The sequence below is a fragment of the Watersipora subatra genome, chromosome 11, assembly GCF_963576615.1.
Source record: "Watersipora subatra chromosome 11, tzWatSuba1.1, whole genome shotgun sequence".
Taxonomy (NCBI): domain Eukaryota; kingdom Metazoa; phylum Bryozoa; class Gymnolaemata; order Cheilostomatida; family Watersiporidae; genus Watersipora; species Watersipora subatra.
The window spans coordinates 33823459-33895547 of record NC_088718.1 but is presented as its reverse complement, the minus strand read 5'-3'; the positions used below and the strand labels follow the sequence as shown (position 1 = coordinate 33895547).

Here is a 72089-nt window from a genome sequence, read left to right as displayed (position 1 = left end):
CGAGCGATAATCTTTAATGTGGCCTACATGTATATAAAAAATTTGTGTTGATGATTGGCTAATGAAGAGATCTTATATTTATTGCTCGTGGACTCTTTTCACATGTATCACTCGTTACGTCACGAATAAAGCACCAGCTCGAATCTGAGCTTTTTAAAAATTGACCTCATGCAAACGCTTATATCTCTGGACAGGGTTAGTCTATAACGACAAAAATGACATCAAATTGTAGCTGATGTTTTAGACTATTATTGGTCTTAATTACATTAAATCGACTTTTTTGACGCAACCACATCTTTAACAAACAGACCGATTTGCTCAGTCTATGCTATACTCTATCAATCAAGCAAAAACGGACCAACAGTATGCAGCATTTAAGCTACATGTATGTTGTGTTCGAGACTGGATGCAGTCATCTTTGCAAGTTTGTCGTTTTACACCAAGCTGGCTTTGTCAGTGCGGGTGCAACTCTAGCAAATCGTTCTGATGCAAATAAACCTTAAGCATTGCGTACATTGTGTCCATAGGCAATCATTTTTAGGCATAGTCTTTTTCTCCTGAGTGATACACATAGGAAACTTGAAGGCTCCCTAATACTAATCTTTTTGTTTAACACAGTTGCTCATTGGCTTGTTTTATTGCCTTCCTTATACATTGGGTTGTGAAGATAACAGTTTTGGCAAAAAAATATGTTATGCAAGATTCCAGAATCATACTTCTCTAACTCGTGTCTCCTTTACCTTAAGCAGTAGCTTCTCTATTATTTGCAGTTCAACTGGAAGAAAAATATAGCAGTTTTTCTGCTGACCAGTTAGAAGAACGTAACAAAGAATACATGACAGTATTGCAGACAAACCTAAACCATGTCTGTGTTGAAAGGATTCATTTGTTCTACACACGAGATGACGACCTCAAGGTAATAAAATGTTTTTTGTTTCCTGTTTCTGTTGGCATGTTTTTTTCCTTGGCAGCATATCATTCTTCAACCCTTTAAAACCTAACCGCCGGCATTGCGTGGGGTACTTCAAAAACTCTAACAGTCGGTAAACCGGCATTCACATGGCTCTGTTTACAAAAGTTGTTTATAAGTAACAGCGTAAATCAATCAAATTAATTCTTGCGCAGGCCGTTTAAATAAATATTTCACTTTTATTTGAACATTTTCAAATATATTTATCTACCTTTGTTATAATAACAATTTTACTATGACGATATCACAAAAAATATGATACGACTCTTTAGTTGTTATATCGTGAATGATTGTGATGCAGATGAATAATTATATAATACTAACTATAATTTTTCAGATTATTTTTATTGATCAAACGATGATGAAGTTTTGCTCGATAGATCTGAAGCTAGTGTAAAGATTGTTCAGTTTTCAAAATTGTACGATCTTTTTTACGAACTTTTACGAATGGTTTTAGCCCGAAGAACTGTGAAACTTTTTGTATTTTTTAACATTTGCTGTGTGTTGCTGGACTTTTTTTCTAGTGTCTTACCAACTATTATTTGATTATGAGCATAATTGAATATTTTTAATAAAAGTTTCAAAAGTCATATTGTTGAACAATTTTTTTAGGGATACCGACACGCGTCGACAAGGATGGTCAGGGTTTAAAGGGTTAAGGAACTTTGGCAAAACTTTGGTAGATTTTATCAGAAAGTATCAGTATTTTTCTATCATTTGTGATTGTTTTTGATGTTCGAGGTGGTCGGACTGCTAGGATGGATGCTTATAGATTAAAATCAAATAAAACCAAATCACGGTTAAAACGATAGTCTATAGTTCTATATTTGCTCTAAATTATCTTTGTTTATTTGTGTTTTTACAAACGTTTAGTTTTCTTTGCATTTTAGTTGATATTGGCTGCCAACTTGACTGACAGCCATAAACTACAGCCGGTCAAGCGGGAGCGACTACTACACATGGCAGATTTTTTTCTTTACGCTTCAAGGAATTTAGTGAACAAGTCAGTCATTGCGCTAAACAGTGATATCGGTATGTTAGGATATTATATAGTCACGAGTTTCAACAACATGGTTATAGTAGTAACAACAAGAGTAACATTTCTCTTATACTGCTGATTGATGTCACTAAACTGAGTAACTAGTATATATATTATACTAGCTGTGCTTCCCAGCGTTGCCTGGGTAGTGAAAATAAACTTATAAACAATGAGAAGTGATGAGAGTTGTCTGCCACTATGAGCCTGGCATATTGGTGGCTATTAGCTTGGCACATTGCCAATGGAAAATTTCAGTAAGCTAGCTAGTAATAGCTAGGGCTTCTCATGACGGTACGCCATGACGCAAATAGCGTACCGACATATATGGCATTGTTAGTCTATCAATCTTTGTGGCTGAAACAGTACAGCGTTGGACTTGCGATCGGGAGGATCTGAGATCAAATCTTCTTCCGAACGGATTATTTCCAAGATTCTAGCTATAGCTGAAATGACACATACTTTGAGAAATATATATATATAGATTATTACATATATATAAATCTCAGAGTTTGTTGTTGTTCGGTGTTTGTCCACCATTGCAATAAAAATTTTTATCACAGAAGATTTTATCTTAGAACAAGGTCTAACCCATTAAAGGTTGACTTGCAACAAAATTTACATTATAGTTATTTGGTATCAGAAGATTCACTATGTCTTACTCTGCTGTGTTGTAGGTGCAAACTATGTGAAAATATGATTACAAGCTCTCCAAAGCGAACAGTTAATAGCAGCCATCACGAAAATGCCGCAGGTTGGAATCCCTTAGCAAAACGGCTCAAATGGGATGTAGTTGAACACGATGGTTTCTGTTTACACTTTCGTGCAACCTCATTCGTCGAAATATTTTCACAAATATACCTCACGCATTCAATAAAACCATGTCTATTGTCCTCACGCGTCTACTTCATCATCAATGTAATGCTGTCACTTTGAGTGATGATATCTGAAAACCTATCATAAAAATTTGCTTAATTTTTTAACTTTAGCTCGAATGAGTGCATATCATCCTCTGATAGCCATGACGAGCCTGTTGGTCACCTGTGATAGTTGAAAAATGCTGCAGAAGTTGTTCGCGCTATTTGGCAGGAATTATGGGTCACATGATCAGATTACGACTAGATGATTAGACCAAACTGAAGCCAAATTGTAAAGCGGCGAGCATCTATATTTGATAAGGGCTTTTCGGTAAAACTTGAGGTGTTAGTCATAAATTAGCGCTACGAAACGTTTTATATTCAGCCTATTATCGGCCTTTCATTTCACGTGATAACATGACTTGTCAAAGCAATAACCACGTCGCGTCTAGTACGTCGTCAAAATAATTGCATTCCAAACTACGACATTTCCATGATGGCTGCGATTAGCTGTTCGTTTTTAGCTTTTAAGTGCTTGTGATCACATTTCCACATATTTTGCACCTACAACACAGCAGAGTAAGACACGGTGAACTTTTTGATACCAAATAACTGTAATGTGAATTTTGTTGCTAGTCAACTTTTAAGCTACACGGGATGCAATGGATTCATTGGGCGTTGCGAGTCATTATCTAGTTTAAAACATGCATAGCAACTCTGCATTACGTGTGACACCGTTAAAGCTTGCTCTCACGGTTCTTATTAATAAGTTTTGCAATATGGATACTAGTTTCCCCAAATTAGCCATTGGCAACTACATTACCTGCCACTGTCTATAAGCTGTTTTTAAAACCAGCGCAACGCATGGTATTCGGCTAGTATATGTATATAATAGCTGTGCTACCCAGCATTGCCCGGGTAATGGAAATGAGATTTTAAACAATGAGAGGTAACGGGAATTGTTTGCCACTTGGTATTAACCTTGCACACTACCAATTTATAAATTGAGTAAGCTTACTAATAAAAGCTACAGCTTCTCATGACTTAGCGTCCTGACCAAAACATAGCGTATTTGTTCCCATATAGCGACATGTATTGCCCTTTTTACTTGTATCGTGTGGCTAATTTGGTAGGGCGTTTGACTGGTGAATGAGAGGGTTCGAGATGAAATCTTCTGCGCTACGGATTCTTTATTCCTAGATTTCAATAGCTATAGCTGGAACTACACACATTTCCACATACCCACCTACACACAAACTTTAAGAAACATATATATATATATATAATTGTCTATTGTCATACAACAAAAACACTTTTGTTTTTCTATATGTATTAAACTGACTTCACATACTTTCTTCGCAGTTTCTTCCTAATGACATGTTTTTTTAACGAGGTGCACTACAGCAATTTGCTTCTATAAGAATTTGACACAAAAGTCTTTACAATTCCTGCACAATAACACTAGTAGATATTTTTCAAACAACCAAACACAATGGTCAATTGTGATTAGAAAAATTGGTTGCGCGTGAACAAAGCAAGGTAGTTTTTTATTTGAACAAAAACAGTAAACTCTTTTTCAGAATGCATGATGATACACAATGCTGTTATATCGGAGTTGAAAAATAGATTTTGATGCAACTGTGATATGCAGTCATTATTTTTGAAAAAAAATTGGGTTATCATAAAAAAGTTTATGTTTTAGGAGTGATTCCGAATCAATATCTATACGGCTTACACATAAAACACACTTTTAAGAACATGAGTGTTATAGCGTGTATTTTAGACCGGTTCCATGTACTGTACAATACATTTACCAATACAGCAGTGAGGGCGTCGTTGCAATCCCGCTGTCGTTGCAATTTTATTATATTCGATGCTTGTTAATGGATACTAATAATAATGTAGGTTATTACATATAATACATGCTCTCAAGTTTTTTGGACATTGTAGAAAAGTAGAATTTTCGTTAGTTTTTTATACATTAAGAGAATTGTGATTATGGTTAAAATAAATAGTTTAACATTTTAATACCCACCCTATAGGTTCATTTTACTTACAGTCCACTTCTCTTCCTTTTTTTAAATGATGACGTTTCTTTGTACCGAGCTAGTGAGTGTTGTACAACAATTTTACTGCACCTGAATTTCTCAGCTAGCTGCCTTTAGCTATATCCATGTTCTGTTAAGGCAACAATCCGCGCACAATCAGTGCTAGTTTACAACCCATGACTTATCAATAATTGCTGGAGTCGTTGAAAGAAAATGGTGTGAAGATCTTGTCTATAGAGATCAGTAATGAAATCCTCTAATGAACTTACAAGATCAGATCTAAATAGTATTAACGATGAATTCACACAACATTTTAGTAGATTTTATCAGAAAGTTTTTGTTGTTTGAGGTGATCTGAAGGCCAGAATGTTTCAACATTACATTTGACAAGACATTCTCGTGATTAAAACGTTCAGAAAAAAAACTGGTAAGAAATGATGTTAATAGTTGTTATCGACTATTGCATTCAAGTTACAGCATTATGCGTCTCTGTTGTATTGGTCTCTTTGCAACGATAAATGTCATAATCACACTTTCGCTTGATCTGAGAGTTTTGTAGATTTTAATATTGAAACATCCTGGCAGTCAGACGATCTTAAACATCAAAAGCGATTGAAAATAAAAGAAAAATACTGATACTTTCCGATAAAATAAACTAACATTTTGTGTGATTTCGTCTTTAAAAAGTGCTGACTAGCTAATAAACAATCAGGTGGTATTTAACTTGTGCACATGACTGTATTAATAAGTGTTCATTCTGTCCAACAAAACTAATTAATTGCTTTGACTTTAGGTCACGAGATGATCATATTTTGCAATGCTAACATTTACCCATAAATACAGATCTTTGGTTGCAGCCCTTGGAGAAGGATTTCAGCGAGTAGACCACAGAGCTTTGTTAACGCGAAAACATTTTTATAGCCTATCAAGATATGAAACCAACATAAGCTGTTCTGTGGGAGAGCAACTGTGTGCCAAATACCGTGGTAAGTTTTTTTGTATTTCTTTTTCTTCGCTAATCTATTTCCTACATTCTACTAATATTTTCTCTTACTTTATTATATGGTACGGATGTGTGTACCTTGCGTTAAAGTACATGTATATGTTTTTGTACAACCTTGAGTGCAAGAGAACTTTGCTGTCACTTGAGTGACACAAGACCTTCCTTCAGGTAGACACAGTTGTGAGCTCATATGGCACCCTCTGATCCATGGAACTTTTAATCTCGTTTAGGCAGCCTATATTGTTGTTATTATATTGCTTATGTCGATGCATTGTCAATAGATCCAGATTTGGCGCGAAAAAAAATCAAATGATTTTGTGGTCACACAATCATAAATCAAGGATTTATATTATGATTGGAATTATGATTTCTTTTCGGGAAAAAACTGCTTTTCTCGTTTTGTCATATTTTGAAAAACATCAGTCTTTTTGATAAACAATCTTATTTTGATGTATGTATAACAAATCTGCAAACACTGCGAGTGTGATGAAGATAATTGACTGCATGTGTAGTGAAATGTTACAGAGGGATCTTTGAAGTTAGGACATTTGAGTTTATTTAGTAAACCTGAAAACGGGTTTAATTTTGATGTAGCAACTGCAACTGGTACAGTTTTCCTTCACTGCTCTGTTTAATAAATGTCTTTACGACATTAAACTCTTTTCTGCAATCAGCTCAAGTGCAAGCATCTGGAGATTATTCTCTACTTTGGGATTCATTCGTTCAAAAATACGTAAGAAACTGGCTTGGTACTAAAACAATCAATATTTATATTGTGTACATGATCAACAGTGTTAGAGAATGTGCTTAAATATTTTATAGTGATTTTCTGTACCTTTGACGCTTGTGGTGATTCACTATAGCTTACAGACCTGCCAACTCAACACTTGCATACAGACTTGTTAACTCAGCACCTATATACAGACTTACCAACTCAGCACCTATATACAGACTTGTCAACTCAACACCTATATACAGACTTGTCAACTCAGCACCCACATACAGACTTGCCAACTCAGCACCCACATACAGACTTGTCAACTCAACACCTATATACAGACTTGCCAACTCAGCACCCACATACAGACTTTTCAACTCAACACCTATATACAGACTTGTCAACTCAGCACCTATATACAGACTTGTCAACTCAACACCTTCATACAGACCTACCAACTCAGCACCTAAATACCCTTGCTTTGGCAACGGCATCAGTTTTATAGTGTAAGTATTGGAAGTCATTTCTGTCTTCAATAAAATTTCTGTGACATTTGAAGTTCCCATGAAATTTGTTATTTATAGCTAATTATTTTAATATGCCAGAATATTTTTTGAAGAAAGTTGCTACTTTTACTTTATAATCTTTCAACCACAACTATTTCAAATTGAAGTCCTAACATCACCATATTGAAACATTTCTTGCTTGACTTCTATTCTTGTTTTACAATTATACTTGTTCATAATATTTCAGTCTTAACGATATTTTTACCTTTGTAAACATTTCCTTCTATTTGTTCTTTCATTTCACATAAAAATGGTAAAGAAACCCATAGATAGTAAAAAATCTTTTTCTGTCATAGTTTACAGAGTTCTGTGTATTTCCGGGATCACCCACATATTTGTATTTTTACTTGTGAGTGTTAATTTAAGATAATGCTAAGATTCTTGAAGTAGAATTCCTTGTTTCAAGTCAGTTTGTCAATAACTAGGAATTTCCATGACCACATTTTTGTCAGAACTACTGGTCGAAAAACCAGATGCATGTTGATAGTAGAGAAGGTACAAAGTAAGAAGTGCTTTCTTTGAACTGGGACAACTTGTGAATCATATTGTTATTCTAGTGTTTTGTTTATTTGTAGGATCACATGACACCCACATCTTTGCACTTTCAAAGGCATTGAATGAAGAGGTGTTAACTGATAGATTAAATTATCCCATAAACATGTACCAGGCTGAGAATGGTGAGTTCTTTCAAACACCAAGTCTTACAGCTTTAATTTTTTGATTATTTCAATCCTTTTTTATATCAAATTTAAAAGTTATAAAAATGTATTGTTTTCAAAATGTTGAAGGCATGTTTGAAGCTTCCAGTAGTAAGACTTTAGAACTTGTTTAAATAGTATAATACTATTTATATATACACATGTACATACTAATATATATAAATACATATTTGTTTATACATGTGTATATATAATTGTATATTCTATCTGTATATGAAATATATGAATATGAAAAATTTGAGATACGAGAAAAATGCCAAGCAAATTTTTGCCTTGAGATACGAGAAAAATTTGAGATACGAAATGGTTCCCGATGCAGCTGCTAGGTGTCTGAGTATATATCGTTATGCGTGTGTCTGTCCAGCCAGACCTGAATCAAGCACTTAAAGGTTCACTTGCAACAAAGTTCACATTACAGTTATTTGATATGAAAAGATTCATCATATCTTACTCTGTTGTGTTGTAGGTTCAAAATATGTGGAAATGTGATTACAAGCTCTTAAAAGCTCAAAAACGAACAGTTAATCGCAGCCACACGAGACCGCTGTAGTTTGGATTCTTTTTTCCAAAACGGCTCAAATGGGACTTACTTGTTACAGGATGGTTTCTGTTTACACTTTCATGCAATCTCATTCGTCAAAATATTTCACAAATATACTTCACGCATTCAATAAAACCATGTCTATTGTTCTTACGCGTCTGTTTTATCGTCATTGTAAATGCTGTCACTTTTAGCAGTGATATCTTATAACTTACCGTAAAAATTCATTTAATTTTTTAGCCTTAGCTTGAAGGAGTACATATCATTGTCTGATGATCATGACAAGCCTGTTGGTCACCGGTGATAATCGAAAAGTGCTGCAGAAATTATTTGCGATATATTGGGTCACATGATCAGATTACGACTTGACGATTAGACCAAACCGAAACAAAATTGTAAAGTAGCGAGCATCTATATTTGATACGGGGTCTCCGGTAAAACCCGAAGTGTTTGTCATAAACTAGTGCTACGATAAGTTTTATATTGCCCTTTCAATTCACGGGAGAACATCGCGTGACAAGACGATAACCAAATTTCATGACTACATCAGAGAAATAAAGAGATTCCTATCTACGGCGGCTTTTCGTTTTTGAGCTTTTAAGAGCTTGTAATCACATTTCCACATATTTGGCACCTACAACACAGCAGAGTAAAACATGGTGAATCTTTTGATACCAAATAACTGTAATGTGAATTTTGTTGCAAGTCAACCTTTAAGTAAACCAAAAACTTCACTCTCATTCTCACATTTATTCGGCTTTCCCCGATTGACCTAATCGCATCTACCGGATCTCTGTTGTTAACCATTTTGGGAATTCATTGATTCCTCCGCAGAGTATGCGAGAGGCTATTCACGAGAACAGCGTCGCTCAGTCTTCATCATCAGATCAATTTGAGTCGAGCTGGATGAAAAAAAGTAAAAAGATAAAAGTGAAACAAAATTGAATATAGATTTTGTGTAACAAAATTTATTCTTAACTGTTTTTTCAGATGTCTACATAAGTATTGCATTCCACCTGCCAATAGTCAATTTGGAACAATTGCAGCTTTAGAGCAACAGCACTTTTGCATGCAACTAGTAAGCATCTTTTTAAAACAGTTAAGAAAGTTGTCAAACTTATTTGTCATAGTAAAATGGTACATAAAATACATCCACTGTTTTTACGGTTTTTGCAAAACGTTTTGGGTGCACTCATCAAGCATGTGGGAGTGCAAACAAAATAACTATGTAGATATTTTTAAGCAAATGAGTTCTTCAATTAATTTTGTGCTGAGAACTTCATAGATATCTAAGCGTTTTGAAAAAAAGTGAAGCATAAGAGTTGAAACCATTTTTTAAAAAAGTTGAAAATAAGATAAAAATTTATTTTCAACTGTATAGTAAGAAAAGTTCATTCAAGTTAAATTTAATTTCTCCTCATTTGGCAGACACTGCCGTTATAGTCGCTATCCGTCTATCCTAAAAGTAAGAACTTTAAACAGTACATAATGTACATAATATTACATAATAATGTAGCTCCGTAATGTACATAATATAATGTTACATTTTATTGCAGATCATAACCACTAAATAGGTATTTGCTATTTTGTGAGCATAGGGAGTGAATTAGTACAATTAAAAGCATATTTTTCTATTGGAGTATCCTGTTTTAGGTGTATTTCAGAGAGTGAGAGCGGATTAATTTATACTTAGATATTTTATATGGACAAAATTGATTTGAAATATGAGCGAATTGACACAGGAGCTGATGTCTCTGAACACATTGAAGCTCTCAAGGCATTTCTGTACTCCCCACACATAAATTTATTTAGCACAGATACAGCTTCTTGCTGATTGTTTCAGGAATGATTTATACGATGAGGACATATTTCGGTTTCAAAGTATTGAATCCATGTCGAGTCCTTAAAACTTACCATCATCACTGTTCTCATGTACACGGACCACTCCCTGGCAGTAACTATACTATATATAGTCTTGGCTGGAAGAGAAAAGAAATAAATTCTGGTTTAGCACCACCCTGCTCACTATAAACAAATCTGGAGCCTGCTTTTCCTTCCTATTAGCGCTTCAGCTTCGTTTCCTGAAACACTGATTCTCTCATTGCCATTTCACGTGTTCCCTTTTTACGTTTCGTATAGTCTTATTTGTGTAATCACTCAAAATAGTTGTTAATTGTGATATTTCTATCAAGACCTAGTTTATATTGGTTTGTGTTTTTCGCTTGCAGTTTGATTTCAATAAATTTGTTATTGTAACTATTTGGCTAGTATGCAACGAAAAACTTTTAAAACTAGTAAAATTAATTTATGTAATAATTCAGTGGATTTTTTATATAATATTAATCCATAAAACCCTAATTTTATAACTTACCTGGTAGCTTACAATTTTCATTATGCTCACTTTTAGACCTCTCACACTTTTGTTTCTAAAGTTCTCGCATTTCTTACCTATTATTGTAGCTGCTTTTCTAATATTGCCATTAAAGGTAGTCAAGAATTTAAAAATGCTGTATGGTTGAATCTCTATTGAGAATGCAGCTTCACATTGCTGTAGCTAAAAATTAGTTACCATAAAACCTTAAATCAAGCACCACCTCTATTTGAACGCCACCTCTATTTGAACGCCACCTCTATTTGAACGCCACCTCTATTTGAACGCCACCTCTATTTGAACGCCACCTCTATTTGAACACCACCTCTATTTGAACGCCACCTCTATTTGACTGCCACCTCTATTTGAATGCCACCTCTATGTGACCGCCACCCTGAGAGAACGATTAAATAGAGCGCCACTCTCTAATTGAACGCCACCTCCATTTGATCACCAGTTTGACATTTTTTGATCTTTACGAACCCATAATATCAATTGATCAGTGGAAAAAATCCCACAAAATTGTATTAATAATGAATCGTTTACATCAATAACATTAAAATTTCTTGTTGTCCAATTCCGAAGCTTTTCGTTTTTTTTCGTTAAATTTCTCAACGCAGCGACATAGAAATAATTAATTAGGCTAATAGTAGTTCCTTGTTTAACGTGGTTTTGATACTTCAAAGTACACGTATATAAAAACCTGTTTACATTTACAATGGGAGATGAACAACTAGTTTTAGGGTCAAGGTTGTGTTTAGCAAGCAAAACTTTTACGCATTGCATTTTTTCTAAATGCAACGCTTACAAGTATTGCTCTTCCAAAAAACTGTCAGGAGGCTAATATTGACTAGTTCAGCATTGCAAATGAAGAGTTGAGGTCAGAAAACATTCTTGAAGGTATTGGACTACCAGAAGAAATTCGTTTCATCGAAAGCAACAATCAGAAAGAAGCTATCTGAGCAAACAATGCAAGTAATTTAGTTTTAAAGACGTTATTTTTTTTATGTATGTAATATAAGTGTGGTTCGTTTATGTCACTTGTCATGAGTATATATATTTGTAGCATTTGGTCGATTAGCATTATATAACTTATAAATTTGCAGATTTACAGCATATTATTAAATGACTTCATTGCGATTATCTTAACATGGCTTACAATAGATTGACGCTCATAACTCCTCTTCAATTGCACATAAAAGGTTATAGGCTGTGGGCCAAGGCAGTTGATCTTGCATTTCCGTTAACACCTCTTTTAGCGGCAATTTTTTGCACTTAATAGATAGAAATGATGATGTAGAATTCATATACAATGAGGTACCATACCTACCATTCCCACTAGTGGGAGAATCTTCCCATCTTAGGTTTGGTAGATTTTAAGGGGTTGTTTTCTTATTGTAGATTTAGATTGAGTTTAATTTTAATAAAAGGTTTTTTATTTATGACGATGAAAAAAGAAAACAAAAGTAAACATTGCGTATGTTAAGATGTTACAATGCGTTTAGATACAATACCAAAAATTGCAGAGTTTGATAATGAAACAGCAAAAAAATGCAACAGATCAATTACGTCAAAAAATCGTAGGAAAAAAAAATATTAACAGCAATTGCACGTTTACTTCAGATCTTTGAAGGAGAATCCAAAACAATTTAGGGTAACTCGACTGAAGGGCTTATCTCTCTAGCAAATCTCTTTGATAGAGGAGACATCGTCTCAGATGGTTCCTCCCTTTTTGTAAAGAGTTTAAGAAGTGTAAATTGCTTCTCCGTTTGTTACCGAATGTTTCCATGCTGTTTCCAGAGCTGTTCCAATTTCAATGCGCATGCTCCGGTTTGGTCGATAACCAAATTTATGTTTAAGATCCAAGCCGAACAAATCTCAAAATCTTTGGTCTAATCTGAGTTGATCGAGAACTGAAGCGTTCAAGAACCGAGGTTCCACTGTATTCATTCTAGTTTATTGGTCTTAACTGACTAAGTGATAATGATTTCCGTAGTCAATGTTTTCTTGACTTTGATTTAGCCACATGAAGAGAGTCGGAAACCTGCTACTCACAATACACCTTGTCAAGATGAAAATGAGCCACCGAAGGAAATCACAAGATCCAATTCTGCCGTCCACTTATACCCATCAATACCTACATTTGAGCATGTATGCATGATTTGTGAAAAGAAGGTGTGGTACTACTCACACAAATCAACTACTTGCAAATCTGTCCTTTATGTGGCCAAAGCTGTGTCTGCTGGTATGTCCATCTATCCTGTAAATTGACGTAAGATATGATTTTTTCCGTTGCTTTGACTACGACAAAGTAATTGAAAAGCAGTGCCCTGTATTGTTTTGCAGTACAACTTGTAATGGTACTATACCAATGATGGGCATCGCATCGCCCTAAGAGCAACTATGGGCCTCCCCACAGCTGATTTAAACTCCTATTGACATCTTCAAGCATGGTTGCGCGTAAACAGCATGCTAATTTTGTGAGCGTTGCACTTGCCTTCATAGGCAGATGGATTGAAAAATGATGCTACTACCAAACAGGAAGAACGTGTATTTATACAATTTTGATCAAGATGCAGTTGCTTCAGAGATGGCCTCTCATAACAAGTGTCATGACGAGTATATCTGCGTCATACTCGATACACAACTGTGTAAGTGGTGAAAATGTTGATCAATCTTGTCTTGACAGAATCGATTAAGATTATTGTTCACCTATTATCTATGGTGCCTTTTATGTAAAGGGACAAGCAAAGAGCTGTGCTTCTAACTGTAGTTTTTGGATATTACAGCCCAGGTTCCCAGAGGGCAACTGAGTTAGAAACTTTCTCAGAGGACCAGTTCATATCTATGGCAGACATGATCAAACTACCATAAATGCAGTGACTCCAAGCTATCGAAGATGTGGGGCTATCCTTTTGGATGCCATGTCACTTATCCAAGCCCTGCCTGCCAGTACTATTCCTTCAACATTCAGACAACTTGCTGGTACCATTATTGGTATGCTTATTGCTAATGCTAAAAAATACAAGGCTACTTGCATAGATTTTGTGATCAACAACTATTGCAAGAATAGAATCAACCGAAGTGAGTGAAGCAAAAGGTGATAAGAAACTACGAAGCAATCTTCATTTCAGTAATAAAGCTTTCAAGATATCAAACTGAAAAGCCTGTAAAATCTGGAAGCAACAAGGAAGTTATGTTTGCATTCATTGTTTCACACTGGAAGACTACAGTCAAGCATGATACTCTGATACTCTACACTACAACACCAAGCTCATGCTAGCGGCCTAATATTAACCCTTATGCTCAACCCACACTATAGAGGCACCTACTTTGGCTTGTGATTGCAAGGAGGCAGACACGGAGGCTGCATGCATCTCAGGCTGCTGATCACTATTCACAGGCAGTGATCGAATCTCTTAACATAGGTGTTGCTATCATGGCATTTGTCCATGGCAAGAATATTAATTACCGACTCTGTTGTTCTTATCGGACTGAGAGACTATAAGTCGCTATTAGGTTTCAGTGCAATGGCTACAAACCTGGGAGATAATCTACCAGTGTGAAAATCTCATAGGTTGGCATCGATTCTCTGGTTGTGACGCAGTTTCATTCTGTGCAGGCAAAGGGAAAAAGAGTTATAGGAAACTCATCAAAACATAAATTGACCTTCAGCAGGCAACGAAATACCTCTGAAATAATTTCAGTTTCGGGCATTATTATTCTCTCTGTGAGACTTACACATGCAAACTCTATGGCCAAGAGAATAGCACCCAGGAAAATGGCACAGACTTCAAAAGACCAAGATACAGGTTTTTTGTGTCCAGGTCTGGGGCAAGTCAGTCCCTCCCTCTCTCCAATCACTGAAACATGTGCGTTGTGCCAATTATATACATAGAGCAGCTTCCTACATGTATTTAAAAAAAGGCAACAACACAACTTGCCATTGCATCATTTCCTTCTGAGTCTTGTGGCACTGACAGTGTTGAAGTGGCTTTAAGTGGAGATTTGGTTGAGTGTCTTTGTCCCACGACCAAACAAGAGTGAAGCGATTGATTGGGAGATTTATGATAAATGCACATGTGCACACAACTCCCGAAAAATTATCCGTTAACGGCCGTCACCAAACCCCTGCAACGAAATCCTATCAACAAATTTAACTATTTTTCAGTAAAGTCGTTTAAGTATAATAATGATACAAAATGCATATAAATCTATTTAAGTATGTTACCAAGCCTTTGAAAGGTTACCGCAAATTCCTAAAACTAACCCATCTGATCAGATTATACAAAAATATACAGATTAATTTGGACGAAAATCACCACAAAACGCTTGAAAAGCTTGGTTTAATAAAGGTTAAGACCAAAAATTGAAACGCCGAGCAACAGAGAATAGAACGATAAAGTCTTGTGCATTTCACGAAAAAAAAACGTGCACTTTTCACCAGTCTATAGCATTGTCGAATTGCCGAAGGTTTCGGCAATTAACATAGGAGTACAGAAATCGTTTCACTCTTACTGATTTCAATTTTTTCATATTCAATTTCATTTGCCGACACATTTGAGTACTTTCGTATTCGACGGTAACTGATGTCCAACGCAGTATAAGTAAAGGAGATGACGATGATATTTTTTAACGGTTCTTATGAGATTATTACAATAATTAATTATAAGTTTGGATGACTACAGAACAATGACTACATAGTACAGATTTTCTAAAAATCTAACGCAGTGTAAGTAAAGGGATATTCGATGATATTTTTTCTAACGGTTCTAATGAGATTATTACAATAATTAATTATAAGTTTAGATGACTACAGAACAATGACTACGTCGTACAGCTTTTCTAAAAATCTATATAAATATCACAACTTCATGATATTGTTAGCTAGGACGTTTTGAAATATAAACAAAATTGTGCATTGGTTTGCTATTATTATTATAGTAATAATATTGGTTATTCTAATAATATCAGTGCATTTTACTTCTAATATTGGCCAATATTGCATTTCTCTTTTTGCAGGAGGAGAGATATAAACATATAATATTTTCCTTTCATTATTGCTATTTGTTGTATATAGTAACACCCACACCCAGTACATTACAGCTACCATCGCAGTTATCCTATTTGACTGCTAATATTGCATTTCTCAACCATCAGTACCCTTTTTTTCCCAATATCACTTTGGTCGTGGGCTGTATGACGGTGGAATTTCTAGTTTATATTATATTATTTAATAATATATATATTTAATGATAATTATAAATTTGTCAAAGCATGTCCGTATGTCTGTCTGCATTTTGGCTATAGCTATTATTAGAACAACTGTAGCTGTACAACAATGCTGACGCAATGTCATGGAGTACCATCATTAGAAGCCTAGCAGCTTACTGGAATTTTCCATTGGCATTGTGCAAGGCTAATAGCTTGAAAGTTACAGTTGTTTGACAAAGTTTTAAAACCTTTATAGTTGTTTTTATTTTTCTATCAATTTATTTCAACTACACAAAACACTTCTCTCATGATATGTAGTCTGAAAGTTGAAATAGGAAATGTTGCTATATGTTAAATACAAATCAATTTTTTGTCCAGACTTTATTATTACCCGGGGAAACGCTGGGTAGCACAGCTAGTTTTATATATATTCAAAGGGCTGTCCTAAAACAAGGAAACAAGTGAAAGGTCCACAAAGGCTCACTAAACGACAACTGCTAATCAGGATGCAAGCCAGCGTAAACGGCTGTCATCTCAAGGCAGCATGTTCACTATGTCATTGAATTCAGTATGTACTATCTCAGTGACTCTCCAAACTTCTTCACCCCACTCATTTCGCTAGAAAAAGGCTGAATGCATTGGATTGTCGCTATTCGTCATGTCTCCAACCACAAACAAACAGGAAGATTGTTAGTTCATACATGTAGTTACATGATAAATTTGGCATGCATTCCTCGGAGTAATTTAAAAAAACGACCTGTAGCCTCTGCGAACACAAATCATTCAAAACAATATTTATTAACGATGTACATTTATTATTATTATTTATATAAAAAATTTATATATATAAATTATATAATATATAAAACAAGGCAGAATATAACATGGTCAGTCTGTTCACAGTGATTCTTGGTTATAGGATATGCAATACCATAGCTATAGAAATCTGTGTGCTTCGCAACAAATAAGAATAGGCCTAAGGCAGACCTGAAAGTAAACGCCATCATTTTTAATTAGAACAAAATGAAAAATAAAATAGCAACTACCAAGTTTATCCTACAACACTAATTGTATAGACAGGAAAATCTATTGAGGAGCGCAAAAGAATGTCAGTTTCCTTATGATGATAATACTAGTGACACGAGGCTGAAACAACAAAACAGATTTTTATTGTCCATGTAGTCTCAAATGTGTTTCTTTAAAATGTTATATAAATTATGTTATATAACTTATATAACATAATTACAACTTATACATAAATTTATATATTGTTATATACATCTGTGTAGAAACTACACAGGCAGTGAAAACCGGTACATTTTTAATGTCATTTATGTGTATGGAGTAGTATATATGGCAGTAATTTCCTACTTACACAGTTAATAACCTAGTTTGCGATCCCACTAAGTGAGCTAGGCAGTGCCACACCAGAACGCACTTCTTTTGGCTTCCAGCCAAGATTATATATAGTATAGTTACTGCCAGGAGGTGGTCCGTGTACAACAGAACAGTGATGGTGGTAGGTTTTAAGGACTCGACATGGATTCTTTACTTTGAAACCAAAATATTTCCTCATCGTAAATATCATTCCTGAAAATTGAAGTAAGAGTTTTTTGCATATACAATTAAGTTCTAGGTAACAATATTTATCACTTCGATTTTTTTCAGTCTTGCTAAACAGCTGCTAGCTAGAGATTAGATTATTATACTAGATAACAGCTAGATAATTTTTGCCAAATTTTACTTTGTCCAAAAATCTTACAACTCTAAGAACAAATTTACTAAAATTAAGTGTGTGCTGTTAAATAATGCTGTTGTAGAATGTGATCCACTGAGAGCTGAGCTAAGCCCTAGGGCTGGGCTGTGCTCAGTCATGCGGGGAAAATGAGGTGAAGAGAGCTAAGCCGGTCAGCGCCAAGCAAAGCCGAGTTGAGCCAAGCCGAGACTAGCCTGTCTTGACAAACTGTTGTTTTTGCGGAGTTGTTCTCCCGTCGAACGAGCAACACAACAGCTTGTCACGAGGCATACTGCACCTGCTGCATCAGCTGCACTTTTAGGGAGTTGTTCTCTTCCGTCAATAAGGCTTGGTTGCGATGTTATGTCGGTCGCTCCATTGGTAATCATAATGAAATTCGCGCAAAAATTTATGTAGAAAAAATAAGATTAAAATGTTTAACTAGCGACCAGTCTCTGCGATAAACTTTAGTAGAATTTAAAAATAAAATAAATTGAAAATAAAATTCATACGAACAAATAAAACTGACTGATACAAAAATAGAAATAAAACTGACTGAGCGCACAAATAATGACATGTTTAGTCGCTGTTGTTGCTTAAGTTCTCAAGTTCTACTAAAGTTTACTGCAGAGACTGGTCGCTGGTTAAACGTTGTAATTTTATTTTTTCTACATAATTTTTGCGCGAAAGTCGTTATGACTAGCATTAGAGCGACCGACATAACATCGCAACCAAGCCGCATAGACGGAAGAGAACAACTCCCTATAAGTGCAACTGATGCATCAGGTGCAGTACGTCTTGTGACAAGCTGTTGTGTTGCTCGCCCGCTCGACGGGGGAGGGGGGGGGGACAACTCCGCAGAAACAACAGTTTGTCAAGACAGGCTAAGCGGAGACCAGCTAAGTGGAACAAGAGGGGGGCGGGGCCTCTTACTATATAAGAGCAAGTGCCCTGATGAGAAGGCAGAGTTTATCTGCACCTATTATATGACTGTTGCATGCTATTTTTGTAACCACTTATACTAAGCGGATAAAATATACGGTATTATAAACTTTTGCACTGAGTCTTGTACTTTGGGGTAGCAAAGGGCAGCACACTAAGCCTTTACAATATGTTCAAATTAACAAAGTATAACTTTTTGCAAGATATAATTTTTTTCAAATAATACATTTTCTTATTGGAAAAAGATTTACTATTTAAAGTTTTTTCTAGGTTTGTCAAGCATAAAATATGCAAGAAAGTAGTCCGTTTATTGACCAAAAGTTATAATAATTATTTTTTTACGATAAATTTATTTGCAAGTAATTTAACAAAGGTTGACTTGCAGCAATAAATTACAGATATTTGGTATCAAAAGATTCACCATGTCTCACTCTGCTGTGTTGTAGGTGCCAAATATGTGGAAATGTGATTAGAAGCTCTTAAAAGCTCAAAAGCGAAAAGCCGGCATAGATTGGAATCAGTTTATTTCTCTGATGTTGTCATTACATTTGGTTATTGTTTTGTCACGTGATGTTCTCTCGTGAATTGAAAGGCCAATAAAAGGCTCAATATGAAACTTCTCGTAGCACTAGTTTATGACAAACGCTTCGGGTTTCACCGATGACCCCGTATTAAAAATAGATGCTCGCTACTTTACAGTTTTGTTTCGACTTGGTCTAATCCTCGAGTCGTAATCTGATCATGTGACCCAATACTTCGCAAATAGTTTCTGCAGCACGTTTCGATTATCTCAGGTGACCAACAGGCTCATCAGGATTATTAGACAATGATATGTACTCATTCGAACAAAGGTTAAAAAATTAAACGAATTTTTATGGTAAGTTATAAGATATCAGTGCTAAAAGTGACAGAATTACTATGGCGATAAAACAGATGCTTAAGAACAATAGACATGTTTTTATTGAATGCGTGAAGTATATTTGTGAAAATATTTCGACGAATGAGGTTGCATGAAAGTGTAAACAGAAACCATCTTGTACAGCTACGTCTCATTTGAGCCGTTTTGGAAAGAGATTCTAATCTACTGGTGTTTTGTGATAGCTGCGATTAACTGTTTATTTTTTAGCGTTTAAGAGCTTGTAATCAGGTTTCCACATATTTTGCACCTACAACACAGCAGAGTAAAACATGGTGAATCTTTTGGTACCAAATAACTGTAATGCGAATTTTGTTGCAAGTCAACATTTAAGGAGGTCGCGTAGCAAATATCTTACATACAAGAGGGTGAGCAAGTGCAAAGTTGCCAGCTTTGTGATAATCATTACCATTTTCTGGTACAAAAAACCCATTTAGATGTATGCATGATAAAACACTAGCTTCTATTAAATTATTGTTTTGTTGAGGCGTATTATGTAAAACGAGATGAGCGATTTGGCTACGAAAAGAGCCAATTTAATACTGTCATGTCCAATTAGATCTAAGCTCATAATCAAACAGAGACTAACCCACAAAAATGTTTTGAAATTCCCGAGAGAAACAATTCATTAAAATTTAATTTAATTATACATGTAGATGTAACATAGCTATGAAAGCACAAAATAGTGAACCAATGACCTATCTAGCATTAATATTTTTTTAACTTTTATTTTATTTCATGCATCTAAGATGTCATAAATGTATAATTCTTTCATTCTTGTTCAGGTGTATATCTGTAAAACATTCTTATCTATTAAAATTTATCCTAATGATTCGCATTAAATCCATCATTTAATTTCCTATAATTGTGCAGAGTGGCTACATTTAATGCTCATAAAGAAGCGCTCACCATTCTCAGCTTGGTACATGTTAATGGGATAGTCTAATTTCTCAATAAGGAGTGTCTCATTCAGAGGCTTTGACAGTGCAAAGATGTGGGTGTCATGTGATCCTGCAAGTATAGTTCAAAAATTGTCTCCTTACAAAAAGCAGTTTCTACATTATACTTTTTTACTTTCATCGTCCATTTTTAAAAATGAATTTACACTTAACTTTATCAGAAACTATCGCCATTTCTCTATCCCTTGTACCGGTTCATTGGCATTTCTCTATATCATTTGTACCTGTTGTTTATGTTTGAGGTTATTCAACTGCCAGGATGATTTAAGAATAAAGTCGATCAAACTTGATCGCGGATAAAACGCTCAAAAGAAAAATACATGCAAAATTTCATCACCAGTTACTTTTGTTGCTATAGTTGATCTAGGCTATGGCGTTCAAACCCTGTCACTAAACATTTTAAAATCAAATTTGTTAATCGCGACCAAGTTTTGTCGATTTTAATCTTGAAACAGTTTAGCAGTCAAATCACCTCCAACACCAAAAACAATCACCAAATAGTAGAAAACTACTTTCTGATAAAGTCTATTAAATATTTTCGTAAATTCATCCTCAACTTGGACTTTTATCATATCGTTTTGACAAAGCTATGGTAATAAAAATCCCAAGTTATTGACAAACTACTTTTATTTGATACAGCAAGCAAAAACTTCTGAAAATGTGACACATAACTCTCTAAAAGGTATAAAATGGAGTAGAATAAACCTTGCATCGCTTACCTCGGTACTTCAAACACATTTGATGACCAATAGAGCAGCTTACATTTGTTTCATATCTTGTCAGGCTGTAGAAATGTTTCTGTCTTAGCAAAGCATTTGGGTCGATGAACTCAAATCCTTCGCCAAGGGCTGCAAAAAATTAGAATTGTTTTACTACAAACATTACAACAGTAAATTGACAAAACTACAAAGGCAATTAGTTAACATTATTTGTCGTGGTAAAAGGTAAGTGATAAGTCGAATGTTTTTATCAATCCATGTACCGATGTGCTTTTCTAAAAACTTTTGATTACATCACTAGATCTAAGATGTTGATGTCAGCTCAATGTGTGTCCCAACATGTTAATTAATTTAAGAATTTTTGTTTAAAAACTTAACCCTTTAGCTGGGGAAACGACCAAATGTGGTTTATCAGTTCTGTGGAAAAACGACTTTTCTGTCACTTTTGGTCAGCGTTTATAAAACTGTCGCTTAAGGCTGGGACACACTATATCGCCGTATTTCGTCGTCAATGTCACAATACTTTGGTGATCATCCATGATAACCATGTTCACACCATCACATACCCATCCACGTTTGCATCAACAAATACTCCAAGGCGTAGTGTTTGACTTTTATTTTCGCGAAGAAAAATCTTTGTTTTCGCGTGCTGCAATCAAAAACTAGTCCTACAGCGACTATCATAAACGGATATCAATAAATCACTCAACCCTTGACTGCAAATGACCATTGCCGAAATGGTTCACATGTGAACGGCGGTCATCGGTGCTCGGCGAAATATCGGGAAAGTTTGACAGCCACAAACTCCCCCGACAGGCCCGCGATGCTTCGTCGATGCCATCCATTTACGGTTCACATAATCGACGATGAATGCCAAAAGGGAAACGCTGACAAACGGCGATATAGTGTGAACCGACCTTTAGTAACAATAAGCAAAGGATATAAATGCTAGTAAATCTTGAATATTATTGGCAAGATATTAGTCAATGAATTACAATTACATTATATGAAACGATTATGAGAGGAGTTTCTTTGTGCTAAAAACTAAAGGAATATGAAATCCCGACTGCGTCGAAAAAATTGAAGTTGGAAAAACCACTCAACAGGCGGCTCGGTATTAAAAAGGAAAAAATGAAAATTTATTTGATTTCGCGATCATTAGTGATCTTTTGTCTAATCAGTATGGTAATTATTCAGATGATGGTAGTGATTTAAACTTTGAATATACAGAGAAAAGTGATGACTATGTTAAGTCGGACAATGACGATGCTACTGGCGTTGGCTATGCTGTGGCGTTAGACTCTGTCGAAAGGAATGCTTCCAAGCATTTCATACAAAATCAATTGTACATAGTCGTAACTTTTTTATAGTAGTACATATGGAAAATAAGTTTATGTACAAAAGATTTAGCTAATAGAAATAAATTTCAGTTTGAGCTATGTATGTGTGGAGGACGGGACTATACTAAACCATATGTTTGTGCTTGAGACCACATTATGCCTAGTCACTTATGTATATTTCTTAACCGGTTATATAATACCCTGGTAAAACTGTTATATAATACTACATTTTTGGGCCTGCTTCACAGGCCTGCTAGCACACCATTATGCCTATTGTCTGGGCCTGCCTCACAGGCCTGATGTGAAACAATGAATGTTATATAATTGTGGGCGGAGCAAATAGTATAAAAGGAGAAGGCATAAGCCAACTCTTTGGGATTCTGCTAACGGATTTTATACTGTCAAGACGAAGTTATACATGTGCTGATATACGCTAAATACACTATACTTATTCTTATAAACTGCCTACGTTTGATGCCTGCCTGGTTGGCATAAGGAGGATCCTTCCGCCAGAACTGCTCTGGCTTCGAAACATGAACTGCTTGGGGGAGACACCTAAGGAAGGCTAGGGGTGGGCTACGTTACGATCGGACCTGATCAGAAATGCGATAGCATTAGAGATCAGGCCTTCCAGTAAGTAGTCGGGACCTAAACCAGCCAAGATAGGGTCTCAGAGAGCAGGCCGTGTTAGCCTTCCAAGTGAGCCTGAACTGCGGATACCCAGCCGCGGCCTGACCCGACCACTAGGTGTGTCAGGCAGGCCGACGAGGGGAAGGCCCAGTGTTCAGACTGCACTGCCTTGCTAGGAAAAGTAAAGCTGGCTCAGCTATCGGGGCCAGACCTTTACACTGGTGGCAGCAGTGGGATTAAGTCAATCCACAAAAGATAACTAGCAAGGCACGATCATGGAAAGACGCACTCGTAGCGCGGAACGACCGGGAGTCCCCCAAAGGGAAGGACTAGAGGGTCTAGAGCGATTAACGAATGTGCTAGAGAGGATGCTTGTGAACCAAGAGGCACAAAGGAATCCGGAGCCACCGGTACCCAGAGAGACATTCAAGGCTCCTGAGTACGATGGGAACGGTGATGGGGAGGCCTTCATAAGGCAGTTCAATGATGTGGCTGTCGCCAATGACTGGGGAGCAGATCCGCCCTATTACACATTCGAGGAAGGCTGAAAGAACAGGCCAAGGAATGTGGGCATGGACATACACTACAGGCAGTGTTCAACACCCTCCGGCAAGGTTCGGCATGACCCCCAAGGAGGCAAGGTCGGAACTGCAGGGCCTGAGGAAGGAAACCCACACTACGTTATTCGAGCATGCTGCTCGTATAGAAAGACTTACGAGCATTGCGTTCGAGGAGTTGTCCGATTGAATGAGGGAGGAGATGGCGGTGGATACCTTCTGCGGGTCTTTAGGTAACATATACCTACAAAGACACCTTTTGGCAGTACCCACCCCCACCCTGGAGGCCGCCGTGAGAGCAGGGAATGAGTACCTACAAATACGGCCCGAGATGACCATTCGACAGAACCATCCAGCGAGATCCGGAGTAAGGGCAGTCCAGCCGGACGAGCTCGAGCAGGCCATGGAGGAGCAGGTGGAAATAGAGCAGGCCATAGTAGTCCGTGCTGCCCTTGACTCGTTGGGTCTACTCCTGACCAGGATGGAGGATCTAAAAAAGGAAATGGCCGATCTGAAGAGACAAGTCGGTCACTCACAAGGTCCCCCACAGCAAGTGACTCGGGAAAAAGGAGTAAGGAGATGCTGGGGGTGTGATCAGGCAGGTCACTGGAGGAGGAACTGCCCCAAGAACCAACCCAGTAGCCGCACCACCCAGGGACAGAACCAGGGAAACGCCTACCGCCCGCAGCAGTAGGGCAACCTGCTGGCTGCAATAGGGCGCCAAGAACCAATAATTACAAAAAGGTGAGAGGGGCAGGCCGAAGGAAGGCTGAGGTGGACCCGGAAGGCTGGTTCTACCCCGCGAATTCGGTAGCTATCACGCAGAGGCCTCCGGTAGAGAAGGTTCTCACCTACAACCACTACCAGAGCTTAGAAGGCCTAGACGAAGAGGACATGGAGATGGATCCTCGAGTATCGCCGCAGGAGGCCCGACAGACCCAGAGGCGGTATGTCCGCCAAACCCAAAGACAAGCTAGACAAAAAGCGACATCAGGAAATGTCGGTAGTCTAGAGGAAGGTACAATTGGGAAAAACTACTCCAAGAGATCTGGACCGCGAGGGTCGGGACCGAGAGCCGATCCAGCACCAGCTGGAGCTCTCGAGAGACCTAAACGCAGATCGGGAAAGAAGGAGAAGTTAATCTCGAGCGAACGCTTCCAGGAACCAGGACGACCTAGGTCGGGGGAAAAAGGCCCAGCCAGTGCTGATCCTTCCCAGAGATTTGGACAGGGTAGATTGGGAGCGAGAGCCAGCTCATCTGGAGCTGAGCTTCTCCAGAGATCTATACCCTCCAGATCGGGAGTGGAAGAGGAACCAGCTATGGTGGAGCAATTCCATAGACCAGGGGGTCGCAGATCCAGGAATGGGTGGGGCTGGGATCGAGCCTACTGCCCCCCAGGATCAGGAGTAGAGAAAGGACGGGAGTCGAACCAAGTCGACCCGTTCCGGGGTAGAGACCCAGGCCAACGCCTGAGTCCGGTGTCGGGTCCGACAGGCCGGTACGGAGACAGCACAAGGCCAGCTGCTCCCGAGGAAAGCCTGGCGGACCAGCTCGATGAGAGTCCACCACCGGACAGGCCTCGGCGTCTGCCATGAAAAAGATATTCCAAAGGGGCGCCTAACGACACCTGCGAAAGGAATGAGTTACCAAGAATCGGAGCCTTGGAAAAGCCCCACAAATCTAGCTACTTCTTGCCCGGGAAAATGGAGAGACAGGACCTGCTCTTTCTCATAGATACCGGCTGCAATACGAACCTGTTGTCAAAGAAGGTGTTCGACCAAATGCCAGCCGGATTAGAGATCAACTGGAGAAAAATGACCGATACGGTCTGATGGCAGACGGGAGTAAGCTCCAATTCTACGGACTAATGTACCGATCGAGGAGGTACTCCGCGATGTACCGATCGAGGAGAACTTCATTGTGAGCCAAATCAGCAAGGACGCCATCCTGGGAATGCCCTTCCTGATCTCACACCGATGTCACATGGACTTCGACCAACCCGTCATCTCCATCGGGGACAGAAAACTCTCCTGTACCGATAAATACGGCAGACTGATGGTGTTGAAGGTACACACCTGGAAGGTCACCATTCCACCATTGTCTGAAGTAACGGTGGCGGGAAGGATATCAGCCCAAAATTATGTACCCGTAGGCATAATAGAGGGAGCTGACCCGCAACTTCCGGTGGCACGTAGCCTGAATCAGCCCGGAGACCAGGGCGACGTGGCCGTGCAATGCCTAAACCCGGGTAACCACCCCATCGAATTGGCGGCTGGACAAGTGATAGGCTTGTACACTGCCATCAGGGCAGAGGATGTGCAGGCCGAACCCTGGACAGAACCAAAAGACTTCAACACCGAAGTAACTGGAGTAGGGTGTACAGCTGTATACGCTGGGAAAGCAGTGCCCGAACATCTAGTCGAGCTCTACGATCAGGTCGTCCGAGGTTGCTCGCACGACCAGGAAAGGCGGAAGTTGGCCGCCCTGCTAGCTAAATACCAGAATGTCTTCAGTAAGTACGAGGGCGATGTGGGGCGGACCGATCTGGTAAAACACAGTATACCGCTGATAGAAGGAGCCAGGCCCATTAGACAACCTCCCCATAGGTTGGGGCCCCTCAAGGAGGCAGAGGCGGACAGACAGGTGACCGACCTATTGGAAAAGGGCCTGATCGAACCTGCAAATGGGGCCTGGAGCTCACCAGTGGTGATGGTTCGGAAGAAGGACGGTGGGTGGTGGTTCTGCGTGGACTACCGGCAACTAAATGCCATCACACAACAGGACGCCTATCCAATCCCAAGAATCGATGAGAGCCTGGACGCCCTGGCGGGAAGTCGATTCTTTAGCACACTAGACCTGACCAGCGGATACTGGCAAGTGCCAATGGACCAGGAAGCCCAGGAAAGATCTGTTTTCACCGCCCGAAGTGGGCTATGGAAGTGGAAAGTGCTGCAGTTCGGACTAACATCGGCTCCCGCCACCTTTCAGAGGTTGATGGAATCTGTGTTGCAAGGACTCCACTGGAAGACTCTCTTGCTCTACCTGGACGACATTATCGTCATCGCCCCCGACTTTGAAACGCACCGGGCTCGCCTGGAAGAAGTCTTCCGGAGGCTGGCAACGGCCAGGTTGAAGCTAAAGCCCTCGAAGTGTGAACTCCTCCAGGAGAAGGTGAAATATCTCGGACATGTGGTGAGCCCGCAAGGAGTATCCACTGACCCGGAGAAGATCAAGGCGGTGGCAGAATGGCGAGTCCCACAGAATGTGAAACAGTTACAAGCATTTTTAGGGACGACTGGATACTATCGGCAGTATCTGAAGGACTATGCCACTACCGCCAAGCCACTCACTGTTCTGACAGGAAAAGAGAAAGCCTGGCAGTGGGAAATGAGGAGCAAGCGGCATTCGAGACACTCCGACGGGGGTTGGTCACGGCACCGGTCTTGGGTTATCCCAACCCCGAGAACCAGTATATCTTGGATACCGATGCTAGTAATGTGGGAGTGGGGGCGGTGTTGTCTCAGAACCAAAATGGTAGGGAGACAGTAGTAGCGTACTACAGTAAAACACTCAGCCCCGCAGAACAGAATTACTGTGTCACCCGTAAGGAACTGTTAGCAGTGGTAAAGGCCGTAAAACACTTTCGACCTTATTTATATGGACACCGCTTCCTACTCCGAACAGACCATGCCTCCTTGAGATGGTTGTGCCGACGAAAGGAACCGTCGGCTCAGGTGGCCCGGTGGTTGGAGATCCTGTCGGAGTTCACCTATCAACTGGAACACCGACCCGGGGCCAAACACGGGAACGCCGACGGTTTGAGTCGACAAGCCTGCCCGGAGGACTGCCGGCATTGCACCCGCATAGAAGAGAGAGACGGAGGTCCAAGTAAGCAGGCTATGATGAAGGAAGACCCTAACAAGGTGGCCGCCATCAAATTGCCCGGAGAGCGGAACTTCCGTCAATTGGTACAAAGCCAGATAGAAGGGAACCAGGCCGTGGCCCGAATGTACTGGGCTGTAAAAATGACCAGGAATTGATAGAGGAAGAACTGACATTGGGGAACAATGAGCTCCGAATCTTACACAGAAGGCGAGAAGCCATGCGGCTATCAACCAACGGTGTCCTGGAGATCCGGCTAATAACGAACGGCCACTCTCGATGGTGCACCCTATGCCCCCGAGCAGACCGAAACCGGGTTATTTGGGAAACTCATCGGCTGGCCCATGCAGGGATGCACAAGACAACGAAGAGAGTCCTACTAAATTGGTACTGGCCGGGCCTAAGTGCAGACATACGTCGCCTGATCAAGACGTGCGAGGTCTGCCAGGTAGCCAAGACCGAGGGGAACCACGCCACCAAGAGCCGGCACCGACTCTACGCCGAGCGACCTTGGCAGAAGTTGGCAGTGGATCTGGTGGGACCAATGCCAGAGACTGAGAAGGGGAACAAGTGGATTCTCGTGATCAGTGATCACTTCTCAAGATGGCAGACGCCATAGCCATTCCGGATGCAACTGCCCCGGTAGTGGCCACGACCCTGGATGAGAGGGTATTCTGCTACTTCGGCCTGCCGGAGGAGTTGCATTCGGATCAAGGAGCCCAGTTTGAATCTAAACTCATGAGCGAGTTGTGCAGGTTATGGAATGTAACCAAGACACGGACTACCCCATACCATCCTCAAGGAAATGGAATCGTAGAGCGAAACAACCGTAGCCTGGGAGACTCATTGAGGGCCCTACTTCTCCGCCGAGGACCAACAGAATGGGACCTGTTGTTACCCCAAATCATGAGGGCGTTTCGGGGCACACCTCACTCCGCCACCGGAGAAACTGCGAACTTCATGATGATGGGCAGGGAGCTGCGTCTGCCCGACCAGCTCTCCGAACCAGTAGCCATGGACAACCAAGCCATCCAGCCCTAGGTGTTGGAGTTGGCCGGTCGGCTAGAAGAAACTCACGAGATTCTCCGAGAGCGCCAGATGAAAGTAAGGGTAGAGGATGAGGAAGAGCCACCCCTGTTTGAAGTGGGAGATCTGGTGTTGTTGGTGAATAAGCGGCGAAGGAGGGGTGAAAACCCCAAACTCCAACCCAAATACGTGGGGCCGTACACGGTCACCAAGCGTCACTCTAATAATACCTATCAAGTAGAACGGCAGGGTCAGGTATCCGTTCAGAACGAGGAACGCCTGAAGCCCTATGTTGCATGCCAAGAAGCAGATGGTAAGGCCCCGGCCACCAGGGAGCCGGCTCGGCGCCCCAACATGAGAGGAGCTACCGGCAATAGGAGGAGAAGTAGAGAAGAACCGATCGAGTTGTTGCCTACCCTGGAGTTCCATGCGAGGGAACCCGCTTTCCAACCACCCCTGCGGCCTAGGGACAGGGACCCTCTTCCCGCACCCAGTAAGGGGGAAACGTTCCGGAGGCGACTACTGGAAGCTCTGACGGAGGAGGAGCATCCCCTTTCCGTGGATAGCAGTATTGAGGAGGAGCCTGTCAATGCGCCAGGACGCACAGACCCCTCGAAGTTAGGACAAAATGACCTGGGAGCCGAGTCCGATCCCATTGCCCCCCTCGATATTTACAGACTGGGTGGACAGGGAGAGGAAACGACTATAGAACCACAGGCCCATGCAGAGACTGAACAGGCAGAACCGACCCCCACCATGAACTCTAGACCGGTTCCGACCGGGGGAGAGACGCAGGTGGAGGCGGAGCCCACTGGAACCGATAGACCCGTGGAGTTGAGAAGAGATGGGAGGCCCCGAAGAACCACGGGACCACCCATCCGGTATGGGCAGGCGGTGTGTCACCAGGTCGAACCCGAGAAGAAAGATGAAGAACAGTGCCGATACTCGGAAGAGATTAGAAATACACAGGAAAACAGAGAAAGGTACGAGATACTGAGAGCAAGAGTGGAGGACATCGAAAAGCTTCTCGAAGGGGGAGCGTTAGCCTCGACGAAGAAGGGGAATTAAAGTACCGAGCGTTGAGGGACTCCGTGGAAGAGTTAGAGGCAACATTGACCACCAATAGCCAGAACACGGGAACAGGAGAAAGGGAACAGATGGAAAACTTCCAACTCTCAGAAGAGGTGAAGAGTAGCCCAGCAGCCAGAGAGAGATACGAGTTGTTAAGGAGCCGTTTGGAGGACATAGATGAGCTGCTTAAAGAAGGAAGCATTGTCCTCGACGAGGAAGGAGAGTTACAATATCGAACGTTGAAAGACTCTATGGAGGAGTTGGAGAGGGCGATGACTGCAGAGATCCAAACTACCAGAACAAGTGAGAAAGGACAAATGATCTGGAACGAAGGGGCGAAGATCGCAGAGGCCGGAGAAATCTCCGAGAGAGAGATTTTCCGGCCAGGGACGATCTGAACCGGTGACTACTGGCGACACAGTTGACCCGGGTCAAGGACGAGGCTCCACCAGAAACTGGCCACCATTGCACTCAGTCAACCACAACCCTGCTCCTAGCCAATTCGCATACACGTCATTTCACGACTGCTCTCTGCTTCAGACAGTTCGAAACTACGTTAGCCACATGGACCCGAGAAGTACCCAGTACGAAGATAAAGAATTGCAGCAACTACTCACGGAGCTTGATGGAATACTTGAGGAGACAGAGACAACAGCCACACAGACAGGCATAGATCCAGAGCGCCGTGTCAGCGTATCTTCAACAAATCCAAAGGCCACACCAATGGCATATAAAGGGACCAAACCAAATCAGGACGATGAGATAAATGTGCGAGTGATCCGGCTAGGAACGACATTAGCCAAGGAAAAGCCGACACGGAGCCAGGACCCGGCCAAACGAAAGGACTCTCCCAGGAACGTTTGGTATACGCTCGAATCCTATAAAAAGATGGAGGCCGCAGAGGACAAAGAAAAGGGAGAGTGTCGATTATGTGGATTCCAGAATAGAGAAAGCCGAGTGGCGCGACGCCACATCAGACAACACTTCTGGCGATTTTGGTGCAAATGCCAGAAGAATTCTTTTTCATTTTTCTCCATCTATAAGCACCAACGGACGGAGGAAGACATCGAGAATCACCCGCGCGTGGTGTTTCAAGTGGACGAAGAGTCTTTTCAGGAATTCTGCGAATACATCGGGTAGGAGAACTGCCCTCCTTTCGGCACCTGCCTGCCGGTCAAAGATGGGAAAGGATGGACGGTAAAGAGAAAAATAGAAACCACAAAACCAACGATTACCATAGACCCAGAGACAGATATTCCAAACCTGACAGTCTGAGTACAAAATCGCCAGGATACCAAAGACAGGGAGGAACCAAGTCGATCCTTCCTTTCGGGATACACTATTCCGAAAAAGATGAGACGAGGAGATACTCAACAAGAAGAGCCAATGTTGGAAATCCATGCCAGCACGGCGGATAAGGAGGGAATAGTGGAGGAACCAATCACAAAGGTACGCAGGCCAACCAGCGGAGAGAAAAAGCCTCACCACTCCAACAAGAGAGAAAGCTATCTCCGCCGGGCCGACCGTAAGGAAAAGGAGTATCGGCGATATCAAAGCTTAGCCCGAGCTAGCTACCAAGAGATACAGCACTTACGTAGCTGTGCAAACCAATATCACTAGGCATCTATGACTCCACCTCAGGTAAATTGTTGACCCCAGGCTAAACAATTGGGGGGGAGTGTGTGGAGGACGAGACTATACTAAACCATATGTTTGTGCTTGAGACCACATTATGCCTAGTCACTTATGTATATTTCTTAACCGGTTATATAATACCCTGGTAAAACTGTTATATAATACTACATTTTTGGGCCTGCTTCACAGGCCTGCTAGCACACCATTATGCCTATTGTCTGGGCCTGCCTCACAGGCCTGATGTGAAACAATGAATGTTATATAATTGTGGGCGGAGCAAATAGTATAAAAGGAGAAGGCATAAGCCAACTCTTTGGGATTCTGCTAACGGATTTTATACTGTCAAGACGAAGTTATACATGTGCTGATATACGCTAAATACACTATACTTATTCTTATAAACTGCCTACGTTTGATGCCTGCCTGGTTGGCATAAGGAGGATCCTTCCGCCAGAACTGCTCTGGCTTCGAAACACGAACTGCTTGGGGGAGACACCTAAGGAAGGCTAGGGGTGGGCTACGTTACGATCGGACCTGATCAGAAATGCGATAGCATTAGAGATCAGGCCTTCCAGTAAGTAGTCGGGACCTAAACTAGCCACGATAGGGTCTCAGAGAGCAGGCCGTGTTAGCCTTCCAAGTGAGCCTGAACTGTGGATACCCAGCCGCGACCTGACCCGACCACTAGGTGTGTCAGGCAGGCCGACAAGGGGAAGGCCCAGTGTTCAGACTGCACTGCCTTGCTAGGAAAAGTAAAGCTGGCTCAGCTACCGGGGCCAGACCTTTACATATGTTCATAGAATACCGATTTTATTGATATACAAAAAAATACATGATTTTCGATTGTTTTTGCGGGCTTTGACTTAGCCAAAGGGTTAAAATGCTCTTTCTGATTGCTTATTTTACTACAACAGTAAAAAGAGAAATGCTCGTTAAAGGTTTCCACAAGATCAACGGGTTTGAAAACAGAAGTGAATCCAGAAATGCCTCTCTTCTCACATGTCCTCATTTGTTTAAATAAAATTTTGGTGATTATGGCAGTCAGATGAATACATAAATTTATCGGGCATGACAGTGACAAACTAGTAAATTAAAAATTCATTTCAACATAAAGAGTAGTTTGTGGGTGGAGATAATTTACCCAATTTTAACCTTATCTTTTACTCAGATGTGATTAAGTTTAAAGTTCCCATTCATTCATTTGTTTAAGGTTCCCATTCATTTCTTGTAACAAATAGCTGAATAATTTAGCTGGAATGTCCTATATTTTCACTTGGGCTACAGCTGCTAACTAATCAAATGAAAGATAGTTTAGTAACTAAAAGCTAATGTAAGCTACAGTTTTTTGCCATTGCAAGAACTGTTTTAGATATCAGGAGACATGACGAGAGTTTTGAATGCTGATAGGATAATTTCTTGTATTGTAGCAAGTTAGGTATAAGATGTACTTTTATGTAATAACTGATCGGGGTTTCATATGCATTTGATACATCAGTATGCATTGTACATGTATGGCTGCACAACTTCATGAGAGGTGCAGAAGAACTATAACTAAAACACTAAAAATAAATACTGTGGTTTCTTAGATTTCTGAATAGAAATGCATTTATACATAGGCATATTCAGTTTCTGTACACTACACAGTTGCTTACCATGAGATATGTTTGACTAAAAATCAAGAATCATAGTGTGGCTGCTAATAATAATGCATTTGTCACAACTGCTAGTTGTGTGACTAACGAATATAGCTGTTTAAATGAGTTTTAATCAATTCATTTTTTATTAGTTGCGTATATTTAGAAAAAAATATTTTTAGATGTAAAAAAATGTATATACTACAAAAAAGTATATATAAATATATTTTATATACATATATAGAAATATATGTAAATTTGTATATAACTATATATATAAATCAGCCGACCAGACTATAGCTTTAGATAAAACACTTGATTACTAATGGTTTCATGTTTGGTAAGAGCTGTCTTCAGATAAAATGTTTGTACCAAATTTAGTTACTTTATAGACAGCTGGAACTATTAAAACTACTAAAACATTGTAGCTGGATGATTATGGTCGTTAAAGGCTTTATGTAAACATCAGGCTTTAAAACTTGATAGTAAGAATTTGCTTAAAGCACATAAATTAAATAATTTTTTATCATATATTTACATACATCAGAGTCTTGTCTTTCGAATGAGCCATTGTTTGACATGGTAAAACAGACATTGGTTGGTGTTTATAGGATTTTCCCAGAACTCTACCGTAGAAATGTTTAATGGTATAGGCTCGAAAATTGGGACGTCACAATTTTATATTCGGTGTTGTGTGCTCTTACTGCTTATTTTATTGCTTACCGCTTATATTTATCAACTACGATAATGACGCTAGTGGCAGGCGAAGGTAAGTCAGGCAACTCCAGAGAACCAATAAAGATGACAAAGGAATCAGTGTCATTAGCTTTCCATTTACAGATTATTTCTGTGAAAAATAACTCAGATTCCAAGCACCATACTATGTTTTCCCGATGGATATTATGCACTAGCCCTTTCTTTTTATTGTGATGTTGAGGGGCACGACTGAGACTAATCAATTTCAAGCATTGCGTGATCTCGCGAGAGTGCGATTGGCATATCATCCTAGGGACACGCAACTGCAGGTCACAATTTAATCGATGGGATTTCATTACCTTTATCAACGACAGTATATTTATTGAAGCATAATTAATTAACCCAGAACATGTATTTGTATTGGTCGGGCTTTAGCACATCCACGTTAGCACATCCACGGGCATTGTTGATTATCTAGAATCCTAGTGTATTATTAGCACTCTCTGGGTTTAACAGGACCGATTGTCACAGAAAAGTGCAGCTTCAATGGCAGCGAAATGGATCAACTACACAAGGCTAAATGATAATTATGACATCACATTGTGGGAACCGCAATCAAGTGTATTTTTTATTGCAGGGCAAACTTTTGACACCCTGTTTTTCATAATTCTATTATTCTTTGTGTATTAAATATAGGCTCATTCGAAAGCCAAGACTCTGATGTATGAACTATATAATAAATATATTATAAAATTTATGTGCTTCAAGTGTCACAGGCGCTGATGAGTTTATTACGCTTGCTCAATTATGCTAGGTGAGGCCTGTATATGATATATATAGATATATAAACCATAAATATTAGGTACAATACAATGATGTAACGTCATGCTATTTAAGTCTGACAAGGCAACCAATAGGAATAGCTATTATTGGCCAATCTAGGTTTATATATCTATGATGATATAGAACTTCTCCAATAGACATAAGGCACAGTTTTCAGAGCCATTAGTTAGCGAGATGACTGCTCCAGTATTTTCCAATTAATGGAATAATTGGTGATGGAATCTTTTAACTGCCATATGTATTTGCTTAGCTCGGTGGCAGCTCTTTTGTTTCGCTGCGCGAATGATGCTGTTTTAAATGCAGTTTCTGTTAGGCCAATGTAGTTTGTTTCATCAACATGGGACATGGCAGCGGCTTAATAAATAATAGTCGACTTTAAACATTTTCCCTGAAGTGGGAAGTTGGCTTTCACATGACAGTTGCATGAGTCTGCTGGTGTATTTTTTCAATAGTTTTTTGCCATTTAAACGTTTTTGTTGTGTGATTCGATGATGTTTAAAGTGTTCTTGTTCAATATGGTGTGCAGTGGGTGATTCTCTAGAAATTCTTCTCAGACGATTCTAAAAAATTGTCTGCCGATGTTGGTTGCGATGTGCTTGCTGAATGGGAGGGGTTATACCATGCGGTGTTACGTGCTCGGCTTCTCCTTCTAGTTTGAGGTGTTGTTGTTATAAGAGAGTATGGTAGTTTGTAGTTGTATCCACTGCTCTTTAAAGTTGTTTGATAGATTCTGGTTAATAGCTGAATGTATTGCAAGGTCTGTTGTTTATAGCGACTGGTAAGTTTTTGATGATGAAACACTTCACGACAAGTACATAAATTAAAAAAGATCTCTGTGATAATTATATTCAAAAACCATGGACTGCGGATCACAATTGAAGCAAATAAAAAGTTTGACATTACTCAGGATATATATATTCAAAAAATATATATAAATATTAGTTACTCGATTAATTGACATAGAAACCGCATAGCAACAGAAATTTCACTTTTTCTGTTACTATTATTATCATGTTGTTGAAATTTGTGCATATATAATAGTCTTACTTACTAATATCACTGTTGAGAGCAATCACAGATTTGTTTAACAGATTCCTTGAAGCGTAGAGAAAAAAATCTGCCATGTGTAGGAGTCGGTCCACCCTCACTGGCTGTAGCTTATGGCTATCAGTTAAGTTCGCTGCCAATATTAGCTAAAAAGCATTAAAAACTGAAGGCATTCTTGCATAAGCCAAAATTGAGTGCGGGAAACAGTTATTTTGGAAACAAAACTTTTCCTGAAAATATTGCAAGAATAAACCAGAAAAAGGGACATTCTACGTAGCAAAGATCAAAAAAATGTAAAAGATATTAAAATGATATATAAGCGAGTGAAGTTAGAGAAAAATAAAGCTTAATAAAATTAAACTTGAAAGATAGAAAACTTATAAAATAGGAAGTAAAGAGTAAGTAGCCAATGATCAGAGTGACTAAATTTACGAATTAGCGAGTACAAAGCAGCAGAAATGAGATGAAAACACTAAGAAAGAGGCTAATTCTTACCTTGAGGTCATTCTCCTGCACGTAGAACAAATATAGTTTGTAAACACAATTGTGATTTAAATTTGACTGCAATACATCCAAATATTCTTTGTTTCTCCCTTTGACTTGACCAGTAGAGAAATTTGCATATTGTTCTTGTGATTGCACTGAAAATGATCAACCAGCAACTAGGAAATATACAGTATGCACAAATTGTTGGATTGTGGTCTTTTATGTTACGCTTAAAGCGACCAGTTGATTTTTTTACAAAATACATGTAATAGTCATGTCGGTAAATCATATGCACATGCTATGTAGGACTACTATGCGCATGTTAAGTATTACACAACATTTCACGATATTACAGCATGTAAAGTGTTGATTCTAGATAATCTATTTCAAGAAAACTTTATTATGCGAACTAGTGTGGTGAGATAGAGGTGGAACGAGACAGGTTTTTTAAGTTCGAGATGAGACTCGAGACACTGTCTTGTAAAAATTCAAGACTCGAGACACAAAACAGTAAAATAATGAGCATTTGGTGATGATTTCACTACACTAGCACTAGTGTACTTGATATATAAAAATGATAAACCTCTTTTTAAATTTAATTTTCACCTGGTATAAACGATTTAAATACAACATTTTAATAGCGATATGCATGTATTTTTGTCATTTTTTGTAAAAAAGTGACACAAACAGCTCTAAAATAGCAAAGTTATATATTTCTAAGAATTTTGAGCTTGATTGATAATAATTATTATAAACATATTGCTTTGTACATGTATATTTTTACCATCTATTGACTAGGTCTACTTTTTAATGTAATGAAATGTGTAATGAAACCGATAGCCGTCGGTCTACAAAGAAGTACCGCAACTAAAAGAACACACGGTAACACTTTCATTCTTATTGTTTCATTTATGTTAAGTTTTGTTTGTGTTTTAACTGTAGTACGTGAATTATATTTAAATGGTAGGCCTACTCATGAAATTATATGAATTACCATATATATTCTTATATTGAACTAATGATATCATTGTTACTTGAACACATACTTTGGTTGACACGGCCTTTAGTTCGTTTCTCCGTGTCCGAGCGAGTTTTACCTGCAATTGGTAGCATATAAAAGATGCCCGAATTTTATGAAGGGCAGTTGGTGTTTGAACACGATATGATAAAATACAGACTTTTTACCCGCAACAGTCTATTTGTTAATCGGATTATCCGGAGGGTAATTCGATACGACCCGGTATCTGTTTGAAGGACATATAACCGGACTACAATATGTTAACAGGGCCGTTGTCCGGACTACATGATTAGACTCGGTGGCCAACATAATCAATAACAACACGTAGTAACAGACTGGGTATAACTTTAAAGGCAGTTGCCCGCAATCCATTACAATATATAGAATTGTTGTTACCACGAGAAGCCATGTTTTAACAGCCGTGCGCAGGCGTTTTAGTTGTATTTCCTGTCTTGAGTTTGGCAATAGTTAGGTTGAGACGAGACCGATACGAGACAGGTCGATACTCGAGCCATATCGCGTCTTGTTCCACCTCTATGGTGAGATGACACTCATCATGAAGTTTTTCCTTCTCTTCTGGAGCACTAGACACTGGCTGATATTTTCCTACACATCATTTTAAATAAATCAAGTCTCGTCATACCAAGCTAGACCATACCCATATTCACTTCATATGTTGAAACTGTCAAATGTATTTTGTAAAAGTTCACTTTGCTCTATTTATTTTGTTACTCAAATAATACTTTGTTACTGTTGCTCAAATGCCTAACGATATGTGTCGTTACATGCAGTACATAAAACAGACAATAAAACAATACTGCTTGTAACGATGCTGGGCTTTCCCAAGCAACAGCAAACTAAATATTATACTATTGATGCAAAAAACTAATTTGGCTTCTAAAGATTTTTAGGGAACTTGTATAAATTTAAATGCTTGTGAATTATATTTAAACCTTCTCAAGCAACAGCAAAATGAATATTAGACTATTGATGCAAAAAACTAATTTGGCTTCTAAAGATTTTTAGGGAACTTTTATAAATTTAAATGCTTGTGAATTATATTTAAACCGTAACAAAAGTTGTTTTACTTAACTTTGAGAATATTTTGAAGTTTATGTTTTATCTTTATACAGAGAAAAACAGAGGTAAAAATTGAAGGATACTTCCAGACACATTGCCGTCCCGCCTCAACGACGGATAAGACATTTATTTTAGTTTTGTTAAAACTTGTTATATTGCACAGTTTATAATAGAATGCAATGTGAATATTATTAAAATAAATAATATTTTTGTAGAATTACATGTTGAAGTGTATTTCCAGTCAAATTTTAGTGACAAGATTCAGTTTAGTAACTCTTACCCGCATGGTTAGTGTAACAGTATAGAGATTTTAAATGACAAGTAATGATTACTATTCATATACAGTTTTAGACAAACTGCAAAACTCCTTTAAAGAATAGAGCAGGGAAGGGTACAGACAGGTTTGATTAGACTTTTACAAAACTTACAGACTGCAGGTAGGCTTCTTTATTAATCTATCTAAATTTCAAAGTTTGCGTTGCAGTTTGTCCACACATAGCTATTGATATTTAGGGATGAAATTTTTTTTTCACACTTACATATTTGATCCCGGAACCTCCCATTCACTAAGCAAATATCTTACCAATTAGGCTATGCAAGGTGCATTGAACTATGAGGGAATATAAGCCATTATGTTGGTTAAAATAGGCATAGAATTCTGTGTTACACAGCGCAAAGTGACTAAAGCTTGCCCTCACGGTTCATATTAGTAAGTTTAGAAAAACTGATATTAACAAAGCCAAATTAGTTTTTGGCAATGTTCCAGACTAATGACAAGTGGCAGGCAACTACCTTGCCTTCAACTAGTTATGAGCTGTTTTTAATACTCATGCAATGCCCGGAATTTACCTAGTTCTAATACATCGTGAAACCTGCGACAATAAACAATTGGAAAACAATTGACGATCAATTTGGTGAATTAAAAAAATAGCTAACAAAGTAAATAAAATAATTATTTTCAATGTGTAATTTAAAAAAACATGCTAAATATTTAGATAAACAAAGTATTGGCCTGTGCTTTTATTTAATATGCTTAATAGTTTGTTGTAACAGTAATGTATGTTGAGATAGTATCTTATCAGATTTACGTTGCGTTATAGAGTTTGAAATTAACAGACTAGTATTACATATAGAATTCCTAGGTCCGCGCTAAATATCAGTTTTTGCTATCGCGCATATGGCCTCATCATCACCTACTCTAGATGATGTTGTCTAGTTTTCATTTCTTTTGTATGTATTCATATATTATTGATGTAATAACACAAACAAACATCTGTACTATTCCAATTAGTAGAACTACTCTAAACCCCAATTAGTCAGACAAATAAGCTAATGGCAGCAGAAGTCAACATTATGCAGCCAATTCTTAACAAGTGACCTTGGTGTAATGAGACCATTAAACAAGAATTGCGATATGATGTACAGCTACAAAGCTCAGTCAGTGTTAAAATGGGCGCAAATAGATGATGTTGTTAAAGATTTATTCCAATTCAATTTTAAGATTGCGATGGTTTTTACATATTAAAATACTTATTTTTAACCTTTTAGTATGCAGGTTATTGTAAGAGTTTACTTTACTTATAAGCAAATTAATTTTGGAAAAATCGTCAATATGATTAAAATTTGACTTGCAACAAAATTCACATAACAGCTATTTGGTATCGAAAGATTCACCATTTCTCACTCTGCTGTGTTGCAGATGCAAAATAAGTGGAAATACGATTACAAGCTCTTAAAAGCTCAAAAATGAACAGTTAATCGCAGACATCACGAAAATGCCATAGGTTGGAATCCCCTTTCCAAAATGGCTCAAGTGGACGTCGTTTAATACGATGGCTTCTGTTTACACTTTCATGCAACCTCATTCGTCAAAATATTTCACAAATATAGTTTACGCATTTAATAAAACCATGTCTAAAGTCTTTATGCGGCTATTTCATCTTCATTGTAATGCTGTTACTTTGAGCACTGATATTTCAAAACTTACCACAAAAATTTTGTTGTATTTTTTAGCCTTACCTTGAAGGAGTGGATGTCATCTTCTGATAAACATGACAAGCCTGTTGACCACCTGTGATAGTCGAAAAATGCTGCAGAAATTGTTCGCGCTGTTCGGTAGGAAATATGGTCACGTGATCAGATTACAACTAGATGATTATACCAAGCCGAAATGAAACTGTAAAGTAGGGAGCGTCTAGAACCCGAAGTGTTTGTCATAAATTAGTGCTATGAGACATTTTATATTGAGCCTTTAAATGGCCTTTAATTTTATGTGATAACATCACATGTTACATGTAAAACAACAACCACAATGTTTGAGTACGGCATCGGAATAAAAAGATGCCAAACTACAGCGTTATCGTGATGGCTGCGATTAACTGTTCGTTTTTTGAGCTTTTTAGAGCTTGTACTCGCATTTTCCTATTTTCGCACCTACAATGCAGCAGAGTAAGACATGGTGAATCTTTTGATACCGAATAACTGTACTGTGAATTTTGTTGCAAGTCAACCTTTAACATTCACTAATTTGTCATAACTCAAAAGCAGTTTGGTTGATCTTGATGGGCCCCCAAATATTGATCAGTAGAGAAGTATTGACAAAATTATGCCAATAATGGCTAGATTACTTCAATATACATTAATTCTTCATATAGTGTTTTTGTCTTGGTTGACGTAGTTGGAGTGATGAGTGTGCCTTAGAGAATCGACCAGCAGAGTAATCAGAACTATACTCTGGTTTGAAGTCACTGAGTTTTTCAAATTTACTATAAAGTTGACAACTTGAACTGAAAGCTTTAAAATGATTAGATAAAAAATTAGAACACTCTTTCAGGACTGAGTACAAAATAGTAGCATCTGGAGATGCCGTTGTTATGGCGTTTCGCTTTGAAACTCTAAAGTATTTTGGTGTTTTCTCATTGCTTCTGAAATGACTCAATCAAAATGGGTTATATTTCTATCAGTTTAAATTTTTTTAAGTAAATTAGTCCTTGTTTTACTCAGTCTGATATTTCAACAAAAACTGGCTTTTAAAAAATGATGATGTCGTCGACATTCATGTAACTCTGTCTGCGTGAGAATGCAAAATATAGGCAACATAAATGTTGCATTGTAAGTCCCAACTTTAGAATTTCTCAAGAATAACTTTTTGAGTTTTGATTAAAGCATAGGGTATATCATGTGAGTGTAAGATAAATGGAGTCAAGATAAGTTTGATGATGTTTTATGCTAAAGACTCACCGCTGAAAAATATTGTGATGAGGTGAAACTTTGGGCAATTCTTTGGCCATCCTGTGGTAACAAATACTTTGCTTGGTGTGGTTCCATTAACACCTACAACTGTGCAAATGGAGAATATTTAGGCAAATATTTTGGGCATCTGCCAGAAAAAACAGAGCTAACCTTCAAATTGTCTATTTTGGATTTAAAGATTTTTAATTTCATCTCAAAATACTGTACAATGGGGACTTTTGTTATAATACAATATAAATGCAATTTTTATTATCTATTTTTCACCAGGTTTTCAGCAAATTATGTTATTTTATGCAAAAAAGTTTTATTAGTAGCAGTGATTTCTATAAGAATCAGGGTAAGAGGTAATGTTTCGCAGCGTGTTTGGTGCTGCTGCAATTTTTATTGTTTTTTGCTATCATTGTTACTGATTTTATTAGTTAACGCATGTAGAGATTTACCAAAGTGTCACCAGGCTAATTTACCTTTTTTTAACCGGATGATGTTGGATGCATTTAGAGCAACTGACTATTTTACTGAAGCATTTGGAAAAATGGAGTCTCAACGCTTTATTTTGTAATTTGCAATTATCTTTTGTTTCTATTACATTAATATTCCTTATAATAAGTACTGTCTCTATCTGTCTATCCGTTCGATAGTCGGACGATGAAATAAAAGACATGGCGCACACATTCTTCCCTATCGGCTTGGTAGACCAACATGCTAGCTACTGCGCTAATCAGCGTGCTTCTCAGTGCGATAGAATACTTGTGCACACATTTACTTTTTGCGCTTCATTGGCACACCTGATGATCTCTGACAACAAACTAGACTGCCAGAGTACTAGTCCAGTCGCCTCTCTGAAGCAACTGTTTGAGGTTTAAAAATAGATTGCATCAAACAGGATTCCAATTCAGAGCAATCAGCATTCCAGCCGGCACACTACCACCTGTACCAATCATTCTCAGGTGTTAGAATTATTATGCACAGAATCGTTATACACAAATTTGTTTAGGGCATCTGACGGTCTTATTTAGTTACATAACTATGGAGAAACTACATAAAAGCTTAGTTATTATCTGTGCTTTGTTGGCCCACATGACGATTTCTCACTAACAGTCAAATATTCTTACCTTACTCACATATTAGCCTCATCATTTATTGGTCAAAAGTTAACCTATTGCATTTTGCCAAGCATTGCTCTGGTTCAACTAGTTTGTTAAATGGCCAGAAATTAGAGTGATATGTTGAGATTCGGAAAAAGAACCAAAAATCTTTTTAAAGCCATTACTTACAGTCAATTACGAGATAAATCTTATAAAAAAATTATTTTATACACTGGAATTGTAATCTTGTAAAATTATTGTTGCTATAAACACTTGAAAAATGACAAGTTTTTAATGTTTTACTATTTATAAAATAGCAAAAAACTCAAAATTTAGCAAAAACCTGCTGTTTAGACAACTTGCATTATAGCACTATACAGTAGAGTTGCCCCGATTTTGGTATCGGAATCGGTATCGGTGCCGATATGGGTGCCAAGTATCTGAATCGGTATCGGCCGATCTTTTCTTAAAAAATCTGAACCTTCCGATACTTTTTACAGATAAACCATTTAGCAGAAAACTGTATTTTAGCCTGCTATACTAATAAAAAATCATCAGCTGTAAGCTTCTTACTTTTAATTAATGAATTTCAGGCCTGCCACACAATTTATTTCATGTCTATAGCCTGATCAACACAGCGAAGGAAACTTTTTAGCCATAACGTAAACAAAAAGTGTGGTATTTCCCAATTACAGCGATAGGATTTATTGCAGGCAATCACGAACAAGATAACAAAAATGGGAGACAAGAACGCAGTGTAATATTTCTATTTACTAGCATTACGAAAGTAATTTAAACAGTCGACGCATAAAGTTATCTATCACTCTCTTGATCCTGACGATACAAAGATCGTTTGTATTGAACAAAAAACGGTAACCCCAGTGGCGTATCGGTATGTAGCCTGTCCTCCAACATATGTGGTGAGTGAATCCCCCTTCAGTACGCTTGGCTACATTGATAATGATGGAAGAAAGAAACGTCTTACTGAGATAATTGAATCACTAACGGCAATTAAAAGAAACATTAATTAGCTCTAAACTTGTACAGGCACAGCAGTTCATCCAACAATAGAAGAGGGACTTCGTTATCACAGAGAGAACTGTACCACTAACAGTAATTACCTTTATTTACAAATTACAAGAAACATGGACTGTTTTGTCACTACATGCACGGTATGTCAGTATGTGAATATGTATATATATTTTTTTCCACAAATGCAAATAAACAAATACAATAATATTCATGTTTTCTTTGCATTATGTTTGCATTTGCATAATAAAATGAACAAAATTATCTATGCAACACAAAAGATCTGAATCGGTATCTGAATCGGATTATTTTTCAATTAGGATCGGTATATCGGATCGGTATCTGAATCGGCTGGTGAATTTAGAATCGGGGCATCTCTACTATACAGGGCAGCGCATAAGCATAAACAATGTTTTTAAAGGTTTTTTTTTAATTTAAAGTTTCAAAAATCTAAAAATTGTTTAAATTTTCCAAGTGTTTCAGCAGCTTTTAAACAATGTTGGTAAAACTTTTTTGTAAAAAAATTTCAAGCTTTACAAAAATAAAAAATGGCACAAAATATAAGTACAGGCTGTACTTTGCTGCAAGTCATTAACAACTAATAGAATTTATTTAAAAATTGGCTTTAATTTTTTTAATTTTCGTTCACTTTAATAAAGGTGATAGGAAGTCTAAAATAATCTAGTTGGTCAGTTGATCTGCCAGTAAGTCAAGTCATGAAGTAGAGTTAGCATGCAAAAACAGCAACTGTCTGTGTTACACACTGGCTACTTCAAAAAAGTAATGCCAGTTTTGATATTATACAAAAGCAATAATAAATTTGTGAAACAAAACATCATGCTTACCAGTATTATATCAACCATTGAAATCTAAATTTAGCCTGTATAATTTTTTAAGTTTTTTTTGCAAAAAATCTTTTATGTAAAACCTAAAACTTATTTAACTGCCTTCTTTAGCAAATTGAGGGCATTTACATAGCCATAACTATATTTTAAGCACTAAATAATTTAACAAACTTATTTCTAAATACTGTAGCTAATCAATAATTGCATAGCTCATTAAAAGCTTTTTCGACAGCGTGATCACAAAATGCCAATGTGACTATGTGGAAGTTTGGGAAACTTTTGGCAGACAGAGGTCACTATTATTTTTGTGACATGCAGATCAACATTTTAACAGCAGCTTGTGTTACAATATTTATGTCTGTATCTTTTCTTAGTAAAATGCCATTCACATAAGTCACAGTAATGGGTGCATACAACCTTGAGACCTGTACAATATGAGCACCGATAATGACCGCCCCTATTGAGAAGGCGCCCGATGATTTATATGGTTCAAAAGGAAAACAATTACCAAAGATTCCCTGGTACAAGTTAAATCTGACGCAAACAAATGAGCCATTACCAAAAGCCAACAAGCTATAATAAGCATAACTAAGCTAGCGTAAGCACAAACAAAATAAATATTAAAAAAATTGTGAACATCCATCATGGTCGCGAGTAAATGTGCACCATATCACATCTGTTGTCAATTCGGCTATATTGGTTGACATACTGTGGTTCAGACTTTGTGACAAGTGTGAAATGTATTAAACTTTCCTTAGTTAAAAATAATCTGCATTAGCTTATAGCCTTGGAGGTAACATGGCTTGAATAGGTTCAACCATGTTACCTCCAATCTGTAAAAAAACTAGAATATTGGCTTTCCTAAAAAGGTGAAGTTTAATCCTATTCTGGTCTTCCTTTAAATATCATTATATATATGATATGTGGTTATATTACATATCATATATATAATGATATATGTGATATAATGATATAATATACATTATGATAATTACACAATGATATATGGCCTACATATATATATATATATATATATATATATATATATATATACTTCTCAAAGTATATTTGTAACTTGTTTGCATTCCGGCTATAGATCTTAAAATCTTGATATTAATAATTTAGCTCAAGGATAGATTCAAACTCACGACTAAAGCATCAACAAGTTTCATAGGCAGACACTCTACCACTGAGCTAGAACGCCATAGCAATCAGATACATTTTCATATAACGAATACACCATGCGCGTGCTAATTATTTTAGCTTTGCGTCTACGATTTACGATGCTTCTGTTCAGAAATATTTTGGGACCTAAGTATATGCAACGCGATGCTTATTCATTTAATTTATTCGGCCCCACGATATCGACAATAATTTATCTCAAACTTAAAATTTTGTGATTTGTGTACTGATTATATACAGTGGAACCTCGGCTTTTGGAGGCTTCGGTTCTCGACCAACTCGGTTATACACCAAAGCTTTTGAGATTGGTTCGCCTCGGATCTCGAACATAAACTGTCTCCGCATGCGAGAACATATATTGTCCAATTGTTCTAATTTCAATGCGCACGCAAGAGCATGGGCATTGAAATTGGAACAGCTCCCGAAACAGCATGCAAACGGAGAAGCAATCTAAGTTTCATAAATTCTTTACAAAAAGAGTAGAACCATCTGGAACAAAGATATTTACCAAATAGATTTGCTAAAGAGACAAGCCCTCCAGTTGGGTTACCCTAAATTGTTTTGGAGGAGGATTCTCCTTCAAAGATGTGAAGTGAACGTGCCATTGCTGTTTAGATTTTCCTTTTCCTACGATTTTTTATGTAATTGATCTGTTGCATTTTTTTGCCGTTTCAACATCAATTTCTGCAATTTTTGTCACCGCATCTTTATTTTTTTTTGGTTTTTTAAGAGCAAAACATACGAAATGTTTATTTTTGTTTTCTTTTTCTATTATCATAAATAGAAAACCTTTCATTAGAATTAAAAACGATCTATATCTACTCGTTTTTATTTATAGTATGCAGTATACGATACAGCTTATGATGTAAAATGTAAAATACTTTACCAAAGTTGATTTCTCGCCGTGGAATGGATTTAAATTTACTTACATTCATTCTCATGGAAAAAGTTGTTAAATTATATATGTCGCTGAAATTTTTGAAATTTTAAGTTTAGTGGTTTGAAAACATTTACAATTGTTTTATTTATTTTTAATTTAGTTGTCCCTCACAAAACATTTTCTTCATAAAATGAAGTTTGAAAGTTAGAGTTGTTTGATAAAGTCGAAAAACCTTTACAGCTGTTTTTATTTTCCCTTTTAATTTATTTCATCTACACAAACCACTTCTCTCATGATAAGTAGTTTGAAAGTTAGCATGGCAAATGTTGTTTTATGTTAAATACAAATAAATTTTCTGTCCAAAAACTTTTTTGTACAGCTAGGTGTATTAGCTTACACATCTTTCCTTCTAAACCTAACCAATTAGTAACTCGTTATTAATTTCACATTTTACAACAAACATTTGTAAGATTACTGTAAGATTTATCGTGTAAGATTACAAGTATCAGTTATTCCTCACTCTCTTATATTTACATACTTTGAAAAAAAATGTATAGGCTTATATAAATTTACATTCTCTTATTACATTTAAAAACTTCTTATAACTTTGGAAGTTTATATTATAAGTTTTTAAAGTTTGTTTCATCGTCGTTATTATTTCAACTTGCATTCTTATAAATATAGTTTGAGTATCGTGTTTGAATTTTAAATATTATTCATTTCCTATCACTTTTATTATTACTTGGTTAGTTTCCAGTCTTTCTTATTAATATTAATTTTTTATTCAAACAATTTTGGCAGACATTGTTCAAATAACATTTCAATTACAAAATATTAGCGTATTCTCTCATACTTTTTAGTATCGTCGTATTCAAAGTTTTTATGGTTAGATTCTGGTGGAACAGATACTTTTTATATCTACACACTTCTATGCAAGAATTGCTATTATTAATTCAACGTATTCAGGAATTTTATTTTGTTTTCTCAGTTTGCATTAATTGTATCATTACCGAATCATATTTTATTGTAATCATAGCAAAACAGATTCAATTTAACTATTGCTTGCTAACTATTTCACATTTACATCTGATCTTTTTATAATAGTTTTATGTTTTAATTTATTTGACTTGCACCAAACATTTCCCTCATGATATTGAGTTTAAAAGTTAGTTGTTTGACAAAGTTCGAAACCGTTGCAGTTGTTTTTATTTTCTCTTTCAATTTATTTCAACTACACAAAACACTTCTCTCATGATATGTACATGTAGTTTGAAAGTTAGAATAGCAAATGTTGTTATACATGTATGTTAAATACAAATCAATTTCCTGTCCAGACTTTTTATTACAGTTTTCGCATGCTAACACTGAAAGGAATTGAAACCGAATAGCTGTATACCAAATAGTTTTTTATTGTAATTGTAGCGAAATAGACTATATTTAGCCATTACTTGCTAATGCTTTCACAACAACTTTACAGTTGTTTGAAAACCTTTCGGTCAGACAAAGTAGGCTATATCATTTTGACGTTTGTACCAGTATCAAGAGATAATGGTATCGTCGTATTCAGAGTTTTGATGGATATCTTCTGGTGAAACAGTAACCTTGTTTAACCCTTTCACTGCCGTAGACGCATTTATGCATTTTCTATGGTCGACTGCCGTAGACGCATTTTTACGACTTTCTCAGCAGTGGCGTAGTAACTTAATTTTATTATTCGTTGATAATATAACCAATGTTGTTTAGGACTTTTATAGTATTGACAGTGTTGTCTGAAGACTTCTCTATAAAATTAGCCTAAAATAACGAAAGTTTTAAGTTTTTTTTGGCAGTTTCCAACTTGAAAACGAGCAGTTTTTGTGTAAGTTTTGTAAGTACCTCCTGAGTAAGAAAACAGATAATTACTTATGTTTATGACATTATAGCCAATTCAATAGTAGCTCTAATGGTGATGAAAGTAATAATTTTTTAAGAGTAAGGATCATTGTAGAGGATTGTTCTAGCTTCGTAGCTAGCGATCGTAGCTTCACATAGCTTTAGCAATGCACAAAGTATAGCTACATTCAAATTTTGGCATAGCACTATTTTTTAATATGTTAGCAAAATAGAATATATAACAAAAGTGTTCTAGATAAACTTTGAAGTTGAAAAAATTGTCTACATATCATGAAGCAAATTTGGCAATTTTTCCATGAACAAACGAGCGGAGCGAATGTTTGAGAGTTTTTATGATAAATGCATGTGCACACAACTTACGAAAATTATTCATCAACCTTCGCAAACCCTTGTATCGAAATCTCATCAACAAATTTAACCATTTTTGTGTAGAGTCGTTAAAGTATAATAACGATACAAAACACATGCAAGTCTATTTGAATATGTTACTAAGTCTTTGAAAATTGTTGACATATTCCTAAACCTTACCCATCTGATTGGATTATACACAAATAGACAGATTAATTTGGCCAGAAAACGTTATTAAAACTGGCCAAGCCTTACTTTTATCAACATTAAGACCGGCAAACGAAACGCCGAGCGACAGAAAAGAGAACAATTAAGTCGTGCGCATTTCACGAAAAAATAACGTGCACATTTCACCAGTCTATAGCATTGTCGAATTGGCGACGGTTTCTGTAATAGCGTAGAAGTACAGAAATCATTTCTTTTTTGCTGATTTCAAAGTAACTGACATTTTGGAAACTTTTGAGTACTTCGGTATTCTAACTGATGTCCAAAGCAGTGAAAGTAAAGGAAATGACGATGATATTTTTTCTAACAATTCTTATGAGATTATTAAAATATTTAATTATAAGTTTGGATATTCTTGTTGATACTTCTTGATATTGTTAGCTATGACGTTTTGAAATGTAAACAAAATTGTGCATTGGTTTTCTATTATTGCTGTATTACTACATGTATATTAATAATACTGGTTATTCTAATAATATCTGTGCGGTTTACTTCTAATATTGCATTTCTCCTATTGCAGGGGGAGAGATATAAACATGTAATCTTTTCATTTCATTATTGCTGTTTTTCATGACCAAACACTTTTTTAAATAGATTTTCTAAAAATCTATATAAATATCACAACTTTTTGATATTGTTAGCTATGACGTTTAGAAGTGTAAACAAAATTTTGCATTGGTTTTATATTATTACTATATTAATAATATTGGTTATTCTAATAATATCAGTGCATTTTACTTCTAACATTGGCCAATAATATTGCATTTCTCCTATTGCAGGGGAGAGATATAAACATATAATCTTTTCCTTTCATTATTGCTGTTTGTTGCATATAATAACACCAACACCCAGTACATTACAGCTACCATTGCAACTATCATAATGCACTGCAGTACCATTTGACTGCTAATATTGCATTTCTTAACCATCAGTACCCTTTCTTTTTCCCAATATCACTTTGGTCGTGGGCTGTATGACAGTGGAATTTCTAGTCGGTAAAATGGCTGACAGTAGGCCAATAGCTAAATTCATTTATGAACAATGAAAGAATTAAACACACACTCCTCTGCAAGAATTGTTATTATTAATTCAACATATTCAGGAATTTTATTTTTTTTTTAGTTCATAATAATTTTATCATTACCGAATCATCTTTTATTGTAATCGTAGCAAAACCGACTTAATTTAGCTATTACTTGCTAATTATTTCACATTTATATCTGAACCCTTCCATAGTTGTTTTATCTTTTGTAATTTATTTGACCTGCACAACACATTTTCTTTATGATATGAAGTTCGCAAGTTACAGTTGTTTGATAAAGTTTGAAAACTTTAGCAGTTGTTTTAATTTTCTCTGTTAAGTTAATTAAGTTACGTAAAACACTTTCTTCATGGTATGTAGTTTGAAAGGTAGAATGGTAAATGTTGTTATATATGCATGTTAAGCACAAATCAATTTTCTGTCCAAAGACTTTTTTATTATCCAGGCAACGCCAGGTGGTACAGCTAGTGTATAATATAAGTAAAAATACAAGTAAATATATAATGATGTATATGATGTACCATTATATCACATATATCATTACATATAATGATATATGATACAATGATATATATTATGATTACAATTACAGTATATTATACTAGAAATTTCCTGTCATAGCTATTAATAAAACTATAATCTATATAGCTATTACTAGAAACTCTTCTGTCATACAGCCCATGACCCAAGTGATAATGGAAAAAAAGAGTACTGCTGGTTGTTGAAAAAGTAGTTGTCAGCAGAAATTGGCAGAATATAGTGTAAATGAGAGTTGTTCGAGATGATATAAAATTAATTTGAAGGAGCACGACTACAAGAAAGTGCAGCTAACAATTTATTTTGGAGGTAAAGTAGGTTTGAAACCAGGTATATGATTAATTGGTTAATTGTTGATATTACAGTTGTATTTGGTAGTGTAATATAAATAGATATATAAAGGTGAAAAAGTTCTATTTTAGAAGTGTAAGTGTATAAAAATGTTAGGAATGTTGTGAATGGAGAGCATATGGGGGGATGTAAAGTTGTATATAAAGTAATAGAAATGGAATAATGGTGTATGATATAGAATAATGTTGTAAATACATTTATATGTAGGTCCTATATAAGTATATGTAAAGTATTTTATATACGAACTAATAACAAAGGTAATATATAGTAATAGAAATATAGAAAAGGAAACATATAAAGTGATTAAAAAAAGTTTATATAGAAAATAATAGAAATAGTTTTGTTAGATAAGTGCAGTGTTCTGTTAAAGGTCGCGCAGTTTAGTCTCCCTCTTTTAAGTTGTAGTATTTGATCATTGATAGCTAATCGAGTGGTACCCTCCTAGCGAAGTTGTTAACAAGTAAGTCATTAATGTTTCAAACTCGAGAGAGGGAAGAGTATAGTTCATATGAGAAAAAGTTTGTTTCCTGTTACAACAGTAAAATATTGAGAGTTGGTTTGTGTGAGCCGATGAATAGTAACTTTAAGATCTTGAAATTGGATTTTACTGAAGGTACGCAAATTCTCAGTTTCCCTAATGATAGGGAAAAGTATAGTTCAGTAAAATCTAATCTCGAGGTCTTAAAGTTACTATTCTCAATATTTTACCATTGTAACAGGAAACAATTTTTTTCCAATTTGAACTGTATACTCCTTCAAGAGAGAGAAAGCAACAAACAATACTCCAGCGGTAATTTCGGCCAAAGACTGGTGAAATGTGCAAATTTTTTTCGTGAAATGCGCACGGCTTTATGATTCTACTATCTGTCGCACGGCTTTATGGGCGTTTTGTTGGCCAGTCTTAATTTTGATTGAAAAGGCTTGTCAGGTTTTAATGGCGATTTTAGACCAAATCTTTCGGCCATAGACTGGTGAAATGTGCAAGTTTTTCTCGTGAAGTGCGCACGGCTTTATGATTCTGCTATCTGTCACAGAGCTTTGTGGGCGTTTTGTTGGCTGATCTTAGTTTTGATTAAAAAGGCTTGTTAGGTTTTAATGATGATTTTAGGCCAAATTATTCTTCTAGTTATGTATAATCCGATCAGATGGGTAAGTTTTAGGATATTGTCAACACTTTTCAAACACTTGGTAACATATTCAAATAGGTTTATATGTGTTTTGTATCATTATTATACTTAAAGAATAGAGAAAGCATAATATTATTATGCTTTATTAGTTATCTTGAGGTGTTGACTAATGTTCTAAACAACGAATCAAGGAGATTGACCCACTAGAAGCTGAGATATAGCCAGCCAAACACAGGTCTACCTAATAAAGAATCAGAGGAAAACCCTTCGAAAATCCCAAAAACTGTGACGTATAAAATCGACTTAATGGTCATGTGCCGGAGTTGCGCACCCTTTACCGCCGTTATGTATAATGATTGTTTTGGCTACGAGATGTGAAACGCTTCTCGCGATAGTAAAGAATTTACATACTAGCTCTGGGTTCTCAGAAAAATCAACCAAACATTGTGTGGTAAAGGCATTTGCCCACAACCCCTCGCCATGATTTTTCAAAACAGAAGAGCAGATTTTGACTATTGTGCTTCAAATTTTAACTCGATCTCCACGGATTTGCTCCGAAGATCATCTGTTCAACGAACGGCACGTGTATAGTCTATATGCGATATCCGCGAGTTGCAGTTTGTTTAGAATAAGAAATAGGAATGGGACTTTTTGTTCCTTCATCATTTTTCTACTGTGTATCTACTGCAGCATTCTTCTACTGTGTATCTACTGCAGTATTCAGTTGATTTTCATGATTATCGTCACTATTAACAGACTGGAAGTTCACTACAGCCATAATCTTAAAAAGACTAACTTGACCGTGCTACTCTTGCTATAAGAAAAGAAAACGATAACTTTTGCTTTGATTTTTCTATTGATCTATTATCTTATCTATGATTATTTTTTATGATTTATATAATATTCATAATGCATATTATACAAAATAATAATATAACTGCGTATAGAATAAATGATGTAACTAATATAATTTGTAGAAAATTCCAAATGATAACCGAGATTGATGATTGATTTAATTGATTCCATTTATTAGCTATAATTAAAAAAATCTGAACAACGCTAAAGATGAGTCTGAATAGGGAAGCTAAGTAGGAGAACAACAAAACTGAGCTGAACTAGCAAGATAGCGAAATGTTGCGAAATAATAGATGCGTGTAATTATTTTATGCTAAAACTAATCTACACGTCAGAGGGACTGGTTCGGAATTCTAGGAGCGATGATTGTTAGGCCCAATTTGATTGTTCTATACTCCCAGGGATTAAACCAATTAAAACGCCGTGATTGTTATAGGAGAGCACATTAGTTGGCTTAATTGACCAATGGCACACAAATCGATTTCATACGTCATATATTGATGATTACCAAAACACTTTTGTTTTTTGGTAGACCTGTGTTTGGCTGGCTATATCTCAGCTTCTGGTTGGTCAATCTCCTTGATTCTTTTTTTAAAACATCAGTCAACACCTCAAGATGAATAATAAAGCATAATAATATTATGCTTTTTCTATTCTTTAAACGATTCCACAGAAAAAGGGTTAAATTTTTTGATGGAATTTTGGTACAAGGGTTTGGGTATGGCGTTGATAGATACTTTTCGGAAGTTGTGTGCACATATGCATTTATCATAAAGCTCCCAAACACGAGTGAAGCGAGTGTTTGGTTGTGGGATTACCCATATCTATTGTGCTATTATGATATAATGATATATATGATATAATGAAAATTATATATTTATAGATAATTATATATGGCCTACATAAATAATATAAGTAAAAATACATGTATATATGTACATGTATATATACAAATACATATGTACATGTGTGTATAAAATACATGCATATATTATGATATATTTATAATTGTTCATTTTTTAATTTGACATTGTTGTTATTATGCAGCAGTTTATGACTGCTGAAATGATCTGACTACAAGTGCCTTTTATGCTATTTGTAATCTTGTTTTAATTGTTTTGTTATTCATACCGTTCATTGTTATTTTTATCTGTCAATTATGTAAATGTTAGTTCAGTCACTGTTAACACATACAACAATATTGTTATAGTGTTAATTGTTAACAGCAACTGTTAACAATAAACAATTACTCACACTTTTTATATAAATAACATTAAATTACAAATATAAATTAAATTAAACATAGCAAAACACAATGTACATCTCTCTTCTTTAAAAAGTTTCAATATAAACTTTATTTATAGATTATAAAAATGTGCTCTACACTGCGTCAAAATATTTTTAGCTTACTTCAGTAATAAAATGTTTTTATTTTCAGCATTCAATTAGGTTTCAGTTTTTTTACCGCCGCTCTGTTCTACTCAGACCAGACAATATACATATCAAACAACTCCTCAGAAAATTTTCTATTCTTTGAAAACATTTATCTAGAACAAAAACATCCCAGCAGTTTCTGGGAGAGCATGTTAACTCAAAGTTTTCTTTGATGCAAAATTTGGAGTAGACTTCTGATGCCAGTTCCTCAGTGAGAATGGTTTTACTGACAGAAGTTTAATGTCATTCGAAAATTTTATTTTTAGTTTTATAATGATATGCATAATTTAAATAGATTATGCGGTAAGTCTATTCAAAGTTAGCCAATGTTTTGCTGAATAGACTAGGCAGAGGTGTTAATACTTTTGACCATGACTTGTAGATGATATGTTTTAGCTTACAACTTTCTTACAGCAAAGCTACCGCTAGCAAAAGGCTGACGTCAACAGGTAGGAAAAACATGAATAAATACTGGTAAAACTGCAAATAAAATTTAAATATATGATTGTCTTATGGCATTCACAATAATTGTCATTGAAAGAAGATAACTCAGCACAAAAGCCCTCAATACAACTCAATACATATAAGATATCCCCATCACAAATTTAGCTGTTAAGTATTGTAAACGAGCCGATCGATACCAATTTAGGATGGCGCAGTGATGCGTATGAAAGAGCTGCGTGATCATTGGAAGTGTATATAGAACTTTGCAATTTGAAAGCCCAAGGTTAAAGGTTACATAAAAATAAACTAGACCACTTTATGTAATGATCTTAAAGAAACTCATGCACTGGCAAAAATAAATTTGCAAATTTATTAAAGGAATGAGCCTAAAGAAAAAGCCATGCGTATGGTTCTTGAGAAGTATACAAAAAGGTCATGACACGTCTATGTCTATATGCTGTTGATTCAGTGAGTAAATCATGCCATGCCATATTTATGTACGGAAAAACACGAATAACGTTCCTTTGTGTTACCTTTACTCGTTGTGGTCCTGAGAAAGATGAAGATTAGAATTGATATAGAAGCCAGGAAAAAGAGTAGAGGTTTTTTAAAAGAATGTGACCACATCTTTACTTTGAAACCATCAAGCAGCACCTGAAAAATGAGTCTGAGAATATAAAAAGGATTTTTTTGTCTGTTAAAAAACATACAAACACCAAGAATGAATTTAATAAAAATTTATAAAAAAAAACTTAAAATTTTTGACACCCACTGATGACATACATGTAAACGATACAAACAATACAGCCTACAGTTATAAGACTTATCTATACAGCCATATTAAAATGGCTAATATACTAAATGACAATGTTGGACACTGAGAATTACTGATAATGAAACTGAAATTGTCTGCCGTTATTGATTTTTGAATAACATCAACTTTGTAATTATCTCACCTCTTTGTGATCATAGTACTGCTGCTTGCACTAATGGTTAACCGTTCAAAAACAAAAAGGCTTTTAGTGAGCGTTTCTTTTGCACGAGTCTTAGCACTTCCCACGATCGAGTAGATTTTTAATTTTATTACCATAAACCACATTGAGGCTTGCTTGGCTAGGTTGTGCTGTCGCTGTCATGCTGCTATGCTAGTATACAGCTTTGGACAAAAAATTAAAACCAGACAACATAGCCAGGCCTGTATTCACTGGTTGCAAGTTGGGGCAGCTAATGTTAGGCGACTAGTTATGAACACTTAGGGGTGTGGAGGGAGGGGTGGTGTAAGCCCCCAACAGGTTTCTCTCATGTAGGGCCTCAGCCGGGCCTCTCATGTAAAGTTTTACAAAACTTTATCAAAAAGTATCAACATTTTTCAATTTTTGAGAATGGTTTTGTTTTAGGTGATGTGACTGACGAGACGTTTTTAAATTAAAATAGGCAAAACTCTACCGCAGTTAAAACGCTCAGAAAAGTTTTTTTTTCTGTTGAGCATTTTAACAAAGATCAATTTTGCGGATTTTATTTTAAGTTCATTCAGAGGTTTTTACGCTTTCGCTGGGACATGGCCAAGCTGGTGTTTGGTAAAACTTGATATTTTGCAAACCTTTATAAAAGTCGTTAACAAGAATATTTTGCCACTGATGGTGATAATAATGAAGCCTAAGAACTACTAAAAGTTGATGTTTATCTCTATGGCTTGGAATGAAGTGATATTCTACAGCGATAAAAACCGTGTCCATGGTCGTTGGGCAAATAAATTTTCGAATAAATGATGTTGAGGTCGAGTTATCTGAAGCAATTTATCATCGCGTTGGAACTGACCAAACAAATCCGTTCGAGTTAACCTTGTGTTTGAGATGAAATGTTACATTTTATCCGAGGGCGAGTTATCTGAGTTTGACTGTACTTAGCCATGAAAAATTCCCAAAAAGTTGGGGCGGCTCAGCCGGCCAGCCGCCTTAGGGAATACGGACCTGAACGTAACATTAAAAATCAACTTAGGTTACACAAAGTTTTAGTAACTTTTATCAGAAAATATCTGTTTTTTCTTAATTGTGATGTTTTTGATGTTTGAAGTGATCTGATTGCCAGAATGTTTCAAGATTAAAATTGACAGAATATGATCGCGGTTGAAACGCTCACAAAAAGATGTGCCAAAATAACATAACTAGCTGTACAGCTAGTTATGTCATTTTGGCACATTTTCTGAGAACATACTGGAGTGCATCACTAGAGCTGCTTTTCTCTCTCATTATTGATATCGGCTATTTTGTTCAAGTTGCAGTGATACACATTGCTATTCTGTCGGTTTCTTCGTCGAAGTGCAACTATAGACATGATCGCCATTTTTTGCTTGAATCTGAACATCTTAACTGCGATCAAATTTTGTGCATTTAATATTGATTCAACCTGCCAGTCAGATCATTCCACTGAAAACATCAAAAACAGTTGCAGATGGTAAAAAATACTGATATTTTTTAATGAAATCTATTAAAATTTTGGGTAAGTTCCTCTTTAATATGAGGCTGCATAGTAGTTATTGAGATGATATACTGTAAAACTTTAATTTGAACGCCATGGCACTTTATTTTATAACCCTTTTCCTATAGTGTCGCTTTATTAGAGGTGACATTCAAATAAAGGGTGATGTTGTGTTTTCCAAATACCTCATCAGAATATTGAGAAGATAAATTTGATTATGAATTGAATGCCAACTATATTTTGCCCGCTCCTTCCGGCGGAGCGACATGACCCCTTTTCAATAGAAGAAATTTATTAACTTACCTCCAACTTGTCTCTAAATAAATATGCATGGAGAAGCTGATGCATGTCTTTACCAGGTGATATCTATTGCTTGCAATTAACCTTTGACGATCTTATAGTCTGCATTGCAGTTTGTTAGAGCTTTAAAGTTTTTTATTTCATTCCAAATTGGAAAGCATATTTTCATATTACAACCTAATTTAACAAGATTGCATAAAAGCTTATTGCACTCAGTAATATGTTTGCTACAGCTTGCAGTTAAAACTGACTTTTCATGTGCAATAAATACGAAGTTATGAGCGTTATCCATTGTAAGCCGAGTTTATATAACCGCAATGATGCTATCAAATAATATGCAATAAACTTGTGAGCTCCTAAGTTATATAATAATAATAATAATATATCAAATGGTACAAATACATATTTAAGAACAAGCAAAATAAATAAACCATATTTATAATGCATTCAAAAACAAAAATTAAATTTAGAAACAAAAATAATAGCATCATTTGCTCGGACAGTTGTACTCTAAGTGCTGAGCTGAGCTAGTCGATATTAGCATCTAAACTAATTTTAGCAGAGCAAAACTTTTATGCGATGCTATGTACATTTCTTAGTGCAAAGTAGCCTCAAAATTTTACATTCTAAATACGTAGTAGCACAGATTCAATCTTAAACGGGCAAAACCTTTTTTACATGCATCAACGTACTAAATACTTTAATTACTAATTAAAGTTACTAATTATTTCTGTGGAGTAGCATTCAAATTTTGATGAAATTATTGTAAACACTTGGAGTTTAAAAACAAACTTCGATACGAACAGAAACACTTAACGAATTATTTGTTATTGATGGTTTTATGCGACTCTTTTCTACTGATCACTTGCTATTATGTGTTCATAAAGATCAAGAATTTCAAATAGTGGTGGTCAAATAAAGTGGTATTCAATCAAAGGGTGGCGCTTTATTTTTTAACTCTTCTCCCATAGTGGGGCTCAAATAGAGGTGACGGTCAAATAAAGTTAGCGTTTAAATACAGGTTTTACAGGTTTTACGGTAACTAACTACTCTATATTAGGCACAGAACTTCATGCTCCGCAGCATGATTGAAAACAGTGGAGTCAAGTGCAATGTGTAGACAATTCTTTTATGAAGTGGTAGCAACTTACCAACTTACTCTCAGTGAATCAGATGGAGGGTGAGTTTGGCAGCCAATTGGCCGATCACTATTATTCCTATGAGCACTTTGATTGCACTTATGCTGGCCTAGCTCTCTCTGACTCAATTTTGGATATTTGCCTAGCAACAATAATCAAATTATGGAGGAATTTACAGCAAACGCATAACAGAGAAGCAGCTTTCCAGCTGTTAGCACGGACTGTATTACTTATGATAACAGTAAAATATGTGTCTAGTCGTTAGTAGGTCAACTTATGATTAGCAGGGCTGTGATTCAAAACACTAGAGAAGCATTAGCAGTGGTATGGCCAGTGGTACGACGGGCAACCAACCACAAGCTAGCTAGTATTACAGCAAAAAAACTGAAAGCTGTGACTCCACAATGGGTGGGAAAAGCTAGCATGTGTGTCAATTTATAATTTCTATACCTTGAGTAGCTGGTATAGAAATTACATATAGCTCTATCTAAATGAGAACTAAAAGCATAAATGTTGATCGCAGTATTAGGCATCATTGCAGATTCGTTTTTCTATAAAAAGAATTATGTAATTCTTAGAATAAAGGTTTTATCGGCGCTACTACTATCAGATCTTCATACTATCAGACTATTGGCATTATCAAACTGGCAGTCTTCAGAGATCTAAGACTAAGAGATCTTCATACTATCAGACTATCACCACTATCAGACGGGCAGTCTTCAGGGATCTAAGGCTAAGATATCGTCATGTGTGATAAAAAACTGCACAATGCTTTGGAAAACCTACAATATGATTGTTTGGTGCTTGTGATAGAGGAATGGTCTACATAGCTAAAAGTTATGAGTTTGAATCCTGACAGAAGGAATTTTTTTTCAACTTATGAGCATGGTTTTTGTTAAGAAGATGAACAAACGCAGCTCTCATTATGGTAAATACATGAATATTACAGAGAAATACAGAATGTTTGCAAATGATCTACGAAACCAGATGCAACACTGGGTAATAATGTTAGAATCACTCAATTTTTCGACTATATCATTTAAAAATAATTTGTTTAAAATCTTTATTCATAAAAGCAGTTACAGTGATGTCATTTAGCATGTATTTTTCTTATGATTGTTTTAGCCGCCATCAAGTGTTGTCGATTGTAATCTCGAAATATCTTAGTTGTTGAGTCACCTCAAACATTAAAAAAGATTACAAATTACAGAAAAATACCAACACTTTTTGATGAAATTTCCTAAAATACTGTGCAAGTTTATCTTTAAGGTTGAAAGGTTAAAGTTGAGCATTTGACCCAGCGGTATTGAAAGAAGGGATGGAGTAAAATCTATCGAGGTAGTCTGGGCATGTAATACTAGAAGGATGACTTGCAACAAAATTCACATTACAGTTATTTGGTATCAAAAGGTCCACCATGTCTTACTCTGCTGGGTTGTAGGTGCAAAGTATGTGGAAATGTGATTACAAGCTCTTAAAAGCTCAAAAACGAACAGTTAATCGCAGCCATCATGAAAACGTCATAGGTTGGAATCTCTTTATTCTGATGACGTTCTCAAACAATTTGGTTATTCTTTTGACACGTGGTGTTATCACATAAAAATAAAGGCCAATAAAAAGCTCAATATTAAACATTTAGTAGCACTAGTTTAGCATAACATTAGTAGCACTTATGACAAAGCTTTGGGTTCAACCAGAAAACCTGTCTCAAACATAGATACTCACCACTTTACAGCTTCGTTTCAGCATGGTCTAATCATTTATTCGTAATCTGATCATGTGACCCATACTTCCTGCCAAATGGCGCAAACATTTTTTGCAGCATTTTTTTACTGTCACAGGTGACCAACAGGTTCGTCATATCTATCAGAGAATGATATGTACTCCTTCAAGCTAACGTTAAACAATTAAACGAATTTTCATGGTAGGTTTTGAGATATCAGTACTATAAGTGACAGCATTACAATGATGATGAAACAGATGTGTAAGGACAATAGACATGATTTTATTGAATGCGTGAAGTATATTTTTAAAAATATTTCGACGAATGAGGTTGCATGAAAGGGTAAACAGAAGCCATAGTGTTAATTTACATCCCATTTGAGTCGTTTTGGAAAGGGATTCCGATCTACGGCATTTTCATGATGACTGCGGTGAACTGTTCGTTTTTGAGCTTCTAAGAGCTTGTAATCACATTTCCACATATTTTTCACCCACAACACAGCAGAGTAAGACATGGTGAATCTTTTGATATCAAATAACTGTAATGTGAGTTTTGTTGCAATTCAACCTTTAGCATAAACCTGCTATTACTCTACTTTTTCCAGTTTCCAAAAACTCTTCTTATCTTTGCTCAACGTGCGCTTCTCTATTTTGCTATGAAATACTGCTACCAGAAATAACAATTTTTTGATTTGTTACCACTAAGCGTGTCTTATCTTGCATGAATGGTAATAGATCTATGGATATGAAAAATTTTAACTGGTCACCGCATAAAAAGGGATAAACCAATTGTTGCATAACTCAAATCGTGATACGTTTTGCTGACATTATCATGCCTTTTTGCACAGGCTTTGGTCTGCCAAAAAAAGCAGAACAACCAAGGCTATGCTGCTTTACTGCTGCAGGTAATGAACTATGAATCGCCCTTACACACACATGATTAGTTTATCAGGAGCTCTGCCAAATATTTATCATAGCTTCTGTCGATAGCATTTTGCAGCCATAGCTAAGGTAGACAGCACTCTATAGATGTTACGACATGTTAAATGTAAACAGAGGGTGAGTTCATCAGCAGTTTATGTTCATTTTTTTACGGTAACCATTGTTGCTAGTCTAGCGCTGTCAGTAGTGACTCAGCCTATAGAAGACTCTCTCCTCCCCCTATTGCAAATAGTGTATGCATCGATTGAGGTACACAAGAGTACAAAATAACCAAATAGGACTCAGTTTTCGGGCTATAGATCAGCAAAAGAGGTTGCCTGAGATGATTTTCGGTCAAGCGCTTTTACAATTTTTGTTAACATACAATATTTTATGCATCAATTGATGTAGAAAATAGTCCACAATAACCAAATAGATATCCTTCAAAAAATTTTATAGCACCCTCAGTTTATGCTTCCTATATATACTATAATCTAGCAATCGTTATATCCAATGCAGCATTTTTCTTTAAAATTGTGAATTGCTGTATCTCAATTTTGTAGTTTTGTAAAACCTTTATTTGAACGCCGCCTTCATTTGAGCGCCACCTCCATTAGAGCGCCACCATAAAAGATGGGTTGAAAAACAGAGCGCCATGGCATTTAACTAGAAGTTTTCTAGTATTTATTTTACTATAGGCAAACAAATTTTTCATGAGTGCTAAAAGTGTAGAGTTGAACATATTTTTATACTTACATTGCTACAAAGATCGTAGTTAGTTTTAAAAGCGTACAATAGTGTGCTCATTAATCCTTAGGCTACATCTTACAACAAAATATAGTTATTTAATATTTACTATAATAAGAGTTGTGTCCATTTGTCTATCCAAAGCCTCACAAAGAGCAATAGGAAAAAAATAATTGCATTATATGACAATCAAACCCAGGTATTCAAACTCAAAGCCACACACATTACAATTGCACTGCAGTATCACTTTCCCACACTAAGAATAATTGTGCGCATAGGTATTACACATAATTGTCTCTCACGATGCATATGACTGCCAGCAAACTGATTGTGATAAGTTACCCAGTCACATAGTTTGAGTGATAAACTAGTACTGGTACACAAAATAAATATTGTTGTAGTAGTTACTATATTACCTGTTATTATTAAATATTTTAGTAACTAAATAAACCACTCCCTCATCACTGCAGCTCAAAGCTTGATTTTGTTAATGAAGTTTTTAATCAACTCATAGATTGTTTGTGATAATAGTGAATGCTGTCATTTCTTAAACTCATGTTTCGAGTTTCTCAGTTTTTATTAATTAATATAGCTGTGATGGCAGAGCCTTGTGACCAGGGCCGCCTAGATCATTCATACTACCTAAAAGAAAGAACGCGCGAGAAATGATAAGCAGGAGGTAAAGCCTATCGCATGAGCAAGAGGATACAAGGAGTGCGATGCCAAGGAGCCAGCAGAGCTGGCGTAGCATAGACCTATTAACTATACCTCTTATTAGTATAGCTAATAGGTCTACTAGCGCAGTCCTTCTGCAATGTTTATGTTGATGGTTGCTTATTGCATTGTCATCCTGTGGTTATATACATATTGGTCAAATATATATTCTAGTGGTTAATACACTCGGTGTATTTATTTTTACATTCTTGTGGAGAGAAAAGGGAACCGGTAGTTCCTTTTACATAACTTACTAGCAATAAACTCAGCATCGCTTGGAGTTTTTTTTACTTTTAATGCGAATTTCTATACCGGTTTCACGACGCGTTCATCGAAGACAACTCTCTTTAATGCATGATAAGGCGCATTTTTGAGTTTGTAATCAAATGGATTGTTACACATTCATACAGAAAATGAGAGTTTTCTGAATGAATGTGTAACAATCCAATTGAGCTCGGCATTGCTAAAAGTGGCCCTGTTTTTGCACATCGAATAGGCCATAAGTAGAATGTGGATGGCTGGCAGCCTACAAAAAAATCATATTTTGCTGATAATCAGCTCATATGACTGACTAATTTAAGTGGTCATTAATTTTATTTTCAAAAAGGGCTTTTTGGTCAAAAAATCCTGTTATGCGTAATTTGAACATAATTTAACCCCACCCGAGTAAACGCTTCTAACTCTTTTCTCACAAGAGAATATCTTAAACTCACGGAATACAACTCTCATTATAGTAAAGACTATTCCAAAACTGGACAAAATGGTTAATCGGTGCATTTAGTTGGATGTTGGTCTACACAACTGGATGTCATGTGTTCGAAGCCCCTACATGGCAACCTTTTACGAAGCTCCGCATTCACCGCTTGCATTATATTTTTAGTTTGATGCTATCAAGCAAGATCACAGCATCCGAGCTTTATAGATACGTGTAATTAAATAAATCACATTACTGATGTTACTTGAGACGTTCTGCAGCAGCACTAACTATGATACAGGCTGAGCCTCACTCCGTAAACTAAGGCAATGGACAATTGAGTGTTTAAAAAAACAAGTTTTTTTGTTTAATGAGATATAGTGAACCTTCGCTTTAGCATGCAATCTTTTTGCCATTTGAGTGGAAGACTAAAAGCCTCCATCTTAGTTTAGTTTATTGGCCATGGCGTATGAGCTTATTAAACTCTCTTGGCTGATATTGCGAACCCACTCCAGGCCCAGTTATCTGATTGCTCACACTTTAATGATAACTTGAGTTGTACACCTCGCAAAAAAATGTGAGTATAAATGTATTCAAACACTCTTGCGAAAATTGGTTCTCGTACCTTCCAACCCAGTGAGCTATTGTCTGCCAGTTTTTTGTTGTTGGCATGTCTAATAAAATCAACTTACTTTCCGTCCTCCAATTCTGTTATCTTACAGTGCAAATGCTTCCAGGAGCGCGAGATCACATTGTAGCCATCCTCAGCATGCAGGCCACTTAGTATTTGCTGGTTGTATGTAGTTACTAGTAAGTACATTGCCTACTTATAATTGGATGCTTCCCACATCAGTTGCTAAGCGTATTAGAGCTATAGCTGCCAACTGAGCCTGGCCTATAACAGTACTGAATAGGTCGGTATGCATGACATAGTGCGGAGCATATTGTTGGGTTAATACGGTAACAGCTTGACAATAAAAGGTACATTTATGATCTATTTTCTCCCTATAAGAAAGTTATTTTGTGGCACCTGCCAGTAACACAGTATTGGCTGGAGTAGGAACTACAAGCTCCACAAAAATAAAAGGTGCAGCTTTTGTTGGGGATTTACTGTATATTCTAATAGATTTGTTATAGGCATCTGTAGGGGAATAAGTAGGTGCAGTCATGCATGCAGGTCATCTGCTTCGCCTAATTAAAAAAAAATTGCACAAAATTTTAGTGAATTTTATTAGAAATTATCTGTATTTTTTTATTATTTGCATTGTTTTTTATGTTTGAAATTGTCTGACTGCCAGGATGTTTCAAGATTTAAACCGACAAAACTAAGTCATAGTTGAATCGCTTAGAAGCAAAAGACATGCTGACATGACGTCAATAAATGCTCTCGTTGCTATAGTTAATATAATTGATATCTTCAGTGTTGCAGTGTTACATGTCTCTATTCTGTCAGTCTTTGCAACTATAGACGTCATAATCGCACTTTCGCTTGAACTGAGCATTGTAGCCACGATCAAGTTTTATCCATTTTAATCTTATAACATCCTGGCAGTTGAATCACCTCATACATAAAAAACAATCGCAGCTAATGGAATAATGCTGATAATTTCAGATAAAATATACTGAAGGTCTGTGTAAGGTCATCTCCAACAGTTACCCATCCATCTGCCATGAAATGCCAAAGATGAGTAAAAAAAAACTTGTGAACAATGCAAAGGTTTTTGTCAATCACAATTTTAAGTTTTTTAAATAAAATGCATGTAAAAAAAGCAATTATAAAGAGTGATTTTCAAAGGAAAGAACTACAAAGCCGTGGACAAACCAATAACCAATTTTTTTTAACATATCACACCGACATAATTTTCTCACATAAAAACCACCAGCGTTTGCCACAACCATCATCATTAATTCTGCAGTCACATGTGTGAATACAGCGGGTGCTGAGGCACTCTTCTCCATTCTGAAGGTTATTCGGCTCTCCTGGACACCATGGCAAAGTGTCTGCCAGCTTTGTTGATACTCCTTGCCATCTGAAAACGTTTTTGTCTTTTCTGCCACTGATCCAGATTTCTTCACCTCCCCAATCTGTTAGTAAAAGTAAGTGAGCTATTGAATTTCTTAATGCCTAAGATTTCAGTTATGGTCATTGAAAATATGTAAAAACATGCTTTAGAAAAACAAGTGTGTTGGTTTCACTAAGTTTAAATTTAATTTAACCTAACCCCGCAGTACCCAGACTTACAATAAAGTAGGATGTTCAATGTTTTACTTTAATTTACATCAATATGCATCTCTATTTTATAATATAAAAATGCAATTTTATATTATAATTCTAGTTTACAATATTACACTACCTACTACGATGTTTTTAGCCGGTGAGTTTAACAGGTTACTTCAAATTTGGAGGCGATAAAAAATGGCCTCCAGATCACATGACTCAGATCACATGACTCAGATCATTTGACTCAGATCACATGACTCAGATCACATGACCAGATCACATGACCAGATCACATGAAACTTAGTATCATTGAGTAGCTAAAAAAACTACTCTTTCCAGCCTGAGTAAAATTTTTTTACTTAAATACATATTTAAGATAAAACAACTCTACAAAGTTATGTTTACGTATCATATACATCACAGCGAGTACTATGGGGTTAAATTAAGTTTAAATTACGCATAAGAGAATTTTTTGATCAGGAAGCCCTTTTTGAGAACAAAATTAAGGTCCATTTAAAGTAGTCAGTCATATGAGCTGATTACCAGCAAAATATGACTTTTTTGACATAAACAAATATCAGAATTTGTGAACTAAAATTTGTCAAATGGCTGATTTTACAGATAACGAAGGAATATTATATAATAATGAGCTGAAAAATTGGCCTATAACAAGTTATGCGATCTGGAGGTCATTTTTATTTAGTTATCTCTAAGTTTGAAGTAATAGGTGAATATATATAGAAGTGAATAATATAGGTGAATAATATAGAATGAATAATATAGAAATGTAGTTTTTTTTGTATTATACATTACTACTGAATGCCTGGCATAGCACGAGAAATAAAAAATTTTTTATACAAAAAATTTATTTTCATTTGGCTATGTTTCTTTACCTAATGAAATTGAGTGACTTCATCTAGTTAAAGTATTTACTATAATGAGAGCTTTGTTCATCTCTTTTAAGCCAGCGTTAGGAAAAAACATTGGGTCATGATATCTAATGCCAATATGATCTTCAAGCGCGCTAGTATGAAGCGTGCCATTTAATCAATCGGCATTAAAGATTGGCAGGTTTATTAAGTATGATGTGCGTAATTATTCAGTATTTTATGGATGCGTAGTGTAATGGATCTGTCCACAGAAGTAGAGGTTACAGAGATCAAATCCAGTTAGAGGTGAATTTTTCGCGCCTACAACTTAATCGCCATAATTGGACATACAAATGACTAACACAAATATATAACTGAGATGTTGAATATCCTGCTTTATTGCACTGTCTGGGTAGGGCGGGTTAAAATGGATTGACAAGGAGGTAGAGTTCACTGTCAGGAGTGATAGAATCTCTCATGACAGCCAGTTAGGTCGCTGTTCACATAGCAGCGAGTTTATTTTGTCTCAGTTATTAAGAACACCGAATATGTTTAAGAAATATGTTTATTAAGAAAATCGTATCTATCGTATCTCACCACAAAATATGGGCTAATGCTCAACAGTTGCTAGCATGCTGTTAGTGAGTATATCATGAATTTTGAAATTGGCAAGCAATTCAGTTCTTTGCATGCCAACTTGCAATAACTTGACATTTAAGTGCATCGAGTAACACTGGTTAAATCATAAAATTTTGCTCGTGATTTAAATGTGCTCTTAAGGCTGGTTCATGCTATACCCAGGGTTGATACTCTGAAAGAAAGACCTACCTGGATAGTCCCAGACTTGGGTATTGTACCCCCAATCACCTGGTTGGTCAATTTGAATTTGGATATTGTACCCCCAATCACCTGATCGGTCAATTCGAAATACACCCCTAAACACGTGGAGTTCCCTAGAGGGCGCCCAGGTTCCACGCCCTGCTAAACATCTAATATGATTCATGCATTAATAAAGCAGAAAAAACCTACAAACAAAATTCCCAATTTTATTTAAATACGTTTTTATTTCGGATTTTTCGTTTGCTTAGTATTGCAAAAATGATTGTTTTTTCTTCTGCAAATGGCTTAATTTTTGTTGCTAACAGAGACCAATAGATTGTAGTTTACTATTCATAAAATAATTAAACAAAAAAAGCAATTAGCTAACCATGAATCAATTTATAAAAACCGTTTGTGTGGCGACATAACAGTCGCTCTGCCCACCAGCGTCAGTATCGCAAAATGACAAAATGTCGCTATGCCTGCAAAAGGGTTAATAAAACTGATTCCAGACATCAACCATCAGATCATCATTTTCATTTAAAAATGAAAAAATAATGAATATCAATGAAAAAAATATCATATCATTCGTTCTGAGTATTTTGCAAAAGGGTTGCTAAGATGATGCAGTGTCGACTGTCTCTTTTCCCTTCCTTTCCCGTCAGCAAGCATGCAGATTTTAATGCAATCTGCATTAAAATGAAGACTGGAATTTCAATGCAATTTTTTGGTATTACTTTGGCTGAATAAAACCTTAATGAACATGGGCCTTTTTACTGGCTTGGCTGTGGAAACCCCCCGCCCCCCCCCCTAAAGTAGCAAATTCATTGACAGTGCCCAATGGTCTAAAAAAAAACCCTAAAACGTGATTTTGGACAAATCTAATGGGTCTTTTAGGGGGAGTATCAGCCCTGGGATGCTATATTGCTGCTTGTCAGCGTTTTCCTTTCAGTGGTCATCGCCAATTATGTCAACCGTGAACCGATAGCATCGACGAAGCAACGCGCACACGTCGAGAAAGTTTGCAGCTGTCAAACTTTCCTGATTTTTTTCCAAGCATCGACGACCGCAATTCAACTGTGAACCATTCCGGCGATGGTAATTCGCAGTCATGGAGAGCGTGAATTATTCATATCCGTTTATGATAGTCACTGCGAGAGTAGTATTTAATTCCAGCATGTGAAAACAAAGCGGTTTCTTCGCAAAAAATTGAAATGAGAAATGAGAACACTACATCACGAAGCATTTCCTGATGCAAGCAGAATAGGTTTGTGATAGTGTGAACACGGTTATCATCGACGATTACCAAAGTATTGTTATGTCAACGCCGATATACGGCGATACAGTGTGAACTAGCCTTGAGCATGCAGTAGCACTGATAGCTGGCATAAGCATGGTGGTGCCTGAAATTTCTATCGTTTTCAATAATTTTTGAGCCTGCAGGTGGGTGTTTAAAAGACTGGTTCTCAAAAACCAGATGTAATTTTAAAACCACATATTTCGGCAACCTGGCAGAAGGCATGGACGATATGTGTGTAAAGTTTGGATGCACTTGGGCCAAAAGATTGGATACGCACAGCATTTACATAAACAGAAAAATATACAGACCGCTCGATAGGAGCAGCAGACACCCACCTGCATACTTTCTTGCACTAACACACAGTGCAAGCAGTTGCATTGTAGTCAATAGCCACATTTTTAGCTAATTTTGCGTGCATCATTGGTTTGAAAGTGACAGCCATATAGGGTTACTGCGGTTTGACCTTTAGTGATGTACAGTTTATAAGCTGTCACCCGTGATTTCCTTCATAAAATCTACCCCATTACTCTTTTAAGCGTTATTGCCAAACAAGGTTACGAGCTTTGCAAGGCATTCCTCTAGTGCAATGTTTTCCAACCTGGGGGAAATTCCCCCCCTCCCCCCCCCCCTCCCCCCCCCTCCCCCCCCTCCCCCCCCTCCCCCCCCCCTCCCCCCCCCCTCCCCCCCCCTCCCCCCCCCTCCCCCCCCCCGGGGGGGGGGGGGGGGGGGGGGAATTTGGCATTTTAAAGGGGGGAATTTTAGTTTTTATAATTTCGCATTTTTCGAATGCGCTTTTAAGCCTTAACAAAATTCTAGATGTGTTTTCTCTTCTTATTCCTCTTCTATTACATGTATATTCTGGCTGGGGTAGTAGACCAAGTACCTTTTACTGTGCATTCATTGTAATACAGTCTGCATGAAGGTACTGTAAATGTAATAATCTTTGCCAACAATTTGGAAAAATTTCAATAAGCCAGCTTGACCTTAATTAATGACCTTAGTAACTAAGGTCAAACTAAGGCTTAGTTTGACATTCACTATGTTTCCATGATGCGCAGTGCTTCGGAGTTGCGCTATCTCCAAATCATGGAAACGGCGTCTTCGCACTGAAATCACTGCGCACTGATCAGTGCGAAGCCAGTGCAAATTCGCAGCAAGGAAACAGCGACTGCGCAGTGGCTGCGCATAGCTCTCCTGCCGTGGAGACGGATTCTTCGAGGGCCATAAACTAGTACAAAGGGTGTCCTGCTAATCTTGTTTTTTTACTATTCTTCCGATCTTCTTTCACCTAAATTTAATTATGGTCTGCATTCACGAGGATGATGAGGTGATTACTTTCCTGGACTTTGTTATCGATGTCAACACTTTTCGAAAAATAGGTGGCGAATCCTAAATTAACGTTTAAATAATATATTACTTAAAAATACTTATTAAAAATATATTACTATGTAAAAAGTGTGTTAAGGTTTGTAAAACCTTGTGAATGTGTATTGTAAATAAAAGTATAATTACGAAAGAATCATAAAAAGACCGTTTATGACGTTCGGTATCCGTGATCGATTCTATTTCTCCATCAGGCGATTCGATTTATACAATTTTTCTTCTCTGGCTAATTTGCGGTATTTGCTGAAAACCACTGCGCAGCATGGAAATGTACAATCCCCTCGACTTCGGAGGGGGCTGCTTCGCAGTACTGCACACCATGGAAACATAGTGATTGTGCTGCTCACAGTGCACATGTATTTGACACAAGGAAACACTCACTTATCAACTACTGCATCACATATAAAAGAAAAAAAATCTGTAAGATTCTTTGTAAAAGTATAATAACATATATGCTCACATTATTGTTTCCTATTATCACTCATGCTATGTCTTACTCGCTTTTCTGCAAATAAGTCACATAATCATGCATCTATTATAGCAGTAGATCCAAAAAAAATATTAATACAGTCACAGATGACTGTTATTGTACAAACAGATACTAACTCATTTATAATATTTTTCAGCCGCCGCTTTATTTTTACAACTATTAATTAGTGCAAGATGTCAAAGGCAAAGAAACGAACCTACACTGAGAGTTACTTGGATTATGAGTTTTCGTATCTTATGAAAAACGGTCTTCGGCTTCCGCAATGTGTGATATGCCTGAAAACTTTCTCAAATGACTCCATGAAACCCGTTCAGTTGAAGCAACACTCACAAAAAATTCACCCCACACTAGCTGAGAATGACCGAGATTACTTTTAGTCTAAAGAGCAGCAAGTAAAGAGAAGTAGACTTGATGCAAGTGGAGATCTCTATGCTCATAGTAATGCACTTATTACAGCTTCATGCGCTGTTTCCTACTGTATTGCTCAGTGTAAAAAGCCACCTACAATAGGAAAGACCCTGATCAAGCCATGTATGTCAGACTGCGCATCAATAGTACATGGAAAACCAGCTGGGCAAAAATTTCAAGACCTCCCACCATCCAACAACACTGTGAAGCGACGCGTTGATGATATTGCAGCAAATCTTGAAGAGAAAGTAGTTGCTAAGATTAAAGCATCCCCATTTTGGGCCATACAACTTAATGAGTCAACTGATGTTACCGGTCTTTCCCAGCTATTGGTGTATGGTAGATATGTGCATGACACATCCATTGAAGAGGAGTTGCTGTTTTGTCAGCCCTTGCTTAGAACAACTTCAGCGAGAGATGTGTTGAAAATAGTTGAAAATCTTCTTGAAAAGGCCAAGTTAGGTTGGGAGAAGTTAATAAGTGTATGCACTGATGGAGCACCTGCTATATTAGGATTTAGATCAGACTTTGTAAGACAGATCAAGCACAAGAACCCTGATATAGAAGGAGTGCATCGCTTCCTTCACCGTGAAGCATTAGCATCAAAAACTCTTCTACAAGCGTTGAAATCAAACTTGGATGTGAACATAAAAGTTGTGAATTACACCAAAGCATCAGCACTAAATACCTGATTGTTCTCAGCACTATGTTCTGAAGGTGCTGTCGTGTTTACAATTTTGTTATTTCATACGGAAGTGAGGTGGTTGCCCAAGGAAAACATGTTAGGCAGGCTCTTTGAGCTACGTCCGAGGTTACGAAATTTCTTGAAAGTAAAGGTCAGCATGAACTTTTAGCAGCCATGAAAGCTGATAACTATGTATTTGAGACTGCATACCTGGTTGATACATTTGCCTCGCTAAACAAGTTGAATTTGAAGTTGCAAGGATCAATCATCATTTCCTTGCCTTTCATGACAGCATTGATGCTTTCAAAGCAAAGCTGGTACTGTGGCATACACGAACCTGCACTGGGAACACGGTATTCTTTCCCACACTCACTGAATTATTGGAATACAAAACTTGCTCCTGGTAGTTT

General features: G+C 36.9%; 2 protein-coding genes across 2 annotated transcripts; one reads left to right on the top strand and one right to left on the bottom strand.

Moving 5' to 3' along the window:
- Positions 1 to 16853: 16853 nt before the first annotated feature.
- On the bottom strand, positions 16854 to 64215 carry LOC137408402 (uncharacterized). The gene is made up of 8 exons (XM_068094917.1): positions 64197 to 64215; positions 55323 to 55443; positions 41501 to 41599; positions 36172 to 36317; positions 35681 to 35822; positions 21315 to 21443; positions 20546 to 20647; positions 16854 to 17633 (listed from the first exon to the last, which is right to left on the bottom strand). The coding sequence occupies exons 2-8, from the start codon at positions 55414 to 55416 to the stop codon at positions 17431 to 17433; spliced, it is 915 nt and encodes a 304-aa protein (XP_067951018.1). The 5' UTR covers positions 55417 to 55443; positions 64197 to 64215; the 3' UTR covers positions 16854 to 17430.
- Positions 64216 to 71119: 6904 nt separating this feature from the next.
- Positions 71120 to 71686, top strand: LOC137407993 (zinc finger BED domain-containing protein 5-like). Its single transcript, XM_068094383.1, has one exon. It carries the CDS (start codon positions 71120 to 71122, stop codon positions 71684 to 71686), a length of 567 nt encoding a protein of 188 aa, XP_067950484.1.
- The last annotated feature ends 403 nt before the right edge of the window (positions 71687 to 72089 follow it).

What these genes read in the sequence shown, in the direction of transcription:
- LOC137408402 (XM_068094917.1), bottom strand. Translation starts at nt 55,416, where the DNA reads ATGTGGTCACATTCTTTTAAAAAACCTCTACTCTTTTTCCTGGCTTCT. An exon ending in TGCAGGAGAATGACCTCAAG is followed by an intron (nt 35,823 to 36,171) that starts GTAAGAATTAGC and finishes AATGCTTTTTAG; the next exon opens with CTAATATTGGCAGCGAACTT. An exon ending in AATGTGTTTGAAGTACCGAG is followed by an intron (nt 20,648 to 21,314) that starts GTAAGCGATGCA and finishes CTATACTTGCAG; the next exon opens with GATCACATGACACCCACATC.
- LOC137407993 (XM_068094383.1), top strand. Translation starts at nt 71,120, where the DNA reads ATGTCAGACTGCGCATCAATAGTACATGGAAAACCAGCTGGGCAAAAA.